The sequence below is a fragment of the Rosa rugosa genome, chromosome 5, assembly GCF_958449725.1.
Source record: "Rosa rugosa chromosome 5, drRosRugo1.1, whole genome shotgun sequence".
In the NCBI taxonomy this organism is placed as follows: Eukaryota; Viridiplantae; Streptophyta; class Magnoliopsida; order Rosales; family Rosaceae; genus Rosa; species Rosa rugosa.
The window spans coordinates 34,159,935-34,232,023 of NC_084824.1; the positions used below are offsets into that span (position 1 = coordinate 34,159,935).

Sequence of the window (72,089 nt, forward strand, 5' to 3'; positions counted from 1 at the left end):
GTTGAATCAGAGAAGAAGTGGAGAGATGATTTATGAGGATTTGATTTTGAGAATCGTATTTGATTGTTGAATAGTTATTCACGGAAAATAATTGTGTACAGGGCGACATACCGAGCTATTGCTCGACGAAGGAACTCGTATACATGATCGTCGGAATAGTACTGTGAGTGGACATTTATTTTAACTTAATTGTGCATGCAGTATATTAGTATTTTCCGATTGAGATTTAATTTATAATTTGAATTATTGAGTTTTATGGTTTTATGAGATTTAGTTTATTGAGTTTTATTTATGAATTACGAGGTTAGTATTGAAATTCCTTCCCGAGGGCTTTTAGTAGATTTTCGAGATAGTTATTTATGAGTTATTGAGTTGGGAAATGATTTTCGGGAAGTGACTGATTAAGAAAACATTATGAGAATTATTGATTTCGAATATCAGTTTTTATGATGATATACGAGTATGAAGGATTTAGCAAATATTTGAGCATGATTGAATTATCGAGATTTATTGAGCTTTGAGCTCCGCACTTATCAGCCTTGAAGTTAGATTGAGATTTCTTTCCGAAAGCATTTATTGATTTACAGAGTATTTGATTTATGCTTTCGAGGATTTATTGAGATATTGAGATTTGAGTTAGCGAGATAATCCTGAGTTATGCTTTCGGTGAATTTTTAATGTTTTATTGAAGTAACAGCGAGTTTCTTTCCGAAAGCAAGTAATTGAAAGAGGTTGTTTCCAGTTTATTGAGGAGGCTATTCAGTTTATTGAGGAGGTTATCTTCAGCGCATGCGTATATTACCTAGTTGGCAGTCCCTTCTAGGTAATAGTCTGGTTGGTAGTCCCTTCCAGACTAATCCCGGTTGGCAGTCCCTTCCGATGCATCACCTGGTTGGCAGTCCCTTCCAGATGACATGAGATAGTTAGTTGGCAGTCCATTCTAACTACCTGTGGCTAGTTGGCAGTCTCTTCTACCCACCACCTCCTATTCCGGTTGGCAGTCCCTTCCAGATGACATGAGGTAGTTAGTTGGCAGTCCCTTCTAACTACCTGTGGCTAGTTGGCAGCCCCTTCTATCCACCGCCTCCTATTCCGGTTGGCAGTCCCTCCTAGATGGCATGAGATGACTAGACAGCAGTCCTTCCTAGTCATCAAACGAGCCTCTTGAAAAAGATATTTTTATAAGGAGTGAGGATGAGATTTTAAGAGATTGCAAGATGTTCTATTTTTTACGTGATTATGATTGCAGTAAAGATGATTAAAAGTATTTCCAATATTGTTATTGCATGCGAGGTTTTAGAGAATAACTTGGGAAAGCATTAAGTTTTACTTATTCATTCGAAATTATTTATTTTTCATCCACTCACTCTAACGGATTTTAAATGTTTTCCCCTGGGCCCTTCGGTTTCAAATGCCCAGTTTGCAGGTCAGTTTAGCTTGAGGTCGAGCGTACATGGGGTTGAGGCATAGTTGTCATAGCTTCCGCATTATAAAAGTACCGGTTGTTTATCTTGTATTCTGTTCTCTTGTACGCCTGTACATTAGATTGCTCTGATAACCCATGATATTAATATTCTTAAGTTCAGAATTGTTTGTGAAATGGGAGATGTTGTGATATAGGGAGCAGGGTGGCTCCAGAAGAATAAGGGTGGACTATTTTAGAAGTGTAACTGTCTTCTACAGGTTTTTGGGTAGTCTACTTTTAGAGGGAGTTCCGCCAAATTTTTGGTAGAATTTCTTTTGAGGTGGGCCCCGCAGGGCCACTTCGGATTTCAAGGTGAAATCCAGGGCGGGTCCTGTCACCTCTGATAGAAGCCTTGAGGACATTGGAAATTGCCACCAAGAGGGTTCTGAATGTTGTCATTATTGGTCCACTTGAAGTTGGGGTGGTCCCTCCATCCAGGGTTATAGGTATTCGAATATGGGTCATACCTTGGACGTTGGGGCCCCCCTTGACTCCCATGGTATCCTCCTATGGCGTTCACAGACTCCCACCCACCATTCTCAATTAGTTGAGGACATTGATCCGTAGAGTGTCCTTGGGTAGAGCATACCCCACAAGCAGAGGCTCCTCCTTGTCCTTGAGTGCTCACAACCTGATTCATAAGAAGGGTAAGTTTGTTCAATTTATTTTCAATGGTAGAATTGACACTTACCTCATTTACCCTTCGAGTTGATTGACCTACACCAGCATATTGTTCGGCATTTTTGGCGCGATTTTCAATCATGGCTTTCCCTTGAGCAAGAGACTTATCCACAAAGGCTCATCCAGCTGCAGCATCTAACATGTCACGTTCCAGAGGTAGGAGTCCTTCATAGAAGCAAGTGAGTAGGGTTTCGTCCTTCATTTGATGTTGAGGACACTAAGCGATCAGGGATTGAAACCTCTCATAATAAGTGGCGTAAGATTCATCTTGTGCTTGTTGTATTCCACTTATCTTCTTGCGTAGCATGATGATTTGAGATGCAGGGAAGAATTTTCCAAAAACGCCTTCATCATACTGTCCCATGAAGTAATGGTCCCAGAAGGTAGCTCGTATAACCAATCTTTGGCTCTGTTAGCCAAGGAGAAGGGGAATGCCCTTAACTTCAAAATGTCCTCATCTGCCCCTTGAGGGGTCATACTACTACACACTAGCAAAAACTCCTTGAGGTGCTTGTTAGGGTCTTCCATTGAGAGTCCATGGAAGATAGGAATCTTGTGGAGCAACCCTCCCTTGAGTTCAAAATTTGCAGTCCTCCCTTCAGCAGCAGGGGGGTAAGTGATGGAGGTAGGAAGCACTCCTTGGACCACGGATGAGGAAAGTTCCCTAATAGATGCCATTTCCTCGTTCTCTTTTTCTGGGGGTGGTGAGTAAGCTGGTGAAGGTGAAAGAGGTGGTGTAATCTGAGGTGAGGGTGAGTTGGACTCTTCAGAAGACTGTAAAATCCTCTTCCCTTGCTCGTTAAATATGTATTCCTTAAATTTCAAAGGAGCTCGTCTTCTGTACTCAAGTTGTAGAGGATTCTTCAAACGAGCAAGTCTTTCTTCAATCTCTCGTACACAAATACAAGAATGAAACATAAGAAACAAAGATCAAAACCAATTCCATAATTAAATTCGAATCAACCCTACAATTGTTCTTCCAAGTCATGAGAAAGAAGTTGATCATGTGAAACATTTGAAGCAAACGATTTCCCATATTTTACTTTCCTTTACTAATTAATCTAAGTTAAAGCACATAGATCAATCCTATCAAACATGCAATCAAAGTCTAGAAAGCTAGCAAATCAAGACATGTTCAACGCAATAAACAAGAAAAAGGTTATCAACTTAAGTGCACAACTTAGTATGAATAAGTTCATCTAATTGCAATCCTTTTCAATTAAATTCGACTCTTGTCCAAAACATTTACTACTTTTAATTCAAGTTCACAAAACTATTAGGTGAATCATAAACTTAAATCTAGCACCAATTACATGCAAACCCTAGATGTTTCGAACCAAATAAGATAAACACATAAAAGATATCAATCAAGCAAATTTAATTGAACAAACTCACAAAAGCAACTTAGAATCACAATCATAGGAATCGAAATCTTCATTCAATCATAAAATTTCAGAATTTAAACTTTTTTCAAACATTGTTGTTAACTAGAACACATTCATACGAATCATATTTAATGTTGACGGATGCTCTTCAGTATTAACGTGATGTTTTATATGAAATATTTTAAGTTATAGACTTTTCCTAACTTAGGAGATTCAAAAGAAGAATTAAAGTGGTACTCGATCTCTTCAGACTTGTACTTCGAATTCATTTCTGATATTTAGTGTTGGCACGATTTTAGGTTGTTTAGATTGAAATAATTCATTGCATGTTGATATGGTTTGGAAATTCTGATTTGAGTGTGAAGAAGTCGATCACATGTGTATATTTATCTTTTTGTTTTATTTCGTAGGAACTTAGAAACCAAAAGTTGAATCCCCCCTTTTTATGGTTGTTTCTTTTGTAAATTTGTAGATAAATACTTGTTAATACTTGTTTTATTAATTACTAATTTAAATTGACCTTTTTGTTTAGGTGTACCCTACAATCCATGGACTGAACGATCCCTGCTTATCCTATACTAACAACTACATTTTGCAGGTTAAATTGTGAGGCTATTTCAGCCACATCATTAAACATAGAATTGGGCTTAAACTTTGCCCTAAACGTTTATGTTAACTAGAAACAAATTCATACGAAATCAAACAAGGAAACCAAAAGGTTACAAGGAAAAAGAATGAATTACACCGTGAATGGAGATGGAGATGGAGAGCTTGAAACGTTGGAATCTTGAATCTTGGAAGAAAGTCTTCAAGGCTTCACGGCATCAAGGTGGATGATGGAGGCTAGGATCTTCACGGCTCCTTCTTCTTCTTCCTCTCCTTGCTTGAAAACGCAGAACTTGTAACTAGAGAATGGATAGGGAGAGAGAGCTTTCTGATGTTGGGAATTTTTTTAGGGGAGAATGTGTTGTGTAAACATCTAGCATAGGGGGCTATATATAGGGGACGGCCAAGCACTCTCCAAGCTTCATGAATCTTCTTTTATTTTCCCAAAGAATTATCTAATAATGCCACACAGCTTCGACCAATCACATAGAGCCATGTCAGCTTTGTTGTGTCAACCAACAAATCAAAAAGCTTCAAAAATAAGTCCATAATCCTGTAAATATATTTTTGCCGAAATATCTAGAGATTTAATATGATTTTATTCTTCATTTTTGGCCAAAATATCTTGAGGGAATTTAGGATCGAATCTGGACTTGTTTTGAGCTTTATCTTGTTGCACACACTTCACCCTTCCTTGAAACTCTCCAAAGCATATCCCAACGTCATATCCTTGATGATTTTCACGTTATCTTCATGATTCTCTCTTGATAATTCACGGCAAAATAAAGATTTAGTCCCCCAAAAATATTTCTTTTTCGTCCAACAACCCAAAATTAATTGCGCTCTTCTTATTTTGCCGAAATCCATATTAATCTAGAAGATTTTTGGGCCTCCACATGTCATCTTCAAGCCATGAGGTCTCCTAGTGCCTCCAGGACTCTTCTATTAACGCCATTTTTCTTCATTATTTTCGATTATGCTTCCTGGTTGGCTCAAGATTTTTGCTTTGGCAAAGTTTCCTCTTCTGAACAGGATTTCCTAGTTGAGTCAGGATTTCCTGGCTGGACCAGGAAAACTTCATTTCTTCGTTTCAGCTCATTTTTGCAGCTCTAGTGCCTTGTCTTAGCCCTCTCCAATGTGCCTAGCTTTTCTTTCTCTTTTGAGCTTATTTCAGCTTCGTTTGCTCCATGAGACCTAAAAATAGAAACTTTTGTTAAAGTTACTGAAAATAGAAACTTTCCTAAAGAAGAAGGATTTATTTAAGGAAATAACAAAGTAAATATGAGGAAATAACACTTCAAACGTCGCATTAAAATACTCCTATCAGCATTCGAACCAGGTACCAGCCTAATAGAACATATGTGCCTCTACTACTACAACAAGACAACACTCGGTGTTAATTATGAAAGCATATATATATATATATATATATATATATATATATATATGGGGAAATGATCATTTACCCATTTTTAGCTTAACAATTGCCCACTTGCACAACGAAGAGTTTAAAAACCCCATTTACCCAAAACACTCTAAGGGATTATTTCCCCTTTACCCAATTAATTCTTTTTTAATTCTTTTTATTTATTTTTGGGACTTTTTTGCCCTCTCCTTCTTTCTCACTTAGAGAGAGAAGTCATCCTCCACCTTGCTAAGCTCCGGTGACCGGACTCCGGTGACTAGTGGCCGGCCTCGGACTCCGGTGACCGGAATCCGGCGACCGGTCCCTACTAATACCAGTAATTATATTATTGCCCTCCAGTAATCATATTATTGCCCCCCAAAAATCATATTATTGCCTCCCAAAAATCATATTATTGCCTCCAATAATCATCCAGTGAATTGTATGAACTCTCAAAACCAAAATGAATACACTACAGGCACAATTGATTAATTTATAATCAAATTATTGACTCCCAATAATCATATTAGTGCCTCCCAATAATCATATTATTGCCCCCCAATACAAAGTCCAATGTCTCTACTGCCTCCCAATAGACCACCAAAAATGCACCATTTTGTAGAATTCACAGATAATTTGACTTTAATACACAGAAAACAACATGTAACTTATCAAAACACCACACTATAGTGATCCCTGTCCATCGTATCAAAGTCTACTGGGGGCCAATAATGTGTCTACTGCCCCCCAGTAGACCATCAAACAAACCCCACAGTTACATTGCAATGTCAGATTACTCACATTGTTGAACAGATAGTAGATCATTGGCCTCCAATCCAATAGACATTCAAAAAAAAAATGCTGTTCCTTGCCAAAAAAAAGAACTGAACAACAATTCTTAAAAAAAAAAAAAAAACGCAGCAACCGGAGTAATCCATGGCACTCCTCCGGCGACTCCAGCATCGAATTGCTAAGGGCACCCAGTCGCTTGGGCACCCAACTCATCCAAGACAGCCCACTACCCCCACGTCCACCACCTGCTGCTGCACCGAGCACTGACACAGCAGCCCATCCCCGCGCGGCCCCTGCAAACCCAGCAACGCACGACAGCTCCACTGCCATACCGGATCACCCACGTCTCCGGATCCACACCGACGCCGTCGAACAGACCCAATCGCCGAGTTCCTAGGCGCCGGAATAGCTGATAAGAACGACATCACCGACAAAGGCAGCGCCGGTGAGACCTCTGAAGCTTTTCGTCGCCGCCTCTCTTCTTCATCATCGTCGTCGTCTTCGTCCAGAAGGGAGCAGCGATTTCCTGCATCACGGAGATCTCCATGACGCCGAGATCTCCATCCCCAACCGACCGCCTTATCGATCAACGTCCATTCGTCGTCCGGCGCAGATGGTGGTGAACTCACATCTTCGAGACCGATGGTGGTTGGTGGACTCGGCATCTTCGTGGCTTATAGTGGTCGTTGAGTCAGCTTGGCAGGGGAAGGAAGAGAGAGAGAGAGAGAGAGTCTGGGAGGAGAAGGGGAGTCTGAGAGGATAGAGTTTAATAGGGGGCAATACTGTCACTATAGGTTAGATTGGGTAAATGGGGTTAATAAACTCTTGGTGGAGTAAGTGGGCAATGTTCATGCTGAAATTGGGTAAGTGGTCACGGCCCCTATATATATATATAATCTTTTATGTGGCTCCGCCCCTGCCACTAATGCTCTTGTTGCATAAGCAACTGCATTAAGGGATGGTTTACATACTACATTACTTCACCAATATGCTAATATTTTGGTTGAAAGTGATTCTAAGTTACTAATTGACTGCATTCAAGGAAGATGTGAGGTTCCATTTAGATTCTCATGCAGATATAAGGCGATTGGCTCATCAGTTTAATTTCATTGTGTTTCAACATATTTATCAAGAGGCAAATTTTGTGGCGAATCATCTAGCTCCATTGGCTCATAAATCTCAAAATAATTCTGCATGGTTTTTTGTGTCCCCAACGTTCCATTTGGATCACCTGGGAAAAGTTTTGTTTTTTAGTTTCTTGTAGTTATTTTTGTCATAAAAAAAAAATTTAAATAAATAAAAAAAGAACCTAGCTCGTATGGCTTAATTTTAGGATTTTTAGAAGCATGCTACTTTAATACTACGTGTAGGGAGCTTAATTTTAGAAGCTAATGGGTAGGTTCCTTTGCAATACTATTAACTAATCAATGAATATATATATATATATATATATATATATATATATATATATATATATATATATATTTTTTGTATGCATAATCAATGAAGTTACTGTTACTATTGAAACAAAAAATAAACAGAGAGGCTATCGCTCAAACAACCAATATTGACAGGATATGGTCTGTTCCCAAACCATGTAACTGATAATAGTTTCTACATATGGCGACTGGAATTGGCTAGCAAGTCGGATGAAGTCAACGGTGTTATGAACTGAAATCGACTGGTTTGCACTAAAAGATGCTTTTGCAGCAGATCATGTTTCTCTTTGTTTCTATAGTTTGACCACACCTAATGTATCCACTGATTATTTCACATAGAAATAATATAAAATCTATAAACTGCAAAAAACGTGATGCATTTGATTCTATTTATATGGGACCAGAAGTAAGAATATTGTAAATTCCACAACAAACTGTATGAATCATGACCCCTTGATTGTTTTGTAGAAAGTGAAAAAATTTACAAAAACAGTGCTTCTTCTACATTATTGAATAGCCTGGACCACCACCTCCTTCTGGCGCAGTCCACTGTATGTTTTGCTTAGGGTCTTTGATATCGCAAGCCTGAAACATCCTCAAATTGTTACAAACAGATGAACTTGTTACAAACAGATGACTCAAGAGTTCATAGTTTAGTTTAGCTTTGTGGCCCTTTTTCTTTTTTTTCTTTTTTTCTTTTTTTGGGTATAAAAAGAGTTCATAGTTTACCACTATGGCTTTCAACATCCTCAAATTTTCAGAATATCAAACATCCTCAAATTTTCAGAATATCAAAGAAAGAATTTGCATATTTGGGTATAAAGAGTTCGTAGTTTACCACCATGGCTTTCAATATCCTCAAAATTTCAGAAGATCAAAGAAAGAATTTGCATATTAGAGCAGTTAAAATTTTGGCTTCAACCATTGCAAGCAGGGTCCTCTCACAACCAACCTCCTATGTGCTATAGTCATGTCACTCATGTGAGAGGGTTGTCACAAGCAGAATTTGATCGGTTACAGATGGTTACTATTTCTACAGAGACAGGAGCACAAGATAAAGAGACGCATAAAAGATGGCATTTGATGGACAACCGGAGACAATGGAAGAAACCAAAAGTTGTTTTTAAATACCATGTTTTCTTTTCCTTCTTCTAAATCATGCAACATGGGTGCCATTCATTGGATGCAGTAACCCTACTAGTATGGTTTGTTGCACTTGGAGAGGTGCATGCCATATGCATAAATAACAAAATTAAAGAAAGAAAAAAATTAGAAAGACAAGAGAAAATGTTGGTAGTACTAAGGACACGAACTATTCAGCTCCGTCCTTGGTAGTACTAAGGACACGAACTATTCAGCTCCGTCCTTGGTAGTACTAAGGACAAGATGATGAGGACATCATAGCCAAACCTTTTAAGGTTTATGAGCGAAAGAAATGGAAAAAGAGAACAGCTAGTCATTCCCTTCCATATGGTTTGATTAATTGCTTCAGTCTAGAAGTCTCTAGTACCTGTCTTTCAGTTTCAGTTTGGGTCAGTTTCAGTTTGGGATTTTTAAGGTTTCTTTATTATTTCAGTTTCAGTTAGGAGTTTTAAATTCCTTTATTAGGTCTTTTATGCTTCAGTTTTGTGAAGTGTAACAGCCCTAGCTATGAAAGAGTCTTTAATGCTAGTTAATATGAGCTATTTGCTCAAATATAAATAAGTGTAAGTGCCAAGTGGCCAGATATGTTGTGATGAATAAAAATTTCAGAGTGTTTCTGAGTTTTCCAGAGATTGGAGTGTTGGTGTGAAGCCTTGTGTGTGAGTGAGAAACCTGGGAGGGAATCCTAGTTCTTAGTTTTCACTTTCTACCCTACAAAACCTGTGTGTTAAAGCCCTATACCTTAGAGTTTGTTGATCCTGGTGTCTAGGCAGTGATTATACTGCATCAGTTTTGGTATCAGAGCTGGACAAGCTCTGGTGTCTCCTAGCTCCAGCCAAAAGAAACTTCATTTAGCCATGGACCTTGACACTTTGGCTAAAGCGATAGAAGGTTTAGCCGCCCAAATTGGTCATCTTGAGACCAGATTACAAGATCAGGCAGTTGCTTCTGACCGTCGTTTGGCAGAGATTGAAGCTTCCATCTACAATGAAGAAGAAAGTGTACGTGGGGGGCCGAGGGTGCAACCTAGAAGGAATGTTCGCAGACAAAATGTTCGACGTAACAATGGGCAAGATGGACATGATCCTGAAGAAAAAGCAATGAAGTCTATGAAGATTGAAGCTCTTAGTTTTGATGGCCAGCTGAATGCAAAGGTTTTCTTGGATTGGTTATCAGACATGGATCATTATTTTGAATGGTATGAATTGTCTGAAGATCGCAGGATAAGGTTTGCAAAGATGAAGTTGGTGGGCAAGGCTCGAGACTGGTGGTCTAATGTGGAAAGACGAATTGCGAGAGATGGTGAAGATCCTATTGCTTATTGGGATGAGATGAAAGAAAGGCTGAAGGAGAAGTATGTTCCTTTGTCTTACAAGGAACGCTTGCTTGACCAATGGCAATCTCTTCGTCAAGGAAGCATGACAGCTGCTGATTATATTGATAAGTTTGAAGAATTTATGGTGAGATGTAACATCACCGAAGACCCATCAGTAACTCTTGCTCGTTTCAGAACAGGTCTTCGTCCAGAACTTCAAAGAGAGCTGATTCCTCATGATGTACATTCATTAGAGCGAGCTTATCAATTAGTGCTGGAATTGGAGCGCTACTTGAAGACCCCCACAACCCCTGTGTACAAGCGGTTTGATCAGCGGAACTCTGACTTTCGTCCTAGCACCTCTGGAACAAAACCGTCTCCATTCTCTAATGGCTCTAGTACTGCCAATTCCATGGTGAAAGCTGATAGAGGAAAGGGACTGCAATCTGGTATGCGAGGAGGGGGATCTATAAGGTGCTATAGATGTCAAGGTTATGGTCATTATGCTGGTCAATGCCCAACTAAAGAGCAAACTCGAAGTTTGTTTGCAGCAAGCACAGAAGAAGAGGCTGATGCGCAAGGAGAATTGGAGGAAGAAGTTTATGAGCCTGAAATTCCAGCTACTGATGATGATTTGGAGGGTGAACCTATAGACATTGTTCAACCAAGAATGGCTGTGGTTAGATGTACTTTGACTCAACCTAAGAGTACTGAAGATTGGCGGAGAACAAACATTTTTCACACTTATGTTAAGTGTGGAGACAAAAGTTATAAAGTCATCATTGACAATGGAAGCTGCATTAATGTTGTCTCCCCTCAAACCATATCTAAACTGGGTTTGACTGCTGCTGATCATCCTCAACCTTATCGTGTGGCATGGATTGACAAGTCTTCCATTCCCGTGACACAGCGATGTCAGGTTCCTATTCAGTTTTCATCTTACAAGGATACTGTTTGGTGTGATGTGGTGCCGATGGACGTGGGACACATTCTTTTGGGCAGACCATGGTTGTATGATCTGGATGTAACCATTTCGGGTCGTGCCAACTCATGCTCCTTTATTCATGAAGGAAAGCACATCAAGTTGAACCCGATCCAGCCCAGACCAGTACCTCAACCAACACTTAGCAAAGGAGGACAGCAACCAAAATCCCTTAATATCATCAGTCCAAGACACTTTGCAAGGGAGACAACAGGTGATTCTGTTATTTTTATATTGATTGCAAAGGAATCTCACCCTTTGACTAGTTTAGAGTTGCCCTCGGATGTGAAATCAATCCTTGAACAGTTTACTGATGTATTTGCCGAGGACCTTCCAAATGAACTTCCTCCTCTCCGGGATATTCAACATGCGATTGATCTGGTCCCTGGAGCAACATTACCGAATTTACCACATTATCGGATGAATCCAACCGAGCATGCAGAATTGAAAAGTCAGGTTGATGAGCTTCTTGCAAAAGGGTTCATTCGGGAGAGCCTTAGCCCATGTGCTGTTCCTGCCCTTCTCACACCAAAAAAGGATGGGTCTTGGAGAATGTGTGTGGATAGCAGAGCCATCAACAAAATCACAGTCAAATATCGGTTTCCAATACCGAGACTTGATGACATGCTGGACATGATGGCAGGAGCTACTATCTTTTCTAAGATTGATTTGAAGAATGGCTATCACCAGATCCGCATCAGACCTGGAGATGAATGGAAAACAGCCTTCAAGACAAAGGATGGTTTGTATGAATGGTTAGTCATGCCATTTGGACTAACTAACGCACCCAGCACTTTCATGAGAGTTATGACACAAGTTTTGAGGCCGTTCATGGGTAAGTTCTTGGTTGTCTATTTTGACGATATTTTAATTTATAGCACATCCAAAGAGCAGCACCTTAATCACTTGAAGCAAGTCTGCACAGCTCTTAGAAGAGAGAAGTTGATTGCAAACCTTAAAAAGTGCTCATTCATGTCCAATGAAGTTATCTTTTTGGGATTTGTTGTGTCGTCAAAGGGAATGCAAGCAGATCCAGAGAAAGTCAAGGCTATTGCTGAATGGACAGAGCCAAAAAACATACATGAGGTGCGTAGTTTTCATGGATTGGCTACCTTTTATCGTCGATTCATTGCTGGGTTTAGTTCTATCATGGCTCCAATTACTAATTGCATAAAAGGAGGGGAGTTTCGGTGGACAAATGCAGCTGCAAAGGCATTTCAGGAGATCAAAACCAGAATGATTAATGCTCCTGTTATGCGCCTTCCTGATTTTACAAAACCTTTTGAGGTTACATGTGATGCTTCAGGTGTTGGAATTGGTGGAGTTCTAAGTCAAGAGAGGCATCCTATTGCATATTTCAGCGAGAAGTTGAATGAAGCCAAGCAAAAGTACTCTACCTATGACAAAGAATTTTATGCAGTGGTTCAATCCTTGCGGTATTGGAGACATTACTTGCTGCCACAAGAATTTGTCTTGTATTCTGGTCATGAGGCTCTGCGATATCTCAATTCGCAGAAGAGATTAAACCCACGACATGCAAAATGGGCTGAATTTATTCAAGAGTATACTTTTGTGCTGAAGCATAAATCTGGAGTGGAGAATAAAGTAGCAGATGCTCTTAGCCGCAGGAACTCACTTTTACACACTATGAGTGTGGAAGTGGCTGGATTCGATAATCTGAAAGAGGAGTATTTGAGTTGTCCAGACTTTGGAAGAATATATTCAGCTCTCTTGGAAAAGCAATCCAAAAGCACCGAGTTTGTTCTACAAGATGGGTTTCTTTTCAAAGGAACCAAACTTTGTATTCCTTGCACATCGGTGAGAGACTTCCTAATTTTAGAGCTACATGCTGGTGGGATCGCTGGACATTTTGGGAGAGACAAAACCATTGCTCTTTTGGAGGATCGCTTCTATTGGCCTAGTCTCAAACGTGATGTTGCTAAAGTTGTTGAACGATGCCGTACTTGTCAGTTGGCAAAGCACAAAAGGCAAAACACAGGGTTATACACCCCGCTGCCTGTCCCACATACTCCTTGGCAAGATATTAGCATGGATTTTGTGCTTGGATTGCCTAAGACTACACAGCGACATGATTCCATTTTTGTGGTTGTGGATCGTTTTTCTAAAATGGCTCATTTCCTTCCTTGTTCTAAGACATTTGATGCTTCTGAAGTGGCCAAGCTTTTCATGGATGAGGTTGTTCGGTTGCATGGTTTGCCTAAAACTATAGTGTCTGATCGTGATGTTCGATTCATCAGTTATTTTTGGAAGACTTTGTGGCACATGTTGGGCACCAAACTCAAGTTTTCATCTACTTACCATCCGCAAACAGATGGGCAAACTGAAGTGGTGAATAGAAGTTTGGGAAATCTGCTGCGAAGTTTGGTTGGTGAACATATCAGGTCTTGGGATTCAATTTTACCTATTGCTGAGTTTGCATATAATAATTCAGTTAACCGGACTATAGGCATGAGTCCCTTTGAAGCTGTTTATGGTCACAAGCCCAGAGCTCCAATAGATCTCATTCCCATGACGGTTTCACATAGGCCATCACAGTCAGCTAATGAATTTGCAAGTCATATTCATGAGCTGCATGCTGAGATTAATCGTCGGATTAATAGGAGCAATGAGCAATATAAAAAGGCTGCTGATGTACATCGAGCATTCAAGGAATTTTCAGTGATGGTTCGAGTTAGACCTGAACGTTTCTCTAAAGGGAAGGCAAAGAAGTTACAAGCTCGCAACATTGGACCTTTTAAAGTATTGCAGAAGGTTGGAACCAATGCATATGTGTTAGAACTCCCTCCAGAAATGGGAATCAGTTCTACTTTTAATGTGGAGGACTTACTGCCCTATAGAGAACCTATGGTGCCTGTGTTGCCATTTTCTTCTGAATTTTCACCAATCACCCCACCTTTGCCTCGTTCTAAAGTTCCTAAGAGAGATGTGGTGGAAAACATTGTGGATGAGCAGGTTGTTTCAACAAGACAAGGTGGCTACCAGAAGTACCTAATTAAATGGAAGGACAGACCAGATTCTGACAACACTTGGGTAACTAAGGAGGAGCTGCAGCGCATCGATCCAGATATTCTGGAAAGATACTACAGCTTTATCTCACCGGAGGCGAGTTCTTCCCAGCCGGGGAGAATTGATGAGGACATCATAGCCAAACCTTTTAATGTTTATGAGCGAAAAAAATGGAAAAAGAGAGCAGCTAGTCATTCCCTTCCATATGGTTTGATTAATTGCTTCAGTCTAGAAGTCTCTAGTACCTGTCTTTCAGTTTCAGTTTGGGTCAATTTCAGTTTGGGATTTTTAAGGTTTCTTTATTATTTCAGTTTCAGTTAGGAGTTTTAAATTCCTTTATTAGGTCTTTTATGCTTTAGTTTTGTGAAGTGTAACAGCCCTAGCTATGAAAGAGTCTTTAATGCTAGTTAATATGAGCTATCTGCTCAAATATAAATAAGTGTAAGTGCCAAGTGGCCAGATATGTTGTGATGAATAAAAATTTCAGAGTGTTTCTGAGTTTTCCAGAGATTGGAGTGTTGGTGTGAAGCCTTGTGTGTGAGTGAGAAACATGGGAGGGAATCCTAGTTCTTAGTTTTCACTTTCTACCCTACAAAACCTGTGTGTTAAAGCCCTATACCTTAGAGTTTGTTGATCCTGGTGTCTAGGCAGTGATTATACTGCATCACAAGAACTAGTCCTTGAGTCTAGTAAAAGAGTTTTCCACCCTCGAATGTGCATGTTTTCGACTTCTGACATACTTAAAAACTAGCTCCCACTATCTTTTAAAATTACCTTGCAATGTAAGCAATTCTGAGCGTTGATCTGCAACTTCAGCTGACCCGTTTCATCAGGGTTATACCTAAAATTTAAAAGTTTATAAGAATCAGAAATAATTAATTTACAGACAGTCAAATGAAATCAATAATAGACTGGGCATTACTCGTAAACACGTGCAGGACAATATCGTGACTCAGGACCAGCATACACTGGCAAGTTGACAAGTTCAGGCTTCTTCGGGTCCTTCAACCGAAGGTGAGCTGGTTGGTCATGCTCATGATTTGTATTGCTCCTTTAAAATTGCAATGTATTAAGATCAACAATTTACTAGAGCAAAGTCTATAGAAGAATCAAACAAAGTAGGAGTCTCTGCACACTGAAACATCCACTAGGGAAAGTCCACTAAAGACTAGGGCAACATTTGATTATGACAAGGAAAAATATAGTTTGTGAGTTCATCTTATACTTCAGGTCTGCTAATGTGGAATGATCAGTGTCAATAAGTGTCCCTGATACATATATATGCTAAAAAGTGTCCCACATACACCGCATAATCTACGCAGTCAAAAAAATTTAAGCCTTTTATCGCTAGTCCTCTAAGATCAATAGGTGATACGCAAATTAAAAGCCACAAATATACCCAACTTAAACCACTAATACCCATTGACTAAAAACAAAAAACAAAAAAACACCACTAATGCCCAATTTAAAAGTGCCCACAAAAACCCAACTTATTTAAGCTACTCCATTATAGGTAATCCAAATCATGTTTGGATTCTCTATTCTTTTCTTGAAACTTGAGGACAGAATTTGGCTTCAAACAAAGCTACACTCTCAGCCCAGCAAATCTTTATTTCTCGAGTCTTTAGATGACTTAAACCACACTGAGGTACTTGTATTTTTGTCCCTTAATTGAATGTGTCAAATTTATGGAGGTATGTCCAACCAAACTATTTCTGTTGAAATATGGTAAATCCCTTGACCTGTTGTAACCCCATGTTGAGGCAGGACAAAACGTAACTGTATGAGAGCTTCTAAGAGATACACCTTTCTGGGTCAACTAAAGATCCAAGGGCTTGAATTGCAGAGGATGAAGCAAAACAGCAGCAACAGCTATATTACATCTATATGCTATTCCCAATCTAATGGGGCTACAACCAACATTTCTTCATAATGATCACTTTGAGAAAGCCAAGAGGAAAACCTAAGCAAGTGAAAAATCTCATGAATAAGAGAACAAGTCTACAGACTCCCACAGAAAAGTGGGTGGGTGCTCAGTGACTCCTCCGTACTGTCTTGCCTATGGATGATCTCTCGCCAAACTTATCTGCTCAATAACACGTCACTACAAAGACATGGAAGGGGACATGGAGAGGGGAGTGAGCTCTATAATAAGCAGACAACTTTCTTTCAGTAAAGGAATACACTGGGCTCTTCCTCATTGTTCATTACTTCATCAATAAAGGATTCAAATCATTTGATGATTGCTGACTTTACGGTTCTTAAAAGGCCGCATTCTGCTTTTATTTTCACAGACTAAGTACTGAAGAAGGTGAAATAGGTTGATAAAAACCCTACTCTACAACATATGTTGGCAAGTGCTACCTCTCTAACCTGTGTTGGGAATCCAGCCAATGAGTCTTTCCTAAGACAATTGTCTTAGAGTATGAGAACTGTTTACCTAGTAAATTTTGGATTCTTACTGATGAATGGAGTTCCAATAAGGAAAAAATATCCTTACTCATGTAGGATTCCTTGTCGGTTACAGAGAAGGGGAAGGTATAATTGCCTACCACCAATAGGAATGGGTTTCCTAATCGGTGAAGAAAGCTGATATCCTTATAGCATAAGGAGGGATTCTGCTCTTGGTTTTGCATCACAGAAATGGAGAGAAAAGTGTATTCCATTCTCAGAGTTAAATAGTGAGAGAGGCCAATGAAGAGAGAGATAGGAAGAGAAGCGAGAGTCCTTGTTTTCTTAATTCTTTTTGGTTGTTCATCAAGTTTGTTAGAGGCTTGGTATGATTGTGTAACCATTATAAATAATACAGTGGAGGACTGTTTTTCTGCCCGATAGACGTAGGCAAAAGTTTTGCTGAACCACCTTAAATTGTGTTATTGAGTTCGTATCTCTGTGGTCGTTTCTTTTAGTGTGCTGTGCTTATTTAAGTTTTCGACATCACATATTGACTTATTCACAACAAGTGGTATTAAAGCCCAGGCTCGTCTAGGAATTCAAGGTTTGGTTCGGCAGGTTCGGTGTTGTCATAATGGAAGGAACAAATAGCACAATGATTAAACTCACCCACACAAACCGGATGAAATAGGGAAACTTTCATGGTGACTGAAAGCAATTCTCTGTCTGTTAGTGTACTGTCTATGGATACCGTTAAGGATAACATGCTTAATGAAGAAACCAGAAGAAAAGTTGTGGGCATAGACAATGGACATGGAAGGCTCTATGTCACAGAGGGTAAGGACAAGAATTCAAGTTGAGGGTTTAGTGGAAAGTGTCACTATTGTGGCAATACGGGCCACATGAATATTGAAAGTGGAAACAGGACAAAAAGCAAGGCAATTACCCAAATAACGGAGATACAGGAATTACAGCCATCTCAGGGGGGCTTCTAACTGTTCAACAATGTGTGTATGTTAGTGACAAGGTCACGATTGGTTCGTGGATACTGGTGCAAGTAGTCAGGTTACTTCCAACTTGGAGCTTTTTTCTACATACAAAGCAGGCGACTTTAGGATGTTAAATATGGGCAATACAAGCTACTCCAAGATTTCGGGAATGGGAGATATTCGCATCGAGACTAATCTTAGTTACCATATGACATTGAAGGATGTGAGGCACGTTTTTGATTTGAGTGTCAACATAATGTCTGCAAGTTCTCTTGATAGACGAGGTGTGAGGCATGTTTCTTATTTGTTCTTATTTGAGTGTCAACATAATGTCTGCAAGTTCTCTTGATAGACGAGGTTTCCACCATATATAGGTGATGAAAAGTGGAAGCTTGCAAACGGCTCGTTGGATGTTGCTAAAGGAGAGCTTTGTCGTTCCGTGTATGAGATACATAGCATGGTACGCAGAGATAACTTGAGTGTGATGGGTGATACTTCTTCGCACATATGGCGCCATAACCAGGGCCTTATAAGGAAGAAAGATGTTTTAGAAAATAAATCTCTAATTTCCAATTCCAATGATTGGTTTTCTGACCGGGGAGAAGATGGTCAAGAGTTGTTTCACCAGGAGGGGCATGGTGATGAGTTGTTCGATCTGGGAGCTACAAGCTCCAAACATGAATTTCTGCATCAAGTCAGCTCGGGCGGACTACCAGTAATGGAATCACATTGGTATTCCTCCCTCATGGTCTGGAGGGGGAGATTGTTGGGTTTTCAGCCCATGAGTCTTTCCTAAGACAACTTTCTTAAAGTATGAGAGGGAGATTGTTGGGTTTTCAACTCATGAGTTTATCCTAAGACAATTGTCTTAGGGTATGAGAATTGTTTACCCAGTAAGTTTTGGATTCCTACTGGTGAATGGAGTTCCATTAAGGAAAAAATATCCTTACTGATGTAGGATTACCTGTAATCCTTGTCGGTTACAGTGAAGGGGAAGGCTGCCTACCACCAATAAGAATGGGTTTCATAATTAGTGAAGAAAGCTAATATCCTTATTGCTATATAAGGAGGGGTTCTGCTATTGGTTTTGCATCACAGAGACGGAGAGCTAAGTGTATTCCATTCTCAGAGTTAGAAACCGAGAGAGGATAAAGAAGAGAGAGATGGGAAGAGAAAAGAGTCCTTGTTTTCTTATTCTTTCTGGTTGTTCATTAAGTCTGTTAGAGACTCGGTATGATTGTGTACCCATTATAAATATAGTGGAAGACTTTTTTTGTGCCCGGTGAACGCAAACAAAAGTTTTGCTGAACCACCTTAAATATGTTCTTGTATTCGTATCTCTGTGGTTGTTTCTCTTGGTGTGCTATGCTTATTTTGGTTTCCGACATCACATATTGACCGATTCACAACAACCTGTTCAATTGCAATCTTTAATTAAGACAAACAAGAATACAGAACAAAAGACCCAATTTTTAAAAACCTGTGTAGGGAGGTTGGAATATCAAAAGATAAAACCCCATCTGGCTTTGGATATTTAATTGGACAGTGGAACTCTGCAACCTGCACATATAAGGGTGCACAAATCAGTTCATTCTTAGCAGCTAAATAAGGTCATCACAAGTAATATATTATAGTCCAAACAAAACTTATTCCAGGGTTGTGATTGGACGAAAACAATAACCAAAGGTTCTAATGGATGCCTTCCAGAATTGGTAACTTCAGCAAAAATTGAAGCCCATGTCAAAATGTTTATCAATGTGTTAAACTTCAAGCAGAAGATTATAAAGACTGTTGTTCATGACTCATGAAAAAGCTTTAGAGCAGCATTATAGAAAATGAGATATTTAGTGTAATTTAAAGACTGGTGGAATAAAAATTTCAATTGGTCCCATAAAAATAACATCAAGAAGGAATAGAAGAAACAACTATATATTAAAATTTTAATCAATGGTTTTGTTACAAAGCATGCATGTACTTTATCATGATATGCACATTGAGATATTATCATCATATCCCAATTCGTGAAATCACTTGGCCACAAAGCAACATCATTTTGAGATTAACTAACCCTCACTACTATGAACTAATTGCGAGAAAATTTGACTCCCTGGTGGGACTTCAATTCAATTAAGTCATAATATTTACCAAGGAGGACCTGGTCCTACCTTCATATTCCCCCTTGGATGTGATTACCTTTTACAGTGTCAACCAAATCGAACCCCATATTTAAAATTGTAGTAAATATGCACCTTTTACCCAGAACCTTGTTTCTCTTTATAGACTTATGACTGCAAACAGTAATAGGATGATGATGCAAAATATCACAGCACACGAACACACAATTTTATAGAGGTTCGACAAAAACTTTGCCTATGTCCTCTGTGTGATTTCTCTTGAGAATCACTAGCACTATGGAGAATAACAACTTGATTACAAGTACTTATTGAAATTTCTATGCTAATCCCCAACCTCTTTGCTAGATCTCTCTATCACCCTTGGCTCTCCATGCCCCTGTGTTTGTATGTTAACTGAGAACTCTCTGAGATCTCTCTTTGATCTCTTCTCTGATCTGAGGACACATTATGTGACCTCCCTGCAGCCCTATTTATAGATTATAGGTGCTGGTTACAAACATGTCACATTAGGATTCCTAAAACTATTAGAACAAGGAAAGAGAGCTAGCTTTCCTATTCCTAACTAGAATAGAACTTACTTTCCAGGTCTAAATCAATAGAAATAACTTCCTATTCCAAAACCCATTAGGAAACTAGAAGAATTCCTGTTCGCACTAATCTTCATTTACCCATCTGGTTTTGCCTTGAATCCTAATCAACTTAGGCATATCAACGAGCCAAATTCACAACAATCTCCACCGTGGTGAGTTGATACCAAACTGATTGCTGCAACCTCCAGGATATCTTGTACTTCTCGAAGTAATCCTGAAACCTTCAAGAACCTTCACCTTGGCAAAAGTCTATTTGCATCAACGCACCTCAAGTGAGGAGGTGCTCCACCTCAAGCTCAACATGCTGTAAGAATGAGCAGGTTCAAGTAACACTTGAACTCCCCCATGGCAATGGTCCTGGTCAAACAATCTGAGACATTCTCCCCTGAATGAACTTTCTCAATTGTTATCTTCTTTGACTTGACCCAACCTTCACTGCGATGACCACGAATATCAACGTGTTTCGTCTCTACTTGAAACCCTTGATTCCTTGTCAAATTGATGACCCCATTCTTCACCACAACTTCTTGTTGAATTCCAAAGTCACTCATCAATCCATTAAGCCATAATGCTTCTGCGGAAGCTTCTGTTAGTGCCATGCAATCTACTTCAATGGTAGACAACGACGTAGCTGATTCTTTAGTTGCTCTACAACTCACTAAACCTTCACCACAAGTAAAAACATAACTTGTTGCAGGTCTTCTCTTATCTATGTCTCCTGCCAAATTTGAACCCTCAGGACCAGCAATGCATGCTTGTTCTTGTTGTCTTTCAAACACAGATTCATGCTCCTTGGTGTCTCTCAAGTATTACAGAATCCACTTCACTGCTTGCCAGTGTCGTCTACCCGGATTTGCCATATACTTTGACACAACGCTCAATGATTGTGCTAAACCTGGTCTTGTGCAGATTCTAGCGTACATAAGACATCCCACTACTCTTGCATAAGACACATTCATCATCTCATCTAACTTCTTCATAGATGATCTTTGCACACTCAACTGAAAGTGTGCTACCGGTGAAGTAGACACGGGTTCATATAACAGCCATATTTTTCCCGCTTCTCTGTCCCTCCTTATCTTCACTCCTAGGATCTGTTTTGCAGCTTCTAGATCCTTTATGTCGAATTCCTTCCCTAGTTGTGCCGTTAACTTCAAAATTCTAGACATATCCTGACATGTAGTCAACACGTCACCTAAATAAAGTAGCAATAGTAAACCCATACTATCCTTGAACACATGATGATAAACGCGGCTATCCGCTGGTGAGATTTGGTCATAATCGACCTTTACTTACTGCGAATACTCTTTGCCCAATACCCGAGCTTTGAATCTCATGGCTTCCTTATCATGCATTCCTTCCATTTTCCTATAAACCCACTTACAGCCAACCTGATTTCTTTCTTTGGGCTTAGGAACCGACTCCTGAACCAAGTCCTTATGTCTGGACTTCTTCATCTATTCTAACATAGCTCCCATCCAACTTTCCCGTACATCATTTGCTATAGCTTCCTGATACGTGGTTGGATCTTCTGGTTGGATCTCCTGGACTCAAACTAAGAGCATACTTGTCCAATACTATGCTTCTCTGAAACTCCTGCCCAAGTGACTGACGAACTGAGTCGTAGGTTCGCAGTGCTAATTGCTCCACTTGAGCTTGTATTAATGACTGTTGTTGTTGCTCTAAGACTTCATCCTCGATAACCCCTTTATCATGCTCCACCTGAGCTGGATTTTCTTCCATGATCCCTTTGGTTAGAGGAACTTCGATTGCTTTCTTCTTCACCTCACTTGTCTTGACTTCATTGAACGACATAATCTCCTCATCAAAAAAGACATGTCTACTTAGAACCCTTTTCTTGCTAACAATATCCCATAACTTGAAGCCCTTTACTCCTTTCTCAACACCGAGAAATGCACTTGCGTGACTTTGGCTTGAGTTTGGTTTGCTCATTGTTGGAAATATGAGCATATGCACTACAACCAAACACCCTTAAGTTAGAGTAGTCAACTGGTTCCCCAAACCATACCTCCTCTGCACACTTGAAGTCCAAGACTTTTGATGGTGACCGATTAACCAAGTAACACGCATGGTTAATTGCATCTGCCCAAAACGTGTCCGGTAATCCTGCATGCAGCCGCATGCTTCTTTCTCTCTCCAAGAGAGTTTTATTCATCCTTCTAGCAGCCTCGTTTTGTTGGAGATTCTCCTTCATCGTGAAGTGTCTCGTGATTCCTTCATCCTTGCAAAATTGTAAGAACCTTTTCATTCTATATTCATTGCCACCGTTACTTCTCAAATACTTGATTTTTCTGCCTGTTAGATTTTCTACTTCTGTTTTCCACTCCTTAAACTTGGTGAAAACCTCGGATTTCTCCCTCATAAAGTAGACCCAAATCTTTCTCGAAAAATCATCTAGAAAAGTAACAAAGTACTTGAAGCCTCCCATAGACCTTACTGGTGTCGGGCCCCATATATGTAAGTGAATATAATCCAGCAATCCTTTGCTTTTGTTCTCACAATTTGCTAACTTGAATGCCACCTTTTGCTTCCTAAGAGTACAATCCTTGCAAAAGTTCAGTTTGCAAACACTGACACCTTCTAGCTTACCTTTCTTGTGGAGTTCCTGCAGTCCTCTTTGACTCATGTGCCCAAGGCGATGATGCCATAGCTCAGTCTTGTCTTTTACCTCTATAGACATTGCAACTCCACCTATTATTGTAGTCCCTTGAAGCTTGTATAAGTTGTTAGATTGAATGTCGCCCTTCATCACAACAAGTGATCCCTTGAGAACTTTGAGTCTTCCCTCTTCAAAGCTATACCTATATCCGGCCTTGTCCAAAGTACCCAAAGATATCAAGTTCTTCCTTAACTTAGGAATATAACTGACATTCTCCAGCATTCTAACAACTCCGTCATGCATTCTGATTTTCACTGATCCAATACCTAGGATCCTACACAGTGAGTCATCTCCCCTAAAAACCTCTCCGCTGCTACTCTCCTCATATGTGTCAAACCATTCTCGGATTGCACACATGTGGAATGTACAACTGGTATCCAAAATCCAATTTCTGAAAGCATTGGAGCTGGATGTTACCACAAGGTGTTCACGATCATCTTTATCTTGTTTGATGACTACATTGGCTGTGTTTGAACTCCCAGCCATCGCCTCTGCTCTCATCTTCCCTTCTCTATAGTTTCTTTTCAAGTGGTCGGCAGCACCACATTTGAAGCAACCTTTTTTGCATTTTTCCTTGGATTTTGATGTACCCCTGTTACCAAATTTATCCTTCTTACTCATCAACTGACCTGTCTCCTTGCCCTTGACATGAAGGCCTCCTTCTTGGGAGCTTTTGGTCTCCCTACTCATCTTAAAATAAGATTGAATAGCTTTGGTAATCTCATCATACTTGAGAGAATCCTTACCGGAAACGAGTCTGGTGATGAAGTGCTTGAATGAAGCTGGTAAAGATCTTAGCAGCATAAGTGCTTTCTCCTCATCTTTATACTTCACATCCACCTTTGATACATTGGCAACACAAATCTGAAATTTATTCAGATGATCCTGCAAATCCCCGCCTTCTTCCATCCGAAGACTATAGAGTTCGTCTTTCAAGAAGAGTTTATCCGCGTCAACCTCTTTGACATTGTCCAATGTCTAATTGCTGTCCATATTCTCACCAATATGAACCTTACCCGCAAAAACCTTCTCAAGATAATCCCAGGTCTCTTTGCTGTTCATATTCTCACCGGCACTAGCCAATACATGAACCAATACATAATCAGCAAGATGTAGCTCTATAAAGCTTTTTGCCTTCTTGTCCATCTTCTGCCAAACCTTGTCTGCCATATCAGCTGCCTTATTCTCTATCCCGAGAATAGCCTCGTACAGACCTTCTAGAATCAGGACACTTTTCATCTTCCTCTACCATAATGTGAAGTTATCCTTCCCATTCAACATAATGGGCATCACATTGCTGCCTGCGTCTGCCTTGTCATCTGCCATCTCAGAAACACCTTGAGCCTAAGCTCTTATACCACTTTGTAGTAAATATGCACCTTTTACCCAGAACCTTGTTTCTCTTTATAGACTTATGACTGCAAACAGTAATAGGATGATGATGCAAAATATCACAGCAAGAAAACCACAGCACACGAACACACAATTTTATAGAGGTTCGACAAAAACTTTGCCTATGTCCTCTGTGTGATCTCTCTTGAGAATCACTAGCACTATGGAGAATAACAACTTGATTACAAGTACTTATTGAAATCCCTATGCTAATCCCCAACCTCTTGCTAGATCTCTCTATCACCCTTGGCTCTCCCTGCCCCTGTGTTTGTATGTTAACTGAGATCTCTCATTGATCTCTTCTCTGATCTGAGGACACATTATGTGACCTCCCTGCAGCCCTATTTATAGATTATAGGTGCTGGTTACAAACATGTCACATAAGGATTCCTAAAACTATTAGAACAAGGAAAGAGAGCTAGCTTTCCTATTCCTAACTAGAATAGAACTTACTTTCCAGGTCTAAATCAATAGGAATAACTCTTCCTATTCTAAAACCCATTATGATACTAGAAGAATTCCTGTGCGCACTAATCTTCATTTACCCATCTGGTTTTGCCTTGAATCCTAATCAACTTAGGCATTGATATGAGCCAAATTCACAACAAAAATTTCATTCACTTCCAATGCATGTCAGTTTAGTTCATGTTTTGCAGAATATTGCTCACATTTGTTGCTTCATTATCAGGTTTTCCATGCTTCAGCGTTAAGGCAGCTCTCCCTTTCATTATGTAGCTGGTAAGCAGAAAATATTGATGAGTGAGATATCAACATGCAAATTGGATAAGGAGAAAACAGAGTAATCAGTCAACATGATAGACAGCAATGAGATCTCACTGTTCTAACGCACTTATGGCCAAGCCAGGAATAAGTCCATACTCAAATGCCTGAAATAACAAGATCATACGAAAGGTTAGTGACAGTAATTTATTTATATGAATTGAGGTCATGCCTCGAGGGCATTAACAAGGGAGAGAAATCTTGTGACACTTCTTAGTAGACAATTGTAAATCAGTTGATGTGATAAAGTAGCAAGAGTCTCATGAAATACGTCTAGTGAGATGGGTAAGAACTGATCTGTTATGTATTGCTTTCTTTTCTAGTGGATTGAAATGAACAGGTATAGTGCCCGCGTCAACAGATCTTGCACGCTCTTTGTTGATTGCTTATTTATTTGTCTTGATCCTTTAAATCTAATTATAACTGGTACCGGAAGATATCGCTGTGCATCTTTGCAATGTTGTTTCTTTTTTTTTTTAGGGGTGCAATGTTGTTTCTAATTACTGTTGGATTTAGGATCTCCTTTTAGAATGGATTATAATCCTAAATTGGTGTGGAAGTTTTTGATAGGGTCCGTCCAAGTCATTTCATCATATAATCAATCCAAACAAGAGGTGGCTAGTGAGTACCAGTTATCGGGTAATCAATTATTATCAGGCTCAGTGAGATAATATACATCCCCAAAATAACAACCAGTTATCGGGTAATCAATTATTATCAGGCTCAGTAAGATAATATACATCCCCAAAATAACAACAATAAAAGTAGTACACCTGTGGTGGAGAACTAACAAATAAGTAGTCTAGTGACAAAAAGAAAACAAACAAAAAAGCAATCAAATGGACAGTTCTACTCACCGGTCGGAAGTTCCGTGCTCTATATAATTCTTCCCATATCCACGAACTCCTTAAAGCATCCCAGTATTTTTCCATACTTGAGCCTTTATGAAGAACACCAAACGATGCTTCCGCAGCTAGCATGCCTATAAGTTGTAGGTTAGTTATGCTCAAATTTTAAAAGCAATTCCCAAAGTAAGGCACTAATATTACAATTAACACAGAAGCATTCAAAGTGTCCTATAAGCAGTTCCACATCGGCCATATTTTAATTCTGTTCGAATGCATTAAACTCGTCAATTGAGAATTCAGGATTACTGCAAAGATAGTAAGCATCCAGCACCTATCCCCTCATGTGAAACAAACAAGCACCTTCCAGCTTTACTTACTTTCTCCAATTCCAAGAAGATCTCTTCTAAATCCCTTGCAGCTAGATGCTTCATCTTGCCACAATCTTATATAAACTTGTCGCCAAGCTGATAGGTCAGATATCCCATACTTTTATACACTTGTACTTCTTTGGAACCAAAATAAGTACACTTTTGTTTGTGACTGCTTTTACAATGCCATTAAAAAAGAATTCCACCATCACCTTCAGAATGAAACCCTATTTGTGAAAAACTACCATAGAAATCCCATGCTCAGACAAAAAGACTGACAATCCAACGCTGCTCTTCTAATTTTCTCTTCTTCAAAACGTCTTTCAATTTAAGCTACTTTATCATCACATCACTTTAGATACATCGAAGAGGAAAAAAAAAATTAAAAAAAAAGTAGATTAAGATTTTATTTGTTCTCTATTTCAACGTGGTGGAGGCACTCAGAACAAGATGAAGAAATTAACAAATATTATTACGTAATTTGACAAGTCTTCCATCAATTATATATTCTGAAAGAAAAACAACTCAACTATTCAGCACGCATAATCGTTTCCACATAGGTAGACAATGTAAATAAGATCAAAATTTTCAATTCAACAAGACTTGGTGGAATGTACCTGATTTCATTGCAGTATGTGTTCCCTTAATTTTTGGTACATTTAAAAAGCCAGCAGAGCATCCAATAACTGCTCCTCCAGGGAAAGCTGGATATGGGATAGACTGAAATTTAACTAGCATCATATTTGTATGATATTTGTACACATGTACCAGCGAACAGCAAGGAAAAAAGTTGGTACATAATACACATATATACAATATTGTTATTAATACGCTCAAATAGTCAATCTTACACTTGCACTTCTTTTATTTCAATTGCCCATAAAACTTCATTTTTCAAGGAAAATGGGCTATATGATGATCCTTTTCTGTCTATTTGAGGATGGCAAATGGAACACAGAATGAATTCACGTTCCAATTTATTTTCAGGACACCACTCAAAGATTACTTTGACATAAAATCAACCAAATTAAGAAATAATCTAGCCGCTAATCATAATGATACCATGAAAATACTGTGCTCGTCTACTTGTTTAATCAGATAGATACTTTCAGGGAAAAGGGATTACAAAATAGGCTATATAGTGATCCTTTTCTGTCTATTTGAGGGATTGCAAATGGAACACAACATGAATTCCCATTTCAATTTTATTTTCAAGCTAACACTCGGAGATCACTTTGGCATAAAATCAGCCCAATTCAAAAATAATCTAGCCAGCTACCATAATAATACCATACGGATATTGAAAATATTGTGCTCGTCTACTTGTTTAATCAGTTAGATATCTCAAAGATTTCCAATTTGGCTAACTTTTACAGGTAGATCCTGAAGTAAAGTTATCTTGATATGTTATGTTGCTAGAACCTGAAGCTGGAATAATACATCAGAACTACTCATTAGGCATCTAGTCAAATTATTTAGGGCTAGCACTTGGGGGAGTTCAAGCATTAAGGTCTTTTTGTCAAGGATTCACTTATTCAATGGGTTGCACAAAAATGGTGGGACTCTGAATTCATGACGAGACTAAAGACGGTGTCCATGGATAGATAAATCTAAAGCAGCAGATTCTTTCACTGTGTACTCCATTTGGTGTGAGTAATGGAGAAAGAGAGATTTCGAGAACAATGTTGGGTGGGGGATTCTGCATTTAGTTTCTTTATCAATTCTCTCAATTAAAATTATAGCAATGGTGACATCTTTTGGGTTTTGTGGAGGGAGAAGGCTTCAATTATATAAAGAAAGTGGAGCACTTATCGTTCATTTTCTGGCATCATTACGGGTCTCTAAATCAGAAATACAAAAAAGCACTGGGCTGAGCACCAATTGGCAGATCTTTTGCAGGAATAAATCTTGAAAGGGGCCTACAGACTAAACATTTCTAATCATTGAATATATGGTGAGGACGGAGGCCCACAATATGAAAAATGGAACGTCTAATGTTACATATTATTTCAAAAGATGAAACGTATTTCCCTCTGCTTGGAATGCGTTTAACTGCATCTACAATAAAATCACTATGATTAACGTATATTATCTAGGAAATTTTGTTCTTAACTCCTTCTGCCTTTAATCTTCAGTAAAATTTTCAGATTGGTTACAAAGGATGCTTAGAAGGGTACATGATGCAGCCATGTCAAGAAAATTCAGTTGAGACCGATGCATTTCATTGGTCTACATCCTTGATGTTTGCATACCAGTATGTATAACAAGGAAATAGGAATTACTAATTTACCTGAAAGCCACCTTCATTCAAGGTGCGAGCACCATATTGAAGAACAGTCCCACCCTCTAGCAGTGGCTTGATTGCAGGATGATGCTTTAATTTCTACCAGCAGGAAAAGAAATTAATGTGAGCTCAGTAAGACTCTACTCAGTGGACGTTAGATAAAAGACTGAATCTACAGGGAGAAATCATTTTCACTAAACAGCCAATCAAAACCAAGTAACATACTAAAGACTTAAAGAGAGAAAAATAACAATTAAAATATAGAGTCCACTAATTATCATATAATCCATCTACTTAATAACAGCGGTAAGCTTTTGTGTCCTCACCAAGTTTAAGAAAGGAAAAGAATTACAGAAATTAAGAACCAGTCTGCCTAGAGAGTACAAATAGTTGCTCATTTAACAAATAATATTACACAACAACAACAACAATAATATTAATAATAATTTGTACAGACACATTATGCAAGACTTTAAAGTTTTGTGAGAGATGCATACTCCAAGTGTAAATCACAGTTTAGATCATTCAGAGGTACCAACGATTTAGTCACCTGGAATTCTTCATATGGACTTAAGAAAGGGTTTTGATAATTCAAAGCAACCACAAAGCCAATAGAAATCTGAAAAATCAAACAAGGAACTAGTTATTGCTCTACCATATGAGAACCCTTTTTCTACCGAGTAGCAGAGGAAACAAGATTTAAGGAATCAAAAATGTAACATGGCTACCTGTCTATCTTTCATGTGGTACAGAAATGAACCTCCATATGTCTTCTGATCCAAGGGCCAACCAAGCGTGTGAATCACAGCACCTGGTTTGTGTTTTCTCTCATCAATTTCCCAAACCTGATATCATAATGATGTTAGAACTTAGGGAAAAGCTACACAAATCTTTTACCATGAAATTAATAGGTTAAGTACTTGTCGCATGAGATTCTTCTCTTCAAAGACCCAGAAAGAATCTAGAGAAACCTACCTGGTATGACAATTCTAAAAAACCAGCTACGTATAAGACTAGTACGTCTTTGAGGAACAATTTCTTTTCTTTGTAAGAAAGAATGAAAGAAAACACCATATCTTTAACAATGCCCAACAACCTTGGCAAATAACAAAATCGTCTTTAAATAAGTAACCCATAGCAATGCTATAATATGATATTCTGAATATAATACAAATAATAACCTTTTCAGAAAAGGGGTGGCTGCCATGGCTGCCATCCGAGCTTGAAAACTATCAATCAAAATTATTGTTATTACCAACAAGGGTTCACTGCAATGGTGGTGGTTTGCTCACATGTGATCTGTAGTTAGGACCACATCAAGGTACAACCCAGTTATATGGCAGAGTTTTATGCTTCCTAAAGATTGTAGTGTCTGGTAGGAGGCCCAAGTTTCAGTCCAGAGTCTGAAAAACGGGTTTATAATGGATATATGAAAAGAATATGTGTGTGTGTGTGTGTGTTTAAACATATTTATAGTATAGATCATAGCTTTGGTATGATTGCTGGAGTTAACGAGTACATTATTTGCTTAATCATCAAAAGAATAGATAAAATATAGCTGAAACTGCTTACCAACACAGCCATAAAAAAGTAACTGATGTCTAAAGTAAGATACCTCTTTATATATAGGTATTGAAAACCACACTCCTATATTACAATCCACAATCTTTCCTTTACTGTGTTGAAGTCATTAAAGATAGAAGATCTTTCAAGTACTAAAAAGGGAACGGCATGTGGATTTCTCTCCATTATTCTTTTTTTTTTTAATGACATTCTACCTCTTTGATTCCCAAAGCATAAGTCTGATGCTGAGCATGCCCCTTCTCTCTCAAGTTGTATTTATCCATTATTTTCTGTTATAAACAGAGATACTAATATCAGAATTAGGTCTGACTGACAAATATTAACACATAATGTTCCACAACAACAAAGCATCTTGATGTAAGAGAAATGTTTCTACCTCTGACAATGATCCTCGACACCCTTCAGCTAGAAGTGTGACCCGCCCTGCATATCAGTCCCATGGTTTTATAAGCCAAGTTTATAGCTATTTCTAGAGGGAGTGAAAAAAAATTCTTTTTTCCATTCTTGGGGAATTATGAGTGAAAGGTCCAACAAGACAGAGGACCACATAATGGCAAATCAGTTAATTCAGTAAAAATAAAAAAATCAAATCAAATACTACATTCTAGTAGCAGCACAAGAGCCACGCATGCTCAAAGCAGGGACTTTTTCAACATAAATATTTGTTGTACATATAGGCATGTGCATGAGCATAATTCTGTGCAAGTCTGTGTGTGCGTGAAGAAGAAAGAGAGAGAGGGAGAGAGGGGGAGAGAGGGAGAGATTTGCCTTTCAATTCTATGCCAGGTTGAAAATTTTCCTTCTTTGAACCATCTTTGGATATTCCCATATCATTAGTTCGAATGCCAACAACAGTGTCATTTGAATCATATAATATCTGAACAATTACATAATTTGTGAAGTATCCCACCAAATATCCTTGCAAACAAAAATATTCAACAGTAAGCTGAAAAATCTCATGAGAAAATTAACAGGAGTACCTCACTAGCAGCAAAGCCTGGATATATTTCTACTCCCAATTCTTCTGCCTTCACTCCCATCCATCGTACTAACTGACTTAAACTATATCACAAGGTCAAGAGCAAACAGCTTGTTTAATAAGCAACACCTTAAGTCAAAGGTATTACAAAGATTATACAGGAAAGATAATAGTAAACAGTAAAAGAAAAAAATTGACAAAAGTAAAAGGGAACTTCAATAAAAGGTTGCAAAGTATGAATATGAGCGAATATTTCTCTTCTTCAAAGAGAATTCATCTCAAAACTGCAGAACGAAAGCAGGAAAACAAGGACAATAAAGCTCAGAATTTGATATGAGTTAAAATGGTAACTAAATCATGCAATTCTGGACTAGTATATGTTTTCCTCCCTTTTATTTGAGGTCTCATGCTTAACACTCTAAACTTCTTAAGCCTGATATCCATTTTAAATAATTTTGGTGCAGAAGAATGAATGATATGATAGGCTACTGCTAGTTGTTCGAAATAATACTGTAAAGATGAAATAATAGCATAGCATATCTTTGTGGGATTCAACTAACCAGAAAAAAATTGGAAGAAGTGTTGATTTGACATTATAAGATCCCACTTGTACCAATAAGGATCACCTCTTTTAGATGATTATGTTATTGAGGGGACTCAATTGGTCACCAAGATTGTGCAAGGAAGGAAAAAAAAAACATTGATAGTATTTCTAGAAAAATTTTAAACTTACTGCCAATTGGCCAATTGTTGAGACTTGCAGCCAAACTTAAGAAGAGAAGACTAAAATCATAGAACAGGCCAACAGCACAATTTCCAAGTACCTTATGACATAGTTTCCTCTGTTATTAAAAGGACAAGGCAGCGAAAATGCATGATTCTTTGTAAGTAACAAAAACTTGTCAGAAGAAACAGGGACGGTGATGGGTGACTGCAAATCAGATTGGCAGAAGTATTAAGATAAAGGAAGTAAAACGTAATTAAGAGAAAGTTACAAACTGACTTGCCAACTAATAATGCATTCGAAATTAGCAGATATAGAAGAGTAAGAAAAGAAAAGGGTAATAGTGATACCTCTTCCTGTCTCCATTGTGGGATAAGTTCATCCAGAGCCCGGGGTTCAAAGACATTACCAGAAATAATGTGAGCACCTATCACAAATCACAACAATTACAAGACTAATTGTTTCTAAAAGCATTTGAAGCATTGCAAAAGAAACATACCGACTTCAGCTCCTTTCTCCACAACGCAGACTGATAAATCAGTATCATTTTCACGGCACAATTGTTTGAACCTAATCGCCGCCGATAAACCAGCCGGTCCCGCCCCAACGATCACGACGTCGTATTGAATAGACTCTCTCTGCGGTTCACTGCAGAAAGTCCTCCTCCTCCTCCTCCACGAGAATAGCCGTCCAGACGCGGAAGCCGAAGCCAGCCGCCCAATGTACGAATTCGAATTTCGTTTCAGGATATGCCTCAGCATGATCGACATGATGACCTCTCTGATGGGACAAAAGCATCTGGTTTTTCTTTTTATCTGATGGGAGAGGAGCATTATTCTATTTATTTTTGCCTAAGCTTTGAATCCTGACATGCCACGTGTATAAAAGTCACATCCAACGGCTCATGTGCTTTTCCCCTCTATTGACATTTTCTTTTTATTAAAAGTATGTTGGGAGTCTAAACAATGGGACACACAGTCTCTATAGGGTGAGAGAGTCTCTCAGTCTCTCTGTCCTCTTCTTTGGTTATCGTTCATCGCCACCCACTCCCAACCTCATCGCGACATCCACCTCAACCCAAATTGATTAAGTCCTCAAAAGAGATTGATAAGCAGCCATTATTAGAGGAATAGCAGCAAACTGAAGCTGTGGAGAGCACTAGAAAGGGGAGCAATTTCAAATGCTACAGTGATGGAAAACTAGACTAATTCCAAGTCAAAAATCATGAAATTTTGTAAGAGATGATTCCCGGAATGATCCCAGAACCCAGAACCAGAATCATAGTGAAACCATTAGCGGCTGGGGAAATGCAAAGCAAGTCCATGATAATCATCGTTATGAATTTATTTATTAGAGAAGAACAAAGAGTGACCTTGTGTGGGAGTAGAGCATCGATCTCGGCGTCAGAAGCTCTGGGAAATCTTTCTTTGACTGTCCTCTTGAGCTTCTTGAAGAGGAAGAAGGAGGTCTTGAAGGTCTGGGTGATTTGAGATAGAGGCTGAGGGCTTTGAGGTCTGGGTGTCGCCAGTTTCTTTGGAGGAATGGGATTGCAATGTTATAATTTGAGAGAGGAAATCTGTGTGGAAGAAGAGAGACTTAATTGATTGAGAAGAAAGACATGCCAGACTCCGAACAATTTGTAAAGGGTCAATTGGTTTTCATTTTGGCACCGTAGATATGCAGTTCCGTTGAAGAGAGTAGAGTATGAATTATTAAGAATACTAACAGACATTCTTCATTGCGAAATGTAATTGAGCGATGTTTTGGTATATTGAAAGCGCGTTTTCCAATTTTAAAATATATGACTAATTATCCTCCATGAAGGCAACGACGTATAGCTATTACATGTTGTGTTTTACACAATTTTATTCTGAAGGAAGCTCGTCGCGACAGATTGTTTGAAGCTTTTGATGTAGAAGATATGATTTTTGAGGAGGAAAACAATACTCCAACGAACTTAGATATGTCACAAGAGAACCTTGCACAGATGACTAATGTTAGAAATGAAATTGCAGAAAACTTGTGGCAAGATTTTATCCCTCACCCTTAGATTGTTAGGTGATAATCAATTTTTAATGCAATTTTTGTTTGGATTGTATGATTTTTTTCGACAAAGTTTGGATTGTATGATGATATGACAACTTTGTTTTGAATATTTTGAGGAATTAATTTTAAATTAATCAGTTACTTTATTTCTTAAAGTAAATTTGTCACATTTAAAATTTCCATACCAGACGCGTTTTCTGTTTTTCATTTTTAGAAAACTATTTTGAAAATTAGCCACCGAACGCATTCTCAAATCTAGAAAATACAGAATTTAATTTCCTGTTTTTGTTCTACAAAACAGTTTTTTAAAAATTGTTTTGCAAAACGTTACAGGACGCGCCCTAAGCATTCAGCAAAGCCACATCATTTTTTGCAAAACAAAGAAGAAAAGACAACAGCAACTAATTAAATGAGATCCAAACTCTGAAAACCCCCAATCACTTGCACACAACATGTGGCACCTAAAGATAAAAGGTCACAGAATCATATGTAAAAGAAATGATGGGATCTGAGCAGCTTCAATGTAAAAATTCTACCTCTCTTCTCTGCCTCTTGTTTCCTTCCATCTCTCTCTTCTTCTTCTTCTTCTTCTTTTCTTTGGTTTCTTGATTTCTCCACTTTTTTTCTTCTTCTGAATTTCTTCTTCTTTCCCTTCTTTCCCTATTCTCTTCTCTTCTCTTGTTTTGTTTTCTTTTTCTTTTTTTGGGTCTTCAAACAAACCTGGAAGAAGAGTAAATCCTTAAAATAAGAACAACTTCGAAAATACAGCTGCAATGGGACATCAAAACCCCAAAGGGATATTCACATATAAGACAATGAATGAACACTTATATATGGAAAACAATAACAACAACAAAAAACAAAGAAGAAGAAGAATTAACCCCTTTGATTACCTCAAAAATAGAGTTTGTTTGAGACTAATTTTTCACTTTGACATCACTAATGAGGTTAGAATCAGGAGGAAGACAAATACACTTATGTTTATGCTTCAGTTCGATAGGATGTGGTTGCACATAAATATTTGTTGGCAAATGCCTTCAATGTAATGATGCACAAATAAAGGAGATAGTAAGTTGAAATAAAACTATATACCTGCAAAAATTTCGCAAAGAAAAAGAAAAACCATAAAACAACATGTTCAGCTTGTTACCTGGGGTCAAGTCAAAGCAGAGGAGAGTGGGGTTTTTTGTCCAAGGTGCTGACGTCAATTGGGGTTCATATCCATGGCTGAACTGTTATGTTTTTTGGCTTATAATCTTCTTATATCACTCCAACCACACAAAACGATCGATACCATTCAGATTGAAAGATATATCTGTAGGGGGGAAGTTTCAAACTCTTAAGCTAAAACACCAGTAAGCTCTATATATCAAGCAAAGTTAAAAGAATTTGATTACAAAAATTCAATGGAATTCCAAAATGTTTGAACTTTTCCATACCAAGAGCCAAAATCATATCAGGTACAATCTCAAGCATTAAATATGGACTTGTTCCAAATCATAAACTCATGCATTTTAAACATGAATGCATGCATTGACTAAGCAACTGTCCTTTGTCATAAGGACAACATTAAGAAATACAAAACTCAAGAAATACAAAAAAGAAATTGCTACATACTATTGAAATAGTAAAAGAGGTTTTATACAGTTTACATTTTAGTTGAAGCTTACTCAACTGGAGCTGGTGCATAAATCCTAGTTCTAAAAAAGGGCTATAAGTTAATCTAGCAAAAGCTGTTGCTGGAGCTTGTTCAAAAAAGTAATCGCTCCGATTGTAGTTGTACAAAATCCTCTAGCTGATTGCTTCATTTGCAGCTGCGTTAGATGTTGTAGTCATACAAAATATTCCAGTTGACTGCTTCATTTCATTTGTTATTTTGGTTCAGTTTTCATATTGTATAATTGGTTCAAGATGAATCAACCTCTACATGAAACAATCGATTATATGCTAGCTGTGATATTGATCAAATGGAATGTTAGTTTGAATATCAATTATATGCTTCTTCAGACATTTCATGACGTTTATTGCACAAAGTCTGGAAATCAGATTTTGAATTAATGGTGGAAGTTCAAATTCATTGAGAAAAGTATCAAGAAGAGAGGTAAATAAATAAATAAGTAAATAAAACAAAAAAAGCAGTTAAAAAATTATTGCAATACAAAATAAACATATGATCAGATGAGTGAATGGAATAAGCTTACAATGCCAATGCAAGATATATCCAAGAACCTATACGAAAGGTATATTATTTAACTCGATGCTATATAAATTAGCTTAAGCTAGGTCACTGGTATACATGAATGTCTGGAGTATGACAAACAGTTATATTAAGGTAGTACAATAGGCAAAGTGAATGGGAAAAAAAAAATCAGTAACTCAGGTCGATATTCATTGAACTCTTAACATTTAAACATTGACTAAATGATAGGAGCATTTTTAGGCGACATTTTAATAATTATTTCCTCATATTTTTCTTAGTTATTTCCTTTACTTAATCATTTTTAATTTAGTTTCTATTTTCTAGGTACATTGGAATAAATGACAAGGAAATGAGCTTAAAGACACATGAAGGATGTGAGACATTGGAGATGACAAAGGCAAGGCACAAGGGATGCAGAAATGAGCTGAAATGAAGAAATGGAGTTTTCCTGGTCCGACTAGGAATCCCAATCAACGCAGGAATCCTGATGAGGCTAGAAAACCTGAAGGCATTAGGAGACCACATGGCTTGAAGATGACGTTGGAGATATTTTGGGAGATTAAATCTGATTTTTGCCATGGGAAATGATGGAGATAATGTGAAAATCAAGGAGAGAATCAATGAGATTACGTTGAGGAAATCTTGGGAGAATTTCAAGGAATTGTGCACAAGAAAAGGCTCAAAACAAGTCCAGATTCATCTCTCAATTCCCTCAAGATATTTTGGACGAAATTAAGGAATTAAAATCTGCAGTTTTAATGTGAAAATCAAGAGAAAATCAAGGGGAGGATGTTAAGGATAATGCCATGGAGAAATTTAAGGGAGAAAATGTTCAAAATGCGTCCAGATACATTGTCTAGGTTCATGCCTAGATATTTGGCCGAAAATTAAGAGAAAAATCAAATAAAATCTTGGGAAAATCAGCAACAATATATTAGGGATTGATTTTGGAGCTTTGTGATTGGTTGGATGACACAACAGAGCTGACGTGACACTACGTGATTGGTCGAAGCTGTGTGGCATTATCAGATTAATTCCTTGGGAAATTAAAAGAAGGATCATGAAGCTTGGCCGTTCCCCTATATAAACCCCCCCTATGCTAAACATTTTCAACACACTTTCATTCAGAAAATCCTCCATAACATCAAAAGCTCTCCCTCTCTCTCCATTCTCTAGTTACAAGTTCTGCGTTTTCAAGCAAGGAGAGGAAGAAGAAGAAGGAGCCGTGAAGATCATATCCTCCATCGTCCACCTGGAAGACTTGCTTCCAAGATTCAAGATCCAACCATCAAGCTCTCCATCTCCATCTCCATCTCCACTCACGGTGTAATTCATTCTTTTTCCTTGTAATCTTTTGATTTCCTTGTTTGATTTCGTAGGAATTTGTTTCTAGTTAACAATAACGTTTAGGGCAAAGTTTAAGCCCAACTTCTATGTTTAAATAAAGATTTCGAATTCCATAATTGTGATTCTAAGTTGCTTATGTGAGTTTGTTCGATTGAATTTGCTTGATGGAAAACTTTTATATGTTTATCTTATTTGGGTCGACATTTATAGGATTTGCATGTAATTGGTGCTAGATTTAGGTAAACGATTCACCTAATAGTTTTGTGAACCTAAATCACAAGTAGTAAAGGCTTTGGACAAAGGTCGAATTCAATTGAAGAGGATTGCAATAGGTGAACTTATTCATAACTAGGTGATAGGAGCATTTTAAAGTGGTATTTTAATAGTTAATTCCTCACATTTTGCTTAGTTAATTCCTTAACGAATCGATTTTTAACTCAATTTCTATTTTCTTAGGTACATTGGAGTAAATGATGGTGAAATGAGCATTAGGTCCACACTTACCTATAAATGGTGGAGAAAAATGGAAATGTACTAAAATGTCAATTTTACACATTTTCCTACTCCGGCTAGGAGAAACCAAGCCAAGCAACGAAGAAGGAGCGGCCGCCGGACCAAATGAACTTCAAATGAGCTGAAACTTTCCAGATCCATTCTACACATCCTAAGGATCATTTCTTATGAAGAGTGCCAGAGCTATAATTGAGTGGAAGGCCTTCAAACAGTCAGCCCAATTTCCTGCAGAAGCAAAACTGGAAAACTGGACCTGTAAGAGGTCCAGCAGCATTTCCAGCCCAAAGGCATGGAAATAAATTCTGAAATTTTACCAAAATGATCTACACTCATGGTAGATCATTTCACATGAAGAAGTCACGAGCCAAAACTGAATTCCTGTTGGAGAAATAATTGAAGGAATAAAAGGGCAGAAACTGACCTAAAACAGCTCAACACCACATGTTCAAGTTTCCTACCCACATGAAGAAAGCTAGATGCTTTTCTCTTTTTCCTTGGATATATTTTTCTGCTCCAATAGATCATCATCACTTCCATACTTCTGCACCTTCATGCCTTGCTTTCATTTCATCATTACTCCATCTTTTCCATATTTTACAAACCACTTTCATTATTTTTCTTCCATTTATCATTTCACTCTTCTTTTTCTTCCCTATATAAACACCTTCTCCTCTCACTCTAAGGACATTCCTTCATCCATTTCATCTTCTTTGTCTCTCCATTTCCATTCCATTTTTCTCTCCATTCTCTAGTTGCAAAATTCTGCGTTTTCAAGTAAGAAGAAGAAGAAGAAGAAGGAGCCGGGAATATCATATCCTCCATCGTCCACCTTGAAGGCTTGCTTCCAAGATTCAAGATTTCAACGTTTCAAGCACTCCATCTCCATCTCCAACTCACGGTGTAATTCATTCTTTTTCCTTATTTAATTTCGTAGGAATTTGTTTCTAGTTAACAATAACATTAAGGGCAAAGTTTAAGCCCAATTTCTATGTTTGAATAAAAATTGTGATTTCTTTATGTTGATTTTTATGTTGCTTATGTGAGATTGCTTAATTGATTTTGGATTATGGAAAACTTTTATATGTACGTGTTCTTTGATGGCCAACTTAGGATATATGCATGTAATTGGTGCTAGATTTAAGTAGTAAAGGCTTTGGACAAAAGTCGAAATCAATTAAGGAGGATTGCAAATAGATGGACTTTTTCATACTAGGTTGTGCACTTTGGTTGACATCCTTTCTTTGTTCTTCATGCATTGAATGTGTTCTTGATTAGCTAGTTTTCTAGACTATGATTGCATGTTCAATAGGTTTAATTTAGGTGCTTTCACTTAGATTAAATATTCAAGGAAAGTAAAATATGGGAAATCATTTGCTTTGAATGTTTCACATGGTCAACTTATTTCTCATGACATAGATAATCAACTATAGGAATTGTAATTGGATTTCATTCATATGATTGTAGTTTTGATCTTTGTTTCTTGTGTTCCACCCTTGTATATGTGTTTTTACACTTTCTTTATTTCATTTAATTTTAATTCCAATTCTATAATCTCAAAACCCCCCTTTTTATATTAACTTGTATATATTTTTATTCTTTATTTTATTTTTGTACATAATACTTTTTACTTTATTATTTTAATTCTTTATTTGTTTTTTTTGACAATGACAGGTGTACCCTCAATCCCCGGAATAGAACGATCCCTATTTGCTTATACTACTAACGATGTTTTCAGGGTTAAATTATGCGCTTGCTTTGAGCGTATCAATTTTTGGCGCCGTTGCCGGGGAATTGAAAAATCACTTGTTTTTGTTTTTAATTATCGTATATAAACTGTTTGATACTTAGTTTAAATTAACTAGGTTGTTTTTTTTTTATTGTTGAATACGAGTTTAATTGTGAGTTGTAAATTAAAGAAGGAATAGGTGAAGTCGTGTTTATTAATATTGGCCTAAACCCCTTATTGGTACCTAGTTCAGGTCCCTTAAGGTTGAGGGCGGCCTTTATTAACATTCATTGAACTGTCTAACACACTTAGGACCTTTTACATCCTAGTAAGAATATCCTATGTGAGATGGTGTCTAGGAAGGGGACAACGTTCATGACGGGTTTTTGAATCCAGAAGTGCTTACAAATGGGCCTAGCTCATGCCAAAATGGATTTTTCCTCTCGTGTTCACCCTCCCCTACCTGGCCATTTCAGTAAGGTTGCCCAACGGATGTAGGAGGGACTTTGTGTCTAGACGACTATACTTGGGCCGCACGTCCACTTGATTTACCGCTTGGAATTAGATTTGATATCAATAATGTTTATAACAAAAGAAATACTTGTGCATACTCTTTACGTGTAAATTATTTTGTTGTTTCACACTTTATACTTGTAAAAATACTTTTTACGTTTTATACTCACTTGTGTACTTAACTTGTGTCTTATGTACAAAATACTTGTTAATTATACTTGTAGTTTGTAATTCATAGTTACTTGTTTATTTTTTTTTTGTATTTCTTTGTTAATATTAAGTTACTAACTTTATTTAATGTAGGTACCGTCTGGCTGCAAGACGTAAAATACAAGCGCTGCTTGGGAGGCAACCCAATTCAGAATATAATCAGATTTGCTTTCTCTTCCCCTTTTACTCCTCCATTTTCTTTTTGTTTTAGTAGTTATTTTCGTAAATTCCATCCCTATATGCTTACTTATTTCATTGCATGCTTTTAATTGATTACATTGAGGATAATGCAATATTTAAGTGTGGGGGAAGGGATTTATATTTTTGTCTTTCTTTTTGAGTCCTATAAATATTTTTGAGTCCTATATTTAAAAAAAAAAAATAATAATAATAAAAAAAAAAAAAAATAAAAAAAAAATAAAAAATAAAAAAAAATATATAAAAAAAAAATAAAAAAAAAATAAAAAAATAAAATAAAATGCATTCATTCAGTCTTATTAAATTCAGCTTTTTACAAAAAAAAAAATAATAATAATAAAAAAAAAATAAATAAAAAATAATAATAATAATAATAAAAATAATACACTGTACTATGCCAAATCAGCAGCTCCGGAGGAGTTGAGACTGAGCTCAAGGGAAATGCGAGAGCCACCGCCATAACCGCTACCTCCCTCGGAAGTAGTCTTCATGTTGCCAAAGATGTCCTCACCAGGCATGGGGAACAATGGAAGGGTTTCAATCTCCTGGTGATCTCCTCCTCGTTGTTGCAGGGATGTTTGTCCTCCTGTTGTGCCAAAAGAGTTGTACTGGTATTAGTGTTGAAGTGTGAGGAAGAATATGAAACAAAATTTAAATCAAGAAATCCTTCATTACCAGTAGAATCGGTGGAACCAAAGTTGAGATTAATGGATGATGCACTCAAAGCAAGCGCATAATTTAACCCTGAAATGTCATTAGTAGCATAGAATAAATAGGGATCGTTCTATTCCGGGGATTGAGGGTACACCTGTCATTGTCAAACAATTAAACAATTAAAATTAAAACAAAGTATAATATTTACACATATGCACATTATTTACGAATTAAAAGGGGGTTTTTGATTTTGGTTTTTCTGAAAATTAAACTAAGTTAACAAAATAATTAAAATGCTAAAACATAAAAATACAAATGGAATGTAAGAACAAAGATCAAATCGAAACCCATGATTAAAGTTGATTCAAGTTCATCATTGTTCATCATAGTCATGCAAGCGGAATTGATCATGTGAAACGTTCAAAGCAAACAATTTCCCATATTTTACTTTCAACGCTAATTAATCTAAGTGAAAGCACATAGACTAATCCTATCCAACATGCATTCAAGCCCTAGAAAGCTAGTCAATCATACATGTCTAACGCATTAAGCATCTAGAAAGGCTATCAATTCAAATGTGCAACTTAGTATGAAAAAGTCCACCTAATTGCAATCTTCTTTGATTAAATTCGGTTTTTGTACAAAACCTTTACTACTTATTGATTCAAGAACACAAAACCAAAAAGTTGATTCATGTTCTTAAATTCGTAGCACCAATTATATAAAAACCCTAGGTGTTTGCAACCACATAAGATTAAAATACAAAAGTTATCTATCATGCAAATTTAATCAAACACTCACACATAAGCAACCATAATTCGCAAAGTATGAATCTGAAAATTAACTATTAATCATAAAATTTCAGAAAACAATACTTGTTCAAACATATGTGTCAACTAAGGCATAACCAACGAAAATACAAACAAAGTTACAAGGAAGAATCGAATTACACCAAGAGATGGAGATGGTGATGAACGAAAAGGTGATGTGATCTCTTGAATTTCGAAAGCAATCTTCAAGGTGGAGGATGGATGGTGTTCACGGCTTGTCTTCTTCTTCCTTGGCCTTGCTTGCACTTCGTGGTTGCCTTAGAGGATGGAGAAGAGCACGGCTAGGCTAGAGAGCTTTTCTGAATTTTTTCTAAAGTTGTAAAACACAAAGGAAGGGACCCCTTGACGTTGAGAGAAGAGAGGAATATATAGGGGACGGCTTCTTGGTCTCCAAGGCCGTGTAAAACCCTAGAGAAACTCACGGCAATTGCTTGCACTTCCACATAATTTCCTCCAATGACTTCTTGCCACATAAGCCCTATGAGGTGTCTCAACCAATCACATAATTTCCTAGAATATTTCCCTTGATTTTCTTGCCGAAATTCTTGAGATAATTTCTGATTTTCTGTCTTTAAATTCGGCCAAAACTCTTTAGGGAATGTCTTTGCCGTCCAAAACCCTAGGAATTTCACGTTCTCCCTTGTTTATCTCTTCCTAATTCACGGCAAAACATCTTTAGGGCTAGGGTTTGCGTCACAAACCCTAGTTCCATGGGCTTTGGTGGGCTTTTATCCAATTAGCCAAAAATCCAACAAGTCTTGAGAGTTTTTGGGCCTCCATGCGTCACTTCTATGCCATGTCATCTTCCAACGTCACAACACTTTATTTTCTTCATTTCTTTTCATAGTTGCGTTGGAAACTTCATTGGTAAGCTCTCCTCCATTTCGCAGGGTTTCCTGGTTGCACTAGGAAAGCTTGTTTCTTCATTTCTGCTAAAATGTGTGGACCGTTTTCTCTCAAATTTGTTTGTCTTGATGTTCGCAGGCTCCTCTTTCCATTTGTGAGTTCATTTCCACTTTCTAGCTCGGAGGTCCTGAAAATAGAAACTAGTATGAGAAATAGAAACTTTCCTAATTTGAAAAATAGCAACTTACCAAAAATGAAAAATAGAAAGTTACTAAAAATGAAAAAATAGAAACTTGCCAGAAATGAGAAATGAAAACTATAAGAATAGAAACTTTCTAAAAATGGAAAATAGAAACTAAGAAAAATGGAAACTTTCTACAAATAGGAACTTTCCCAATCAAAGAATGGAAACTTTCCTAAACAGAGTTTTACTAAGGAAATGGCGCAAGAAATGTAAGGAAATGCAGTTAAAACGTCGCATTAAAATGCTCCTATCAATGGATCTACCATCATCAGTAGAACTAGTGGACCCAAAATTGATGTCAATGGATCCACCAACTGGCCCAAAATTGATGTCGATGGATCCACCAGCACCAGTAGAACCAGTGGACCCAAAATTGAGATCAATGGATCCACCAGTACCAGGAGAACTAGTTCCCATGGGCACTTGAGCAGCCTGATTGCACCTCTTCTGATAGGAGCATTTTAATGCTACGTTTTAACTGCTATTTCCCTACATTTCCTGCGTTATTTCCTTAATAAAACTCTGTTTAGGAAAGTTTCCATTCTTTGATTGGGAAAGTTCCTAATTGTAGAAAGTTTCCGTTTTGTAGTTTCTATTTTCCATTTTTAGAAAGTTTCCATTTTAGTTTAGGAAAGTTTCCATTTCTTATTTTAGAAAGCTTCTATTTTCAGGTCTTTGGAATAAATAAGCTGAATTGAGTTCATAAATGGAAAGAGAAGCTTCATGAAGATGACATGGCAAGGAAATGACGTGGAAAATCAGAAAATATAATGCCAAGAGGAAATCAAGGAAGAGTTTTTAAAAAGGAAAATATATTTTCCTTGGGGATTAAATTTGCCGTGTAATACTTAAGGAAAAACAAGGTGACAACATGGGAATTAAAGATGATTGATTGAGGATTTCAAGGAGAGATTTTCTTGGGAGACTTTTATGGGAAGGAAATATTGTTGGAGGAATAATTTGGTGTGATTGCCAACGTGAAAATCAGAAATAATCAAGGAGATGACGCCAAGAGAGATTCAAGGGAGAAATAAAAGGAAAGAGAAAAAGGTGGAGACCAAGAAAAGCTGAAAACGTGTCTAGGTGCATCCCTAAATTCCCTAAAGGAATATTAGCCGAAATTCATGAAGAAAATCAGAATAATTCCAAGGAAATTCGGCAATTAAATATTAGGGAGGTATTTTAGAGAATTTTGATTGGTTGGAACACATCACACGGATTACTTGGCATTCTATGATTGGTTGGACTACATCACAAAGCTTACTTGGCGAATTCTCATTGGTGGAAGCTATGTGGAAATTTCTGATTGCTTTGTGAACCCTAGCCGTGCTCCTATATATACCCACCTCTTTGACGTTGAAAAGGGTCCATATCCCTTAGAAAAATTCAGAAAAATTATATTGTTGCCGTGAGCTTCTCCCATTTTCTCTCCATCCTCTAAAGCAAGCCACGGAGTTCAAGCAAGGCCGAAGGGAGAAGAAGGAGCCGTGACTATTCCTCCACCATCCACCATTGAAGACTTGCTTTCAAGCTTCAAGGATCACAACGAAAATCATTCATCCTCATCTTCCATCCACGGTGTAATTCGACCTCTACTTTGTAACCTTTGTTTGAATTTCGTTGGTTTGTTTTAGTTGACATATATGTTTGAATGAATATTAATTTCTGGAATTTTATATGATTGAATGAAATTTTCAGATTCATATTATTGTTCTTCGAGAGTTGCTTATGTGGGTTTGTTTAATTAAATTTGCGTTATAGATAACTTTTGTATTTTAATCTTATGTGGTTGCAAACACTTAGGGTTTCGATATAATTGGTGCTAGGTTTAAGAACATGAAATCGACTTTTCGTTTTGTGTAAACTTGAATCAAAGTAGTAAAGGTTTTGTACAAAGATCGAATTTAATTAAAGAGAATTGCAATTAGGTGGACTTTTCCATACTAAGTTGTACACTTGAGTGGATAGCCTTTCTCTATGTGTAATGCGTTAAACATGACATGATTGACTAGCTTTCTAGGGTTTGATTGCATGTTTGATAGGATTAATCTAGGTGCTTTCGCTTAGGTTAATTAGCATTGAAAAGTAAAAAATGGGAATTCATTTGCTTTCGAATGTTTCACATGATCAACTCCTTTCTCATGACTTAGATAAACAATATTAGGGTTTGAATCAATTTTAATCATAAGTTTCGGTTTTGATCTTTGTTCTCTCATTCCATTTATGTTTTTATGTTTTTGTGTTTTATTTGTTTTCTTTACTTAGTTTATTTTTCGAAAATCAAAATCAAAAAATCCCTCCTAAATTCGTAAATAATGTTTATACTTGTGAATATCTTTGTGAATATTATACTTTGTTTTAATTTTAATTGTTTAATTGTTTGACAATGACAGGTGTACCCTCAATCCCCGGAATAGAACGATCCCTATTTGCTTATACTACTAATGATATTTTTAGGGTTAAATTATGCGCTTGCTTTTAGCGTGTCATCTTCATCTGCTTCTCTCGAGCCCTGACATTCTGGAACCAAAAATAAATGTTCTTGCCCTCAACATGTCCATACTGGTTCAGCTGGAGACAGATCTCGTGAATGTGCTCTGTAGTTGGGCACTTAACTCCCTTGTCGTAGTAAAGATCCTTGAGGATCCTTATTTGATCTGGAGTAGGAACCCACCTGGCACGGCTTCGCCAGAAATCTGTGTTGGCACTACTCCCGGCTGCTTGGTTGTTTCCTCCATCCTCGATTTGTTGCGGGGTTTGTAGCTCCATCAGTTGCAGAGTTCGTGGTTCCATGGTGATGGGTTGAGGGGATGTGAAGATCGAAGAGTAAAGTTGTCAAGTGTTTGAAGGAGTTGTTGTTAAAGGGATTAAGGATGATGATGGTGTGTTGGAGATCTGAAAGTTCAGAGGAAAGATGGGATTGAATCAACTAGATGGGAGAGAAGATCAGAAGAGAAGGATTGAATCGAAGAAGAAATATTTTGAGTTTTGAAAGAAGAGGAAAGCTGAAGAGTTGGGAGAGAGGGGCTGGAACTCAGGAGAGATTTTCGTTCCTTTGGAGTGAACAGTTGCGCCCTCAGAATGCACCTATTTATAGAGCGAGGTGAGCAGATCTCCACCGTTGGATGGACGATTCCTGTGATTCATTCTACGCGTTGGATTAAAGTCGCCCTGAAACCCGGAAAAGTTGTTGGCGCGTGGAGAGCGTGTAAGGGGACCGAGGGAATCTCGAGGCGCTGTGGCAGACAGCTGTAGCCGAAAGCAGATTTGACTGCCGTAAATCACGGAAGGGATAAGCCGTGACACAAGTGGGCCGTACTTGGGCCTGTCTCGGATCAAGGCATCACTGTAGCTGTGGGTGGAGGCCTGATGGGCCGAGTTTCAGAAACAGTTTTGGACATGATGGGCCGAGTTTCAGAAACAGTTTTGGACATGATGGGCCGAGTTTCTGAAACAGTTTTGGATACGTTGGGCTGGGTTTCTGCAACAGTCTTGGATGTTTTGTGCCGAATTGTTGAAACAGTTGAAACAGTTGGTTTAAATAAAAGGATTGGTATGGATAATAACGTGAGCAGCAGTGCTCGAGTGGTTGAGTGTAAAGTTCGTGTACAAGAGGTCTGAGGTTCGAACCTCGCCTCTCGTTTATTTTTATTATGTTCGTTTATGACATAATAAGTATAAAATTTGTACACATTATATGTCACGCCCCGAATTTTGAATAATAAATTCAAATCCGAAACATGAATAATTACAATTACAAAATCCAAATCTCGAAACTTCGAGTTCATTATTACAATTCACTCTCACAAGCAATATTGTAAAGCTCAAATGAGCATAACACACCTCACAACGTACAATTGCTGTAAAACTCTAACAGTTGCTCTAACCGCACGATCACCGTCCTGGTTCTCCTGTCCTGTAGGATTACCCGCTACACAATTTGAATAGTGTACCGGGAGTTGCAACAACACAAAACCCGGTAAGCTTTTGACAGCTAGTATGAGTAAACAAGAAAGAACTGTTGATTTATTAAATTACAAGACCACCACAAACCCACGTTACTTTCTCACTCTCATATATATATATATAGACACTTATGAGTTACTCTCAATTTCCCCCATAAGGTCACTCAATATTTGGCAGACAGACTAGAGCTCTAACTGATCGTTTCCACCTACCCGGCGCGAGAGCGTGGTTCACGATTTAATACTATTCAGTTCCACCTACCCGGCGCGAGAGCGTGGTTCGCTGATAGTATGCCATGGTCACCCCGTGACCTATTGATCTCCACAGATCACAACAATTTATTGTTCCTCAACAATAAAACTCAACATCTCTCTCAATATATTGTTTCACAACAATAAACTCAATACCCCTCACAATATATTGTTTCTCAACAATAAACTCAATACCCCTCACAATATATTGTTTCACAACAATAAACTCAATACCCCTCACAATATATTGTTTCTCAACAATAAACTCAATACCCCTCACAATATATTGTTTCTCAACAATAAACTCAACACAACTCCAACAATACATATTATTTCACGTAATAATATATATACAGACATTCACACAGGAATGTCTAATACACCAACAATAGTTCATATGATTGCAAAATAAAGCAATTAAATATATTGGGTTCGTAATATGAACCACGTGAGGTTTACTCACCTCCAATTCCAGCTGCGTCTTCTAAAAGCCACATATCCATCTGAATCGTCCACCAACTCGATTCGTCAATCACCTAATCAGATACTATCTTGACTTAGTAAATTACTCATAAAGCACACATATACTGAAATCCAACGGTCGGATTCTAATTATATGATGATCCGACGGTCGAATCTTAATTTAATGATGATCCAACGGTCAGATCCTCACGGATCGCCCTTAGGATCATCCTCCAAAATTATAATGAAGATCCAACGGTCAGATCTTCTCGAATCATCCTTACAAACATCTCCACAAAATTATATGAAAATCTGACGGTCGGATTCTCACGAATCGCCTTCCGAATCACCATTTCTCAATTATACGAAGATCCAACGGTCGGATCTTCGCCCATGACCACACAAAGCCACTGGGACAGTCATAAGATCATCATATCAAAACTACAAGTCCATCTGACGGTCCTAACTTCACATATCACAAATCTAACGATCGAAATCGATCGAAACTTAAAAATTCATAACTTCATCATACGATATCCAAAAATTGCGCATAATATATCAAAATGATCGTATTGAAATATAGAATCTGAAAATGTACAGAAACCATATTTTTGATCCCCGGAGGTGGCCGGAAAGGGCCGCCGGAGTTAGTGGCAGAGCCGCCGCCGACCACCGCCAATGGTGTCGGGGCCGGGCTGCCCTTCTTCATCTCAACAAGCTTAACAATTTTCATAACTAGCATGAAGTCTGAAAATGACCGGAAGTAGTTGAAAATTACCTAGAACAGTTGGAGTGGCCGGAATTTTTCCAGAAACCGGCGAAGAAATGCAGAAACCGATATGCTATGATTTCGACGTGAAAACTTCATCCTCCGGCCTCGATCCCTTCTGGAGAGTTGTTAAGAACATCAAGGCGAACTCACTGGTTCAAGAATCAATCAAAACGATGCACTACAGCTCGAGATATCACGATCGAAAGGTTTGATTCTCGATCAAGAACAGTCGAGCTCCGACGAACGTGAAAACCTTCACTCCAGGTGCGATCCTTCTCCGAGCATGATCACTAGGTTGAGGTGAGTTCAAGGAGCTAATGATTGTGAGTTTTGGTGGCCGGAGCTAGGAGAAAACCGGCGTTGACCAAAATCGAGCTTAAATCGAAACCGGTCCGCCGCCGCCGCTAGGGGCCGTGCCGCCGTGCAAGGTTGCCACAGATGGCTTCGGAGGAGTGAGGCGAAGCTGATGGACGTGGTTGCTCGTCCAGAGGTGGCCGGAATTGGAAGATAGACGCCGGCGAAGGATTGCCCAGTTTCCGTCGGTTTCGGACGCGTGAGGAAGAGAGAGAATGTTCAGTTTCCAATTTTGGAAACTTAATGTATTTTTGGAAAAATTAACAAAAAAGGAAGCTTTTATATTAAACTGGAAACGTTTTCAAAAAAACATAACTAATTCATACGAGCTCCGATTTTTGCGTTCCATATATGCACGCGATCGTGTCGACGAGCTCTACAACTTTCATGAAGGAAGTTTTCCCAAATTCCATACGTATAAAAAGTCGATTTTCGCGTGCCCCTAAATAACGTACGTTTTCGAAAATTAATCGTTCGAACTAATTCCACAACTTCTCAGAGCCTCGTACTCGCTCCCACTATTGTGAAATCATTTCTAAAAATCCACGGAAATTAATTTGGATTTTTCGGGGTATTACATTATATTAAGCACAGCTTGTGCTCCAGTGGTTGGGGACAAAGGTTTCGTGCAGCAGGTTAAGGTTTCGAACCTTGCCTCCCCCGCTTTTTTTATTTATTTATTTATTTATTTATTTATTTATTTATGTCACTCCATCAGAACCCTCCTCCGAAGGCTGAAACCAGCAAGAAGGCTGCCACTCGCCCGCATACCGCTCCTCCAAAGGAGTAAATGGAGGTACAAGTCTAGGCTGAAAGACTTTAAACATTAAGCGCTGCATGGGAGGCAACCCATTTCAACCGTAGCTGTGGAGGAGCCATCAACGCAGATTTGCTCTCTTAAACTCTATCTCCTCTATTACTATTTTCTGATTGTATCTTTGTTATTTGCGTTTTTAGTTTTTGTTTTTAGGTTTTCTTGAGTTAATCATTCCATTCACATGATAATTGTTCATTGCATGCTCTAACTTGTTTAACATTGAGGACAATGTATGATTTAAGTGTGGGGGGAAGGATTAATGCTTGTAGTTAGTTTTTGTCATAAAAAGAAAACAAAATAAAAAAATCAGAAAATTAAAAAAATTAAATTAAAAAAAAAAAAAAAAAAATCGTTAACTTTGTTTTAGGTTTTATATTCATGTTTTGGTTTTTGTTTATCTTTGTTCTTTAGTTTGTTTGTTTTGTTTGTTTGTTGTTAGAGTCAAAATGAATTTTGGGTAAATATCTTCTTCATCGTAGGCGCATCCAAATGGGATGTGATGTCTAAAGGTCTAGTTTGGATATGAGAAGTGCTGACAAAGGGTCTCGTCCCCTGTCAATCAAGTGAGCTGAGCTCCGCCAAAATCGTTCCTCTCTTCACCTGGTCATGTTCCAAAGGAGTTACCGAAAGGAGAAGAGAAATATCCCTAAGTCCAAAACGTTTTTTTTTCTTGTATGTTGCATCACTTTATGTGTTGTTCTTGTTTTTGTTTTGTTTTGAGTCTTAGGATGCCTTTCAACTGTCTGGGATGATTCTATATCTCTGAAATCATGACTAAAAGAGGATCACAACATTGAGATGATTTTAACATGGTATTCTTTGGTTAATTGAGATATATGAAAAATGTATGCACTTGTAGTGGATATGGATTGCATGACCTTGGTACAGAATATGAGCATGTTAAGATGAGTTGTGATTCATAAAATCCATGTGAGATAATTGAACCATGTCCCTTTTTCTTGGAGTGAAATGAAAAATATATTCTTAATTTCTTGGCGATGTTTTGATGATCTCATTATTCTTTCATCTTGATTGACTGCTTGCCATAGATTAAGTTTAATGGACTAGAGAATGCTAGAATTCGCTCTTGTGCTTGTTGAGACGTGATATCAATACATGGCCCTGATTCTGGAAGGGATAGAGGTTCTCTAGGAATTACCACCATTGCCAAATAAACTTGTGTCCCCATTTGTGCCCGTCGTGGGACCCCCCTAGATAAGCCCCTTTGAGCCTACATTAAGCCTTTTCGTTCATCACCCTTAAAATCCTTAACCATGAACCTTAGTATAGTGATAATCCTACCCTTTGTTCTAAAAACTTAGTGGAGCTATCTTTTGAGACATACTACATGGGTTTGGTGCTAAGGATGAAGATTGAGAAGAGGTGAAAGTTCAAGTGTGGGGATAGACTTGTCCATAAAGAAAAAGATATGTTGAAGCCGTGAAAAAATGAAAAGAAAAGAGAAAAATTGTGTACGGCTAAAAAGAAAAAGAAAGAAAAAAAATATATATGTTTATGGACTTTCATCCCCCATACTTAGTGATTTTGGAGTTTGCTTTGAATTGAAGGCCCACTACAGAAAAATTTTACCTTTGTCCATTTCACTAGAGTTCAAAGGAAGTTTAGAAGGAAGGTTGGGCCCAACATGAAGACATTAGCCCTTTTATTTTACCTCTATGGGTGTGGCGTTTTGAGTTGGTGGATTTCTAGAAGTCTCTCTACATCTGCATGAACTCTGCTAGGTTTTTAGGATACTTTGACATTCCATACCTTTCATTTCTGAAAACTTTGAGCCTTAGCCCCATTACAACCCTTTGAGAAGACCTTCTTGATCCTTAAGATGGGACAACCTTTGATGTGGAGATGAGTTACAAGAGTTGAACCTATGGCTTGGGTCTATTCGTGCAAGTAGTTGATATCCTTCATGAGATCTTTTGAAAAAAAAATTATATTCACAAAGTGCTTTTCGTTTCTTATATATGTGAGCTATTTGACTGCCTTAAAATATGTTCTCTCACATATAAATGAGTGATTATAAGCTTTTAAGCATTGCCTTGATCTGAGAGAAGAAAGAGTGGATATACCTTGTGAGGATATGAATCATACTTGTCTGAAGCATGCTAAGCTAAACCCCATCACCATTGTTACAACCAAGTCCTACTTGTGTATGTGTGGATCATATGTTTTAATTAACTCTCGAATGCTTAACATTGATTCTTGGTTGAGTGCTAATCTTGGTGTTGTGAAAGTAAGAGATTTCTGAGACAATATGTTAAAGGGCAATAGAGGTCTTTGTGATGTCAACATCTTGGTCTTTGTCTTTGAATTTACTCTTTTATGTGTGACATTTTTTTCTTTCTGTTTTGCTTTGTGTTTTACGTTTTTGGTTTCTTTGAGTCTTTGTGTTTTTGTTTCCATACTTAGTCATTTTTTTTCGTTGGTTTCTTTGTTTTGTGTCATAGTCTTTTTGGTTTGTTAGTTTTTGATTTTGCTAAGGGACTAGCAAAAGCTAAGTGTGGGGGAATTTGATAGGAGCATTTTAAAGTGGTATTTTAATAGTTAATTCCTCACATTTTGCTTAGTTAATTCCTTAACGAATCGATTTTTAACTCAATTTCTATTTTCTTAGGTACATTGGAGTAAATGATGGTGAAATGAGCATTAGGTCCACACTTACCTATAAATGGTGGAGAAAAATGGAAATGTACTAAAATGTCAATTTTACACATTTTCCTACTCCGGCTAGGAGAAACCAAGCCAAGCAAGGAAGAAGGAGCGGCCGCCGGACCAAATGAACTTCAAATGAGCTGAAACTTTCCAGATCCATTATACACATCCTAAGGATCATTTCTTATGAAGAGTGCCAGAGCTATAATTGAGTGGAAGGCCTTCAAACAGTCAGCCCAATTTCCTGCAGAAGCAAAACTGGAAAACTGGACCTGTAAGAGGTCCAGCAGCATTTCCAGCCCAAAGGCATGGAAATAAATTCTGAAATTTTACCAAAATGATCTACACTCATGGTAGATCATTTCACATGAAGAAGTCACGAGCCAAAACTGAATTCCTGTTGGAGAAATAATTGAAGGAATAAAAGGGCAGAAACTGACCTAAAACAGCTCAACACCACATGTTCAAGTTTCCTACCCACATGAAGAAAGCTAGATGCTTTTCTCTTTTTCCTTGGATATATTTTTCTGCTCCAATAGATCATCATCACTTCCATACTTCTGCACCTTCATGCCTTGCTTTCATTTCATCATTACTCCATCTTTTCCATATTTTACAAACCACTTTCATTATTTTTCTTCCATTTATCATTTCACTCTTCTTTTTCTTCCCTATATAAACACCTTCTCCTCTCACTCTAAGGACATTCCTTCATCCATTTCATCTTCTTTGTCTCTCCATTTCCATTCCATTTTTCTCTCCATTCTCTAGTTGCAAAATTCTGCGTTTTCAAGTAAGAAGAAGAAGAAGAAGAAGGAGCCGGGAATATCATATCCTCCATCGTCCACCTTGAAGGCTTGCTTCCAAGATTCAAGATTTCAACGTTTCAAGCACTCCATCTCCATCTCCAACTCACGGTGTAATTCATTCTTTTTCCTTATTTAATTTCGTAGGAATTTGTTTCTAGTTAACAATAACATTAAGGGCAAAGTTTAAGCCCAATTTCTATGTTTGAATAAAAATTGTGATTTCTTTATGTTGATTTTTATGTTGCTTATGTGAGATTGCTTAATTGATTTTGGATTATGGAAAACTTTTATATGTACGTGTTCTTTGATGGCCAACTTAGGATATATGCATGTAATTGGTGCTAGATTTAAGTAGTAAAGGCTTTGGACAAAAGTCGAAATCAATTAAGGAGGATTGCAAATAGATGGACTTTTTCATACTAGGTTGTGCACTTTGGTTGACATCCTTTCTTTGTTCTTCATGCATTGAATGTGTTCTTGATTAGCTAGTTTTCTAGACTATGATTGCATGTTCAATAGGTTTAATTTAGGTGCTTTCACTTAGATTAAATATTCAAGGAAAGTAAAATACGGGAAATCATTTGCTTTGAATGTTTCACATGGTCAACTTATTTCTCATGACATAGATAATCAACTATAGGAATTGTAATTGGATTTCATTCATATGATTGTAGTTTTGATCTTTGTTTCTTGTGTTCCACCCTTGTATATGTGTTTTTACACTTTCTTTATTTCATTTAATTTTAATTCCAATTCTATAATCTCAAAACCCCCCTTTTTATATTAACTTGTATATATTTTTATTCTTTATTTTATTTTTGTACATAATACTTTTTACTTTATTATTTTAATTCTTTATTTGTTTTTTTTGACAATGACAGGTGTACCCTCAATCCCCGGAATAGAACGATCCCTATTTGCTTATACTACTAACGATGTTTTCAGGGTTAAATTATGCGCTTGCTTTGAGCGTATCACTAGGTTGTGCACTTAAGTTGATAACCTCTCTCTATGCTTCTTGCGTTGAACATGTTTTGATTAGCTAGCTTTCTAGACTATGATTGCATGTTTAATAGGATTGATCTAGGTGCTTTCACTTAGGTTAACTAGTAAAGGAAAGTAAAATATGAGAAATCATTTGCGTCGAATCTTTCACATGATCAACTTCTTTCTCATGACTTAGATGATCAATTATAGGATTTGAATTGAGTTTAATCATATGGAATTGGTTATGATCTTTGTTTCTTATGTTTCCTTCTTGTATATGTGTTTTTATATTTTCTTTCTTTTATTCCCCGGCTAGAACGATCCTTACTTATTCTATACTAACGATGACATTTTTCAGGGTTAAATTGCGCTCTTACTTTTAGCGTTATCACTAAAGGGTACAGATGGGGTGTGATGCCCCGGAAATTCGTAATTATTTTCCGAGGAATTTCCGGAATTTATTTTATGTTTATTGGACGGTTTCGTGGCTCGTGGATGGAGCGGAAGTGTTTCGAACGAATTTCTATTCAGAAAATGGGACTTTAGGGGTGGCGTAAAGGTTGACTTTTTATTCGTTGGGATTCTCCGGAAACTTCCTTCACGAAAGTTGTAGAACGCGTCGATACGAGTTCGTGGACATGCGGAACGCGTAAATCGGAGTTCGTATGAGGAAGTTATGGCTATTGGAAAAAGTTTCCATTTTAGTATATAAAGGGAAAATCAGATTTTTTATTCATTTTCCTCATTTCCTTTTCCGGAAACCATCTTCTCTCTCTCTTCTCTCTCGTCCGCGTCTTCAGAGTCGAAGATTTTTGACTGACCCGACCCGGACCCGGCATTCCGACCCGGTCGGAACTCACAGCTCCGGCGACCTCTTCAGGTGAAACCAGCCCAGAACGACTCGCCTCCTTGCTCCGGTCGTCTCTGTGGTGGTCTCTTACGGCGATTCTCCTTCTCGGTGGCAGTTCAAGGCGGCACAGGTTGAAGAAATCGGACCCGACCGGAAATCCCTATTCCGACGTCGGCAAGGCTTCGAGTTTTCTTGGTTGAGCTCAGAGCAGCCTCGCCGATCGATCCTTGGTGTTTGTTTGGATCGATTCACGTGAAACTTCGATCAACTCAGTTGGGATTATTGTTCACGGCTTGTGAGGTAGTTTTCGATCCCTTAAGCTTGTTTTCTGACTTCGAGCCAGTTATGAGAATTCACAAGCATGCTTAGATGAAGCTTTTTGATATTGGGAGTTTTGTGAAATAAGGAGTTTTTGGCCGGCGACGGTGCACCACCGTCTGTGGTGGCGTTCCAGCGGCGTTCCGGCCACTTAGGGAACTGTTTTTGGTATTACATATGTTCTACTCGTTGATACGAGCGTTTCGATATATAATATGCAAATTTTGGAGTTCGTATGGAATTGTTATGATTTTTGCAGTTTCATACCGATCAATTTATTCGATCCGTGAGGATTCGAGCGTCCGATCGACTTGTGGTTTGGTCACATCGATCGTGGACGAATTCCGGGGACTTTGGGAGGTCTCGGATGTGGTTTCGCCTCGATTGGCACCACTTTGGGGATTTTAGTTCAAAACAGGGGTTTCGAACTTAAATCAAATGTGAATCGTTACTAAGTTGGAACCGTATGTGATTAGGTACTTGACGAAGTATTTGAACGAGTTGTTGGTGATAGTTTGGTTCGGTTCTGTATTGAAGACGCAGCAGGAGTTCGAGGTGAGTAATCTCACGAAGTTCATATCACGAACGGGTTAACCCTATTGTTTTTAGAGTTTTTTAGTTAACTGCAAACTATAGTTGGTATTAGTGGCATTCCTGAGTGAATGACCACGTATATATATATATTTACGTGGAATATGTACATTCTTGTGGGTTGATGAGTGAATTGAAGCAATAGGTATTGATGGGTTTCATTCTATTGTTTTGGGGCTTGACTTTTCGGGAAACATTTTGTGGGAATTGGGAATTTCTATTGTTTTGAAAAGTGTCAAGATTTGGTGTGAGTTGCTTTGATGTGATTTGAATGTTTTGATCTAACGACCGGGGGTCAGAAGATCTGAGAGTCACAGGTTGTGATTTCTCCTTTTGGTTTGAGTTAATGTTTTGATCTGATGACCGGGGAGGTCTGATGATTGGAGGTCACGGGGTGACATCTCCTTTTGTGTGAGTTGAGTAACTTTTGGGTCCTGAGTGACCATTTTGAAAAGTTTTGATCTGACGACCGGGGAGGTCTGAGGATTTGGGGTTGCTGGGAGTAACCTCAGGCATATATATCGGGACTTCACACCTTTGGCCGGGTTTGTGGATACGATCAGTTAGAGCTCTAGTCTGTTGCCATAGTACATCATGGGGGGTAGCGGGGAGCTATCTGATGCTCATGAGTACGTGTTTTTAAAAGGGAGTTTCGGGGATTCTTTCTTTTAAATGTCCTGGGAGGACTTGTTTATCATATTTAATTGTCAGAGTTTCAATTATTATGATTTTGTCACGGGGTGACTTGTGTTGATTTGGGAATGTATTTTAAAAGGGAGTTTCGGGGATTCTTTCTTTTAAATGTCCTGGGAGGACTTGTTTATCATATTTAATTGTCAGAGTTTCAATTCATATGATTTGGTCACTGTGTGACCTTTATTGTTTCTTTTGGGAAAAGAATGTGCTGTTTTGGGAAAACAGGGTGTGTGTTCCTTTTTACGAGTTGATGGGTTTCCTCGTTAGGCGAGTTGTGCATGTGTGGTTTTGAGTTACTCATACGGGCTTGCAAAAGCTTACCGGGTTTGTTGTGTGGCAACCCGGTACACCATTCCAACGGTGTAGGGGTTAATCATGCAGGTTAGGATAATCGTGCTGAAGCTGAGGTAGCGCCTTTGCAGCTTTACGGTAGGAAACCATTTCTTTTATGACTTCGCTATTGATAAGGACTTCCGTTGTATAGTTAACTCTGAGCAGCATTTACGTTTATCTTGTTGTTGACAATTTGATTCGTAAGCTTGTGTAATATATAACTCTTTGGAGCGAGTGTATATTAACTTTGAGGGTTCAGGGCATCAATATGTGTGTAAGTTTAAGAAGAAAAAAAGATTTCAGGTATTTAGTATTGATGACTGGACGTTCACGCATATATAATTATGGGGTTATATATTTCGATTTTCATGTGTGTAAAATCAGGGGCGTGACAGTTTGGTATCAGAGCGTAAGGTACATATTTGGTGATAATCAGTACTATCCGAGTGATGGCCCGTCTGCAGCGGATCCCCATCTGATGCTCTTCAGTATTGATATAATCATTGGGTATGTAAGAGTGTTGGTTGTGGGTTAGAATGTAGAGTCGTCAGAGCATTGGTTTGCTCTGTTAGTGAAGTTGTGAACTTTTGTGTAGGTTCCTTGAGTTTAGTCTTTTGAGGAATGGGAACCTCTGGATTGAACTCTGGTGAGGTGATAAGGATTGTTTTTGGGGAAAACTGTATCCTTTCGTACGAGCTTAGTTATTAGATTGTTGGAGTCAAGTTGTTTGACTTATGCTTGCGTTTGGAGGTGTTGCAAGTATTAATCAAGTGTGTTTTGCTTCTTAGGTGATGGATTCACAGAGAGGCCGAGCTAGGGGTCGAGGTAGACCCAGAGGCAGGGGTAGAGCCCGAGGTAGGGGCAGGATTCCTCCTCCTGTTGAGGAGATATTCGAGGATGAGTTCGAGGCATCAAATGTTGAGCTTCCTGTTCCACCTGTTGTGGAGGTTGCGAATGTTGTGGACCCCACTCGTTTGTCGAAGTTGGCAAAGGAGATTTCGAGGTTGGGAGGAGTTCCATTCCAGGGAGGTACGGATCACATGTTGGCAGATCAATGGATCGAGAACATGAAGACCTACTTCGAGATGGTCGTCTGCGACGACATTGAGAAGAGAAAGATTGCGGCGTTTATGCTCCAAGGTGATGCACGAGTTTGGTGGAGCGGCACACAGAGAGTCATGGATGTGTCCACCATGACCTGGAACAGTTTTGTTGAACTGTTCAGGAAGAAGTACTTTCCGCCTTCAGTGAGGGAGCAATTGGAGAGGGAACTCGTTTCGTTAGTCCAAGGGACTAAGAGCGTGAGGGAGTACGAGGCAGAGTTTTCAAGGTTGTATCGTTTTGTGAGGCAGATGGATGCTGAGAGCTTAGCTTTGAAGTTTCAGTGGGGACTGAATGCTTCGATCCGGCGCGATGTCGCAGTTCTGGAATTGAAGATGGTGGAGCTCATTTTCGCTAAGGCTATGACCATTGAGCAGGAGAACCTGATTTTCCAGGAGCAGGAGTCGGCTGAAAAGGACTCCCGAAGGAAGGGAAAGGCAATTGCTGAGAGCAGTGAAGGGACTGATAATCAGGGTGGGTCCTGGAAGAGGCGTAGGACTCATCAACAGGCGCCAGCTAGGGAAGCAGCTGCACCTGTTAGGGCTGCACCTGTGGGACAGGTGGGACCACTGAGGTGTTTCAATTGCGGCGAGGTGGGCCATACTGCCAGGGGTTGCACGAGGCCGAAGAATGTAATATGCTTTAGATGTGGCCAGTCAGGGCATTACTCCAGGGATTGTGTCCAGGCACAAGGTGGAGGACAAGGGAATCAACAGAGGCAACTACCTCAGGGAAATGCGAGGGTGTTTGCTGTTGGTTAGCAGGGTGCTAGGGAAGAAGGTACCTCATCTATTTCTGCTTGTGTTGCTAGAATGATGTGTGATAGTTACGTACTTCTTTCCATGTGTTGTGTTGTGTTGAGTTTTGCCTATTGTCTATAGTTAGACTTTTGAGTATGGCATGTGTTGTGATGCATCCTTCATTGTTGTGGTAATAGAGGGTCTATACCACTTTGATTTTGATTGCAATGATAGGTGATGATTATGTGTGGGTCAGGCGGGGCCAGACCTTGGCTTAAATTGTGTCTCAAGTCGGGTAGACATTTATTGAGTTGTGATGCTTGGGCTTTTGTTGATTTGAGTTGAAGTGAAGGTTTCACTTTCAATTCTTGTAATGCAAGGGTTGCATTATCAAGGAAATGAGGCAGATACTGTTGTGATAACAGGATTCTAGACTCTTGTGTGATCTGTGTATAGTGTTGCAGTCACAGAGCCTTTGTTGGGTAGTGTGCGTGGATGAGATCCATGAAACGATTGAGTGACCACCAAGTGGTGTGGTAAAGATTCCTAGTGTTGTGATACTGGGTAGGATACCTGTATCCATTATTGAGCCAAGTATGTTGTATAGGGAGACAAGAACAGGTTGTTGAGGAATGACAATTTGATGTGGGGATGATTTATACGTACTTTTGGGTTAGTGCGTGTAAATTTCGGGACGAAATTTCTTTAAGGGGGGTGGAATGTGATGCCCCGGAAATTCATAATTATTTTCCGAGGAATTTCCGGAATTTATTTTATGTTTATTGGACGGTTTCGTGGCTCGTGGATGGAGCGGAAGTGTTTCGAACGAATTTCTATTCAGAAAATGGGACTTTAGGGGTGGCGTAAAGGTTGACTTTTTATTCGTTGGGATTCTCCGGAAACTTCCTTCACGAAAGTTGTAGAACGCGTCGATACGAGTTCGTGGACATGCGGAACGCGTAAATCGGAGTTCGTATGAGGAAGTTATGGCTATTGGAAAAAGTTTCCATTTTAGTATATAAAGGGAAAATCAGATTTTTTATTCATTTTCCTCATTTCCTTTTCCGGAAACCATCTTCTCTCTCTCTTCTCTCTCGTCCGCGTCTTCAGAGTCGAAGATTTTTGACTGACCCGACCCGGACCCGGCATTCCGACCCGGTCGGAACTCACAGCTCCGGCGACCTCTTCAGGTGAAACCAGCCCAGAACGACTCGCCTCCTTGCTCCGGTCGTCTCTGTGGTGGTCTCTTACGGCGATTCTCCTTCTCGGTGGCAGTTCAAGGCGGCACAGGTTGAAGAAATCGGACCCGACCGGAAATCCCTATTCCGACGTCGGCAAGGCTTCGAGTTTTCTTGGTTGAGCTCAGAGCAGCCTCGCCGATCGATCCTTGGTGTTTGTTTGGATCGATTCACGTGAAACTTGATACGCTTGGAGCAAGCGCATAATTTAACCTTGAAATGTCATTAGTAGCATAAAGTAAATAGGGATCGTTCTATTCCGGGGATTGAGGGTACACCTGTCATTGTCAAACAATTAAACAATTAAAATTAAAACAAAGTATAATATTCACACATATACACTATTCACGAAATAGGGGGGGGGTATTTTTGATTTTGGTTTCTTTCGAAAATAAAACTAAGTTAACAAAACAATTAAAATGCAAAAACATAAAAATACAAATGGAATGCAAGAACAAAGATCAAAGTCGAAACTCATGATTAAAGTTTATTCAAGTTCATCATTGTTCATCATAGTCATGCAAGAGGAGTTGATCATGTGAAACGTTAAAAGCAAACAATTCCCCATATTTTACTTTCAATGCTAATTAATCTAAGTGAAAGCACATAGACTAATCCTATCAAACATGCATTCAAGCCCTAGAAAGCAAGAAAGGCTTTCTAGTGAAAGCACATAGACTAATCCTATCATACATGTTTAACGCCATAAGCACCTAGAAAGGCTATCAACTCAAATGTGCAACTTAGTATGAAAAAGTCCACCTAATTGCAATCTTCTTTGATTAAATTCGGTTTTTGTACAAAACCTTTACTACTTATTGATTCAAGAACACAAAACCAAAAAGTTGATCCATGTTCTTAAATTCGTAGCAACATTCACATAAAAACCCTAAATGTTTCGAACCATTCAAGATTATCATACAAAAGATTTCTATCATGCAAATTTAATCAAACACTCACACAAAAGCAACCATAAATCGCAATATATGAATCTGAAAATTAACAATTAATCATAAAATTTCAGAAATCAACACTTGTTCAAACATGTGTGTCAACTAAGGCAAAACCAACGAAAATACAAACAAAGTTACAAGGAGAATCGGATTACACCGTGATGAAGGTGAGATGAATGAAGTGATGATGTGGTCTCTTGAATTTCGAAAGCAATCTTCAAGGTGGAGGATGGCTGGTGTTCACGGCTTGTCTTCTTCTTCCTTGGCCTTGCTTGCACTTCGTGGTTGCCCTAGAGGATGGAGAGGAGCACGGCTAGGCTAGAGAGTTTTCTGAATTTTTTTCTCAAGTGTAAAACGCAAAGAATGGGAACCTTTGACGTTTAGAGGAAGTGAGACTATATAGGGGACGGCAACTTGGTGTCCAAGCCGTGTAAGTCTCTAGGGTTTCTCACGGCAAAGTCTTGATAACTCCACATAATTTCCTCCAATGAAATCTTGCCAAGTAAGCCCTATGATGTGTCTCAACCAATCACATAATTTTCTAGAATATCTTCCTAAATAAACTTGCCGAAATTCCTTAAGATATTTTCTGATTTTGCACTTCCAATTCGGCCAAACTTCCTTTAGGGTTTCAAGGAATGTATCTAGACTTCTTTTGAGAGATTTTCGAGTTCAACATATATTCTCCTTCCTTTTATTTCTCCCTCAAAAATCTCCACCGAATTTCTCTTTAATATTCTGATTTTCTACGCCTCTTCCTTGTTTCTCTCATTGCTTTGGACGGCAAACATCTTCTAGGGTTTCTTCCATGCGTCACAAACCCTAGTTGCTTGGGCCTTGATGGGCCTTGATCCATTTTGCCGAAAATTCAAAGTGTTCTTGGGCTTTGTTGCTTCATCTTCAAGCCTTCTTACTTTCCAACGCAAAACACTTCATTTCTTTCATTTCTTTTCATAGTTGCGTTGGAAACTTCATTGGTAAGCTCTCCTCCATTTCGCAGGGTTTCCTGGTTGCACTAGAAAAGCTTGTTTCTTCATTTCTGCTCAAATGTGTGGGCCGTTTTCTCTCATATTTGTTCGTCTTGATGTTCGCAAGCTCCTCTTTCCATTCGTGCGTTCATTTCCACTTTTTAGCTCGGAGGTCCTGAAAATAGTGATAGGAGCATAAAGTGCGACGATATTATTGAGTATATGCCCCATTTTAGACTTGTTTCTCCCTTAAGTTTCGTGTTTTGAGTCATCGAGTCAGTTTAAGAGTCTTGTATAGTGTTTGTCGTAAAATAGGCGCAAAATGCGAAATTTATGAAAAAAATACTAACGGGATCAGGATTCCTTACCGTCGACGTTTTTGCGGTCTTTACATTAATTCCCTTTATTTTCTCTTAAAAAAATCTGATATTCTCCACCTTTTTGTAGGAAATTTAAGACGTTTGACCAAGCAATGAAGAAGGGAAATAAAGGAGAAAGACGTTTCAGCTGGAAAATAAATAAAGGAGAAAGACGTTTTCAGTTCGGGAATAAAGGAGAAAGACGTTTCAGCTGTTAAAAGACCCCATTATGAGAGGAGTTAAGGCCATAAAGGAGACGTTTTCAGTTGGAAAATTAAAGGAATTATGATGCAATCCCATCCGTCCAATGATGAAGGGTATGATCGACAAAAGCCAACCAATGCTCCCCTATAAATAGGCAACGTCCAGAACAGAATTTCCATCACTTCCTAGCCAAGATCACTTCCCGGCCTATCACTTCCCGGCCTATCACTTCCTAGCCAAGATCACTTCCTAGCCAAGATCACTTCCCGGCCTATCACTTCCCGGCCTATCACTTCCTGGCCAAAAACTTTTCCGAGACTCTGCCCAATTCACTCCTCAAATCTCCAACACCTACAAGACCGTGACCACCATCCATCCATCAATCTACGAAGTTCTTAGGCGCTGAGTCAAGGACGCTCCACCACCATAGCAGAGACGAGTTCATCACCTTGTTGCTAAGCCGCTGAGGAAAGCTTCAAAGTGTAACTATGACTCTACTTACAATTTTTATTTCGGTTTTGTGCATTTGGATTTGCGAGTTGTGTAATTGGAGACATGAAATTTTCAGAATATTTTTATTAATATTTTTGAGATTTTCAGTTTATTATTGAGTTAATTTCGAGAATTCTTTTATGATGCATGTTACAATCTTGTGCCCTTTTATGTGTTTAGGTAATTTTCAGAGTTAGGTTCATAAGTTTGCATGCTAGAATAACGGTGAGAGTTCTTGTGTGTTTGCTTAATTTGCCAAGAGTAATTGTTATTTGTTAAGACGCTGAGTTAAACAAGTAGTAATTAGTTCTAAAAAGTGGTAAAAATCATGCTTTAATGATTAAACGATTCTGGAAATTACGTGTTAAATTCTATGTGTAATGGTTAATTTGCACGTGTGAGTTGATTCGAGGGTTAGATAATACTACTACTTAAGAGGACTACGCTGAGTGTTTTCAAAAATTAGTAGTATTAGGCTTGGTAAGGACTTTTCCAATCCAAGCCTACATTAGAACGAATCAGATAAATGGATTGATCCGCTGAGGCTTTTCATTTGGGCTCTTATCTAAGCGTTTAAGATGGGCACATTTTTGTAGCATGTTGAAATGAATTTCTGAGTGGTATTGGTCTAGGTTAGGGAAGTCGATCATTGTATATAGTTTTATTTGTTTTGTTTTTATTTTAAGTAGATTAGGAACCAAATTCCAAACCCCCATTTTATTCTTTTATTTGTTAATTGACCTTTTTGTGTAGGTGTACCCTACAATCCCTGGACTGAACGATCCCTGCTTATCCTATACTGACAACTACATTTTGCAGGGTTAAATTGTGAGGCTATTTTAGCCGCATCAATTTTTGGCGCCGTTGCCGGGGATTGTTAAAATCCCTTGCCCTTAAAGTGTCATCGATTTTGTTGTATATAGAATGCATGCTAAATTTTTGTACTACACTTGTGGAATGGTGACAAATTGCGATTTATGTTAGGCCAAGCTATAATTGTGATTTAGTTTAAGTTTTATGAGTGTTACAAAATTAAGCATGTCTTTTATAATTGTTGTACAATTTGTAGAAGTTTTTAAGCATGTTGTAAATTGTAGAATGAGTTATTTTTTTTTTTTAAGCATGTTGTAAATTGTATGTGTTTTACTTAGATTAATATACTTAGGTTGTTATTAATTTAGTTAAATACTTAATTGTTTTAAGTGTGTAAAATCGTATGAGTAGACAAGGGCCCTTTTGTTAATATTGGCCTAAACCCTTCATTAGTACCTTGCTAAGGTCTCTTGAGGTTGAGGGCGGCCTTTATTAGCATTTGGAGAACAGTCTAACACATGAGTTAATTTCCAAACTGAGTAAGGGGCATTACAGATGGTGTCTTAGGTTGAGACCCTGGGTGATGGGTTCAAATTGGATCTCAGAGATACTATAGACTGTGCGTAAACCACAATGTGGAAGTAGCCAATAGGGGCGTAAACCTCAATGAGGGAGTAGCCTCCGTAGTATCACCAAAATGAGTCCTCCCTCTCACTTACCTCTTAATCTGGCTATCTGGCCTTCTGAAACCACGGAAAGAGACTTATGTCTAGGCGACTATCCCTATATCGTATCTCACCAATAGTTGTGGTTTCTATTGGGCTCGACTTACAACTTGGAATCAATTGAGATATTAACTAAGTTTATTAAAAAAAAAAAAAAAAAAAAAAAAAAAAAACCGTTAATGGAGATTACTAAGTTTAAAACTTTAAAACTTTCGTTGGGCCAACAATGATAACACCTTGAGACCACCTCAAGGCCCAGGTCAGAATTCTCAGCGCCCACCAGGTTTGTTTTTTAGGCCTGAGGTACCTCAAACTTTTGGTATTCCCAATTCTGTCCCTCCACCTCCTGTTGCTAATACTTTGAGTGCCCTTAATTATGATGAACTGTTGAAGTCCCTTGCTGTGGGGCAACAACAACTTAACACGGCTACTCAAGCTTTGATTGAAGGACAAGTGACCCATTCAAAGGATATTGCGGAGCTCAAGAATCAAATGGGCCAAGTGGTGGATTTCATGGGCCGGATTGCTGAAACAGGGAAGCTACCAAGTAACACGGTGCCTAACCCAAGGAATGAGCACGTGTGAACAAGGCAAAAGAGTCTAGGCTGAAGGACTATAAATATCAAGCGCTGCATGGGAGGCAACCCATTTCAACCGAAGCTGTGGAGGAGCCATCAACGAGAGTTTGACATTTCTATCTCTTCACTTGCTTAGGTTGAATTGTACTTGTGTCTTTGTTTGTTGTTTGTTTATTTTACCCTTCCCTTATTTTCTATATACCATATTTTTTGCCTACATTGAGGACAATGTAGATTCTAAGTGTGGGGTGGGTTTACACCTTTATTTTAGTTTAGAAAAAAAAAAAAAAAAAAAAAAAATTTGTTGGTTTTATAGTCTTTTTGTTTGTTTGAGTCTTAGGATGCTCCTAACGTCTAGGATGAACATGTCTCTGAATTCATGGCTGAAGGTTTTCACAATCGAAATAGGACTTAATTGAATTCTGTGGTTAATCGACGTTGTGATACTTGTATGAAGATTTGAGATAGGATTGTAACTTGGTTCATTAAGCATGCTAGGATTAAGTCTGATTCATTTGACCCTAAGTGAGCTTTTGAGCTAAAATGCTTTCTTTTCGAGTGCTTAATTGATAATTCTAGAATTTCGTGGCTGTATTTGCAAAACCTCATCATTCTTTGAAAATCCAATGATCATGTGCCATAGATTTTAATGGACTAGAGAGTACTAGAACTCGGCTGTTGTGACTGTCAAAACTTGTATGCCATAATATGCACTGATCCTGGATAGGATAGAAGGCATTAGGGTAACCACCATAGCCAAACAAGCATGTGTCCCCAATTGTGCCCGTCGTGGGACTCCTTAGAATGAACCCCTTTAAGCCTACGTTGAAAACCTTTGTTTCATCACCCTCACTACCCTACCATGAGCTTAGTACAGGATATCTCTACCCTTGTCCTAGGGACTTAGTAGAGCATGACATAATGTGTAGGGGTGACGATGAAAGACAAGTGTGGGGTGGGGAAAATCCAAGAAAAAAAAAAAAAAAAAGAAGAGAAAAAAAAATTTTTGCCATAAAAAAAAAATTGAAAGAAAATGAAAATGAAAAAGAAAGAAAGAAAGAAAAGTGGCAAAAGAGAAGAAAAATTGAAAAGAAAACTCTTGGGAAATTGTTGAAGTGTGGTTTTGGACTTTCAAATTTGTAGAAGGCTCAAAGTTGAAAATTATGCCTTTGTCCATTCCCATGTTGGTTAGAGTGAAGGTTTGGCCCAAAACAATGATATTTGGTCTACAAAAATGATGACATAAGGTGGTCCATATATGCTCTGCTAGGTCCTTAGGATTTTTGTATTCTTAATCTTCATTTCGAAAACCCTAGCTTAGCCCCATTACAACCTGTTTTAAGTGCTGACTTGATCCTTGAGATGGGCAGTCTTTGGTTAGTGGAGTCAGGTACGCAGTCAAGCTTATGGTTTAGGTCCATTTGTGCACTTAGTCATTTCTTGAGGTCTTTAATAATTCTTCACAAAATGCGTTTATTGATGAAATATGCAAGCTGTTTGTTGCCTTACAATTTGTTCTCTTGCATATACTTGAGTGTGAAGCTTTTAAGCATAGCCATTTCTGAGAGAAAAATCGAGAGTATGCCTTGTGAGTTTGGATTGGACTTGTTCGAAACATGCTATCATTCACTGTATAACTTAAGTTCTCCACATCTTACTTAGTCATATGAGCGTTACATGTTTATTAACCATGGAATTATCTATGCGATTTTGATTAAGTGTTTAACGTGAAAGCCATGGGTTTGGAGTCTCTGAGACAACAGTTAGGGGTAGTAGAGTCATTTACTTGCTTTTTGTCGAGTCTTTGTTTTGTTTTGTATTTCTGTTTTGCTAAGGGACTAGCAAAAGCTAAGTGTGGGGTATTTGATAGGAGCATAAAGTGCGACGATATTATTGAGTATATGCCCCATTTTAGACTTGTTTCTCCCTTAAGTTTCGTGTTTTGAGTCATCGAGTCAGTTTAAGAGTCTTGTATAGTGTTTGTCGTAAAATAGGCGCAAAATGCGAAATTTATGAAAAAAATACTAACGGGATCAGGATTCCTTACCGTCGACGTTTTTGCGGTCTTTACATTAATTCCCTTTATTTTCTCTTAAAAAAATCTGATATTCTCCACCTTTTTGTAGGAAATTTAAGACGTTTGACCAAGCAATGAAGAAGGGAAATAAAGGAGAAAGACGTTTCAGCTGGAAAATAAATAAAGGAGAAAGACGTTTTCAGTTCGGGAATAAAGGAGAAAGACGTTTCAGCTGTTAAAAGACCCCATTATGAGAGGAGTTAAGGCCATAAAGGAGACGTTTTCAGTTGGAAAATTAAAGGAATTATGATGCAATCCCATCCGTCCAATGATGAAGGGTATGATCGACAAAAGCCAACCAATGCTCCCCTATAAATAGGCAACGTCCAGAACAGAATTTCCATCACTTCCTAGCCAAGATCACTTCCCGGCCTATCACTTCCCGGCCTATCACTTCCTAGCCAAGATCACTTCCTAGCCAAGATCACTTCCCGGCCTATCACTTCCCGGCCTATCACTTCCTGGCCAAAAACTTTTCCGAGACTCTGCCCAATTCACTCCTCAAATCTCCAACACCTACAAGACCGTGACCACCATCCATCCATCAATCTACGAAGTTCTTAGGCGCTGAGTCAAGGACGCTCCACCACCATAGCAGAGACGAGTTCATCACCTTGTTGCTAAGCCGCTGAGGAAAGCTTCAAAGTGTAACTATGACTCTACTTACAATTTTTATTTCGGTTTTGTGCATTTGGATTTGCGAGTTGTGTAATTGGAGACATGAAATTTTCAGAATATTTTTATTAATATTTTTGAGATTTTCAGTTTATTATTGAGTTAATTTCGAGAATTCTTTTATGATGCATGTTACAATCTTGTGCCCTTTTATGTGTTTAGGTAATTTTCAGAGTTAGGTTCATAAGTTTGCATGCTAGAATAACGGTGAGAGTTCTTGTGTGTTTGCTTAATTTGCCAAGAGTAATTGTTATTTGTTAAGACGCTGAGTTAAACAAGTAGTAATTAGTTCTAAAAAGTGGTAAAAATCATGCTTTAATGATTAAACGATTCTGGAAATTACGTGTTAAATTCTATGTGTAATGGTTAATTTGCACGTGTGAGTTGATTCGAGGGTTAGATAATACTACTACTTAAGAGGACTACGCTGAGTGTTTTCAAAAATTAGTAGTATTAGGCTTGGTAAGGACTTTTCCAATCCAAGCCTACATTAGAACGAATCAGATAAATGGATTGATCCGCTGAGGCTTTTCATTTGGGCTCTTATCTAAGCGTTTAAGATGGGCACATTTTTGTAGCATGTTGAAATGAATTTCTGAGTGGTATTGGTCTAGGTTAGGGAAGTCGATCATTGTATATAGTTTTATTTGTTTTGTTTTTATTTTAAGTAGATTAGGAACCAAATTCCAAACCCCCATTTTATTCTTTTATTTGTTAATTGACCTTTTTGTGTAGGTGTACCCTACAATCCCTGGACTGAACGATCCCTGCTTATCCTATACTGACAACTACATTTTGCAGGGTTAAATTGTGAGGCTATTTTAGCCGCATCAAATAGAAACTAGTATGAAAAATAGAAACTTACCTAATTTGAAAAATAGAAACTTACTAAAAATGAAAAATAGAAAGTTACTAAAAATGAAAAATAGAAACTTGCCAGAAATGAGAAATGAAAACTACAAAAATAGAAACTTCCTAAAAATGGAAAAAAGAAACTAAGAAAAATGGAAACTTTCTACAAATAGGAACTTTCCCAATCAAAGAATGGAAACTTTCCTAAACAGAGTTTTACTAAGGAAATGACGCAAGAAATGTAAGGAAATGCAGTTAAAACGTCGCATTAAAATGCTCCTATCAAAACTTCGATCAACTCAGTTGGGATTATTGTTCACGGCTTGTGAGGTAGTTTTCGATCCCTTAAGCTTGTTTTCTGACTTCGAGCCAGTTATGAGAATTCACAAGCATGCTTAGATGAAGCTTTTTGATATTGGGAGTTTTGTGAAATAAGGAGTTTTTGGCCGGCGACGGTGCACCACCGTCTGTGGTGGCGTTCCAGCGGCGTTCCGGCCACTTAGGGAACTGTTTTTGGTATTATATATGTTCTACTCGTTGATACGAGCGTTTCGATATATAATATGCAAATTTTGGAGTTCGTATGGAATTGTTATGATTTTTGCAGTTTCATACCGATCAATTTATTCGATCCGTGAGGATTCGAGCGTCCGATCGACTTGTGGTTTGGTCACATCGATCGTGGACGAATTCCGGAGACTTTGGGAGGTCTCGGATGTGGTTTCGCCTCGATTGGCACCACTTTGGGGATTTTAGTTCAAAACAGGGGTTTCGAACTTAAATCAAATGTGAATCGTTACTAAGTTGGAACCGTATGTGATTAGGTACTTGACGAAGTATTTGAACGAGTTGTTGGTGATAGTTTGGTTCGGTTCTGTATTGAAGACGCAGCAGGAGTTTTGATTGGTTGGAACAAACCTTAGGGAATTAATTTGGAGAGTTTTGATTGGTTGCACTACTAGAATTATGTTATTAGACATCGCATGTTTTAAATCGGTCAGACTTGCCCACGATGTAAAAAAGTAATCTAACATCGTTTTACGAAAATACCGATTTAAATGTATATTATTAACATCGGTTCTTAAAATGAGTGGTGTTAAAAATTTTGTTCGAAAATTTGCGGGAACCTATTTTTGCAAAAAGCGCTAAGTTTTTAAGTGAAATGAAGAAGCGGGGAAAACTTTCACACTTAGAAAAAAATTGCGCCCGACCCCAAAACTGAAACAGATCGAAAACCCGACCCCAACTCTCGCTCGACTCCTTCATTCTGAGCTCACCCCAAAACAGATCTCCTCCCAAGCTCGATCTCCATTCTCAACCCGACCCCAAACTTGACCTCCTCCTCCATTCTCTTGCTCAGACCCGGACCCAGCCTCCTCCGCCTTTCTCCGCATCCGCCTCCGCCTCCGACCCCAAGCTTAACCCCCTCCTCCTTTCTCCTTCTTCGTCTCAGAAACAATGAACGCGAAGAACACCCCTACAGAGACCACCGGCGAGTCTCGATTCCTGGGAACCATCTCCGCCTCATCGATTCGAAACCTCCACCCCAGATCCATCTCAACCAAGCACGGAAAATCCTTCTTCAGCCCCAAAATTGCCGCACCAATTGCCCCAAAATTGCTCGCCCTCGAAAGCGTTTCGCCGAGCTTGTTGAAGGACAAGGTTTATAGGATCTTCTGCAGGGAAAAGCGTAAGCTCGCCGGTAAAAAGGGTAAGCTTCGTGATCCTTCGCTTTTCTTTGAAGCTTTATCGTGAACTGGATCTTTCGATTTCCGATTTCGGATTTGTTTGGAATCATTCGGTTGTAGAGAAACTGTATTAGAGGGATAGGTAGCTAAGTTTCTTATTTGTGGATCGTACTTGGAGATTTTAGTAGCTGAAATGGTATGCATTCAGATTCTTTTTTCCGATGGATCTACATCTGGTGAATGAAGCTTGGGCTTTGAGTTGTCAGTTCTAATTTCTAAGAAAAGAATAAAATTTGCTAAAGCTTTGGTTTGGTACTGGAAAAAGGTTGGATTGTTTTTTCGTTTTTATTTTTTTTTCATGTATGTTGCTATTTTGATTGTTTACTTGTAAATTTCTTAAGTAGAACTGAAACTGAAAATGAAAATGAACCTTTTGCTTGCTTAGAAAATCCGAAACAGAGTTTTTGGTTGGGGAACAGGGAGAGTGGAGTCTGTGGAAGGTGGTGATTTGGGAGTGACGAGAATGAATCTAGGGATTAGTTGTGAGGAATCGGGGTCTGTGTTTCGGATTATTTAGGGAAAACTTTAGCTGCTTTAGATCTATCCACGTTTGGTTATATTTTATTTTTCTGTCCTACTAAGTAATAAAGTCTATTACTTCACTTCACTTCTATTTTGTGTAATGAAGATGGAACCATGTCTAAATGTGAATCCCAACTCAGTTGCTTACATTTCTGACAGTACATGGTGACATGCATATTCTAGACATTGCTGTGGATTTGCCTTCTGTGACTGAAATTTTCGGGTCAAAATATTATAAGTTGAGGTAGCTAACACTACTTTGGTGGAGCCACTGGCGGTAGTTGGTGATGAGAAACAAAGGACTTTGTTTATGAATTAGAAGTAAAGCTGTCCGTATTTACATGTTTTGCTATGTGCAGGTTTTATTTCGACTCCAGTCCTACTTATGTCGGATGTGGTCTTATTTGCCCTCACATAGTCAACTGCTCAGTACTTCTTGGGGCTATCATATCATGGGGTTTCCTTTGGCCTCTCATATCCAAACATGCTGGGCACTGGTATCCAGCTGACCTTGGTAGCAATGATTTCAAAGGTCTTTATGGATATAAGGTATTGTGGAATCATTTTTGTTGGAGGCAACAAGGTGGTCATTATAGCAATAATCTTGATTATAGTTGAGGTTTGGCTCAATCCGTAATGTTTGTTTACATGTCTTCGTAGCTATTGCCCTTATTTTGGGGGATGGTCCATACAATTTGATCAAGATTATAGCCATTACTATCAAGGAAATATGCAATAAAAGTAGTAAACAGAGCAATCTTCCTTTGGTTAAAGAAAAGTTGGGTGAGTATTCATATGATGTCTAATATTCATGGATAATTTATTTGACACCCTTTAGTTCTTCACATTGAATCATA

At 38.3% G+C, this 72,089-nt stretch overlaps 1 protein-coding gene and 1 long non-coding RNA gene across 3 annotated transcripts in view; one reads left to right on the forward strand and one right to left on the reverse strand.

The window, feature by feature from the left end:
- Window positions 1–8,134: 8,134 nt before the first annotated feature.
- Window positions 8,135–33,653, reverse strand: LOC133710724 (electron transfer flavoprotein-ubiquinone oxidoreductase, mitochondrial). Of its 2 annotated transcripts, XM_062136860.1 has the most exons (18): window positions 32,487–33,647; window positions 32,338–32,414; window positions 32,088–32,194; window positions 31,265–31,346; window positions 31,053–31,161; window positions 30,661–30,707; window positions 30,479–30,553; window positions 29,429–29,545; window positions 29,251–29,319; window positions 28,707–28,799; window positions 27,034–27,136; window positions 26,058–26,182; window positions 25,258–25,307; window positions 25,089–25,155; window positions 19,104–19,183; window positions 15,163–15,291; window positions 15,015–15,081; window positions 8,135–8,358 (listed from the first exon to the last, which is right to left on the reverse strand). In XM_062136860.1, exons 1-18 carry the CDS (start codon window positions 32,818–32,820, stop codon window positions 8,275–8,277), a joined length of 1,815 nt encoding a protein of 604 aa, XP_061992844.1. In that variant the 5' UTR covers window positions 32,821–33,647; the 3' UTR covers window positions 8,135–8,274. The 2 variants fall into 2 exon arrangements, with proteins under 2 accessions (XP_061992844.1, XP_061992845.1); XM_062136861.1 differs by lacking the exons at window positions 15,015–15,081; window positions 15,163–15,291 and having other exon boundaries at window positions 32,487–33,653.
- Window positions 33,654–71,604: 37,951 nt separating this feature from the next.
- The window catches only part of LOC133713120 (uncharacterized), a 1,250-nt gene continuing 765 nt past the window's right edge, over window positions 71,605–72,089 (forward strand). Inside the window, exon 1 of the long non-coding RNA XR_009847793.1 lies at window positions 71,605–72,015. This is a non-coding gene — a long non-coding RNA (uncharacterized LOC133713120). The remainder of the gene's footprint in view (window positions 72,016–72,089) is intronic.

Bases quoted from the DNA above. Each gene is read 5' to 3' on its own strand.
- LOC133710724 (XM_062136860.1), bottom strand. From the start codon at position 32,820: ATGCTCCTCTCCCATCAGATAAAAAGAAAAACCAGATGCTTTTGTCCC. The intron at 29,320-29,428 runs GTAGCCATGTTA...TTGATTTTTCAG, and splicing joins ACCACATGAAAGATAGACAG to ATTTCTATTGGCTTTGTGGT. The intron at 25,308-26,057 runs GTGAGTAGAACT...TTGTTATTTCAG, and splicing joins GAGCACGGAACTTCCGACCG to GCATTTGAGTATGGACTTAT.